Genomic DNA, 68,890 nt, shown 5'->3' with positions numbered 1-68,890 from the left:
AGGAGCCAGGAGGTCCAGCTGGGACTCCCAGCTGGGTGGTAGGATCCCCTGTCGGACTGTCATCTGCTGCCTTCCTGGACAGGGACTAGATGGGAAGTGGAGCAGCCAGGACCCTTAACTGGCACTGTAACACTCTAACCAGCACAGCAAGGAGCGGCTTACTATGCTATACCACAACCAAGTGGCTGTGCCGGAATGCTTTAAGTCCTAGCTCTGCTGTTTGCTGACTTCAAGTGGGAAGGGGGATAATAAGTGCAGCCGTGACATAGCCAGTGTAGATTCCACACAGGTTGTAGACTGCCAGCGGATCTCCTAGGGGAACACCCTGTGGTAAGCAGGGCTAATCCACACTGTGGGTGTTCAGTCTGTGGAGTCAACGAAAACGGTCAGACCCAACCGGAACGCTGAGCACATGGGCTTTTTTTTTTCTATTTCTTTTTTTTTTTAATTAAAAATTACTTATTTGGAAATCAGAATAATGGAAAGAAAGAGCTCTTCCATCTGTTGGTTCACTTTCTACATGAGCACCAGAGCCAGGAGCCAGGAGTTTCATCCAGGTCTCCCCCAAGGGCGGCAGGGCCCGGGGACTTGGACCATCCTCTGCTTCCTTCCGAATTGCAGTAACAAGGATCTGGATTTGAACCGGCTCTCATATGGGATGCTGGCACTACAGACAGCCCCTTAAGCCACTGTGCCACGGCGCCAACCTCGCCCCCCGTTCCTCATTCTTGTCAGCACTTCCTGGACAGCACAGTCTCGCGGCTTGGGTGTTGTAAGTCTTCTAGAGGCAGTGGAAGCATACAGGAAAATGTGCTCAGGGCTCTTTGCAGGACGGCGTCCTGGTCTAGCAAGGCCCTCCGTTCCTGCGGACTGGGACTCCCCGGAGCACCGACGGCTGGCTGCGTTCTTGAATGAACTGTTGAATTCAGAGGGACGCAAGGTCGGCCACCCACCAACTGCTCCTGTTGCTGCGCCAGGCTGGAGCCAGGAGCCAGAACACCCGGTCCCTCCCACACAGGTGCCAGGGGGGACCTGGCCCATTTCCTCTGGTGCTTTTCCGGGTGTGTGAGAGGAGAGCTGGGTTGGAAGTGGAGCAGCTGGAGCAGCTGGAGCAGCTGGGGTTTGGACCAGCACTCAGATTGGATACCAATGTCACAGGCTGCGGCTTGACGCATTGCTCTCCCACAAGGCTGCTACCCCAACTGACACCTCAACCAAATGCCCGCTCTAGGCTAGCTCTTTTTTTTTTTCAGATTTATTTTACTTTTATTGGAAAGTTAGGATTAGGAGGCGAGGTAGAGAGGAAGATCTTCTGTCCACTGATTCACTCCCCAAGCGGCCACAATGGCTGGAGCTGAGCCAATCTAAAAGCAGGAGCCCGGAGCTTCTTCTGGGTCTCCCACGTGGGTGCAGGGACCCAAGGCCTTGCGCCATCCTCGACTGCTTTCCCAGGCTACAAGCAGGGAGCTGGATGGGAAGTGGAGCAGCTGGGACATGAATTGGTGCTTATATGGGATCCTGGCAGTTGCAAGGCAAGGATTTAACCACTAAGCTATCCTACCAGACCCATGTCCTAAAAAAAAAAATCTTGATCTTTGGGTGTCGCTGCGGTGTTGCAAGTGAAGCCCCCTCCTCCCCCGGCCCTGCAATACTGAGATCCCACATAGAAGCTGCTGCTAATGGGTCTGGGAAAACAGCAGCAGATGGCCCAAGTGCTTGGTTCCCTGCTGCCCATATAGGAGACCTGGAAGATGCTCCTGGCTGCAAGCTTCAGCTTAGCGCAGCCCTGGCCGTTGTGGCATGTAAGGAGTGAACCAGCAGAGAAATCAGCCAATGGCTGGTGTTTCTTATGGGAGCCTTTTTGGGGTGTTTCAAGCAGCTGGAAGGCAGGAGCCATGTCTTCCAGGCCTGGGGGTTCTCAGGCATAGGATCCCCGTGGGGCACTGTGAGACTTGAGGCCCCCTCACCTCATCCTTGCTCCCTGGAGCCTTTCTGTGAGATGTAGGGGTACAGAGACCAGGGTTCCAGGATTCGAAGCCCACGTTCGAGTGGCGCATGCGCGGTAAAGCGGCACTGCCCACCTCTGTGAGTTATTCGTGGCTGCAACCAGACGCTGTAGCCGTTCTCAACTCACAGAGGGTGTACCCAATAACACGATTCCCTCCTGGCCTGCGGGTAATTTGAAATACGTGGTGTAGGTATGTGCTAGCCAAACATGTCCAGTGCGGAAACTATCGTTCTAGCTTTCTGAAACCACGGATTTCAAGGTGTTTTGAACTGTTCCGAGACGTTTGAGCACATTCATTTGATGGTGGGACAATAAAGGAGATGAGCACACGCTATCTTTGTAGAGTTTCTTTATTTTTTAAGATTTCTTTATTTTTATTGCAAAGTCAGATACATAGAGAGAACAGATAGAGAGGAAGATCTTCCATCCAATGATTCACTCTCCAAGTGACCCCAATGGCCAGAGCTGTGCCAATCCGAAGCCAGGGGCCAGGAGTTCTTTCTGGTCTCCCACGCAGGGTGCAGGGTCCCAAGGCTTTGCACCTTCCTCGACTGCTTTCCCAGGCCACAAGCAGGGAGCTGGATGGGAAGCAGGGCGGCTGGGATTAGAACCGGCACCCATATTGATCCTGGTGCATTCAAGGTGAGGACGTTAGCGGCTAGGCCATGGCGCTGGGCTCTGTAGAGTTATTTTTTTAAGACAGAGTTACAGAGAGAGAAAAGGGGCAGAGAGAAGCTCTCGCATCTGTTGGTTCACTCCTCAGATGGCCACGATGGCCCAACCTGTGCCAGTCCACAGCGGGGCACCAGCTGCAGGGTCTGAGGGCTTGGACCATTTGTGCCGCTCTCCCAGGCTATTAGCAGGGACTTGGATGGGAAATGAAGCAGCCAGGACTTGAACCTGCGCCCCAAGGGAGGCTCGTGTCACCGGCAGTGGCCAGTGGCATTGGCGGTACCCCAACACCAGCCCCAGTTTTGTTAGATTCATGCTATTCCAGGAAGAATGATCCATATTTGAGGAGATGGAAACGGTGCTAGTTGCACGGATTTGCTGCATATGCGCATTGCAAGCACAGCCTGAAGCCTTTTCCACTGGTCTCCAGTGGAACTACAACCGCTCCAGCTGTTGTTTAAAACGACCATGAACAAGCAAAGTGGTTTCCGCCCACCAGTGCACACACACAAAGCTGCTTTTTAAGAAACGTGCTTGGATTACAGCACACAGCGCAGCTTTTGAGAAGAAATCTGTTATTAAAAAAAAATGACCTCAGTTGAGCTGGCCCAAAACCCTGCACACAGCCAACCTTCTCCCCATTGACTCCTGCCTTGTGCAGGGCCGAGTCTGGCTGTTCCGGCTCCCCTTCGCTTTAGCAAGCATTGAGCCTCCCCTTGTGGCTGTTTCTGCTTCTGGGGCTGAAGGTCTGGATTAGTGATGAAACTCCCTTCTGTATGCCCTGGACTTCGCACCTCTGCTCCAGCCCTCTCGGCTGGCCTGCTGCGTTTGGTCCTGGGGCTTCTGTCCCCTCTGACATGCCGTCCTTAGGACGAAGCTGCAAGGCACATGTTCACAAAGAAGGATCCAGAAAGATGAGGAGTCAGGAGTTCTTTGGAAATAAAGACTCCAGCACACAGATGCACAGGCATGTTACATGCACATGCCTGAACAAATATAGCTGTAAACACGTATACACACGTGCCCCCCACACATGCACAAATATACGTTCTTGCACACACATGCATGCATGGATGTTAAAAAAGCAATTCCATATTTCCGGATCAAGAATCACAGTATGGTCCTGGCGCCATGGCCTAGTGGCTAAAGTTCTCGCCTTGAACGCCCCGGGATCCCATATGGGTGCCGGTTCTAATCCCGGCAGCTGAGATGGAAGAAGACCCAACACTACACCAGGTGAAATCCATAATAGCTGGCACACAGTTGGAAATCACCAGACACACACAGAAAAGAAAAACAGGTTCGGCTCCCAGCTCCTCTCACAATCGCAGCTTCCTGCGAACTCAGCAGATGATGGCTTCAGCCACTAGTGAGCTGCCGCTCTCCCAAGGGAGACGCCGGGCGGGCTTCCAGCTCCTGGCTCAGGCTGGAGCAGTCTTGGCTGTTGGGGGATTTAGGAAGTGAGCCAGTGGATGGAATCAATCATTCTTCCTCTCTCTTTCTTCTTCTCACTCTCCTTCTCTCTTTCTCCCCCTGTCAAACAAGTGGAGGGAAAAAATCAATTACCAAGTATGCAAAGAAGCCAGCGTGATCCCCCATAGGAGGAAGGAAACCCATCAAGTTGAAGCGACACAGATGGAGTTGATAAAGGCACTGAGACACTGTGACAAATGTGTTTCACAAGGACAGGAAAACATAAACAGATGCATGACAGATGCGCAAAAGGTCCAACTCAAGCTCTTTGGCATCTTTGAATTCATCAGTCCTGAGCACATTGGAACTCTGGGCACTATATGATGTCCACTTCTTGAAACTAGTTACAGATTAAAAATTTTATTTCTAGTACTGGTCCTGTAACAAGTGCTCTATTTGGGTCAGTGCCGTGGCATAGCACGCTAAGCCTCTGCCTGCAGCACTAACATCCCTTCTGGATACTGGTTCGTGTCCTGGCTGCTCCACTTCCAATCCAACTCCTTGCTTAAGGCCTGGAAAGCCAGCAGAGGATGGCCCAAGTCCCTGGCCCCCTGCATTCACATGGGAGCCTTGGGAGAAGATCCTGGCTCCTGGCTGGCCAGGCCCAGCCCTGGCTGTTGGTGGCTACTTGGGGAATAACCGAGCAGAGGGAAGAGCCCTTTTCCTCTGTCTTCTTCTCTCTCTGTAACTCTGTCTTTCCAATCAAAACAAATCTTCTTTTTTTTATGAGTACATGAAGAGGAGAACTGACAGTGTAAGAAATGGAGAACGCTGCCCGAGATCAGACAGTCAGAAAGGTTAAAGGAAGGGCGGGATTCTCCGTCCCCTGGCTTCTGTCCACGGGATGCCAGGTCTAGAGCAGAGTGTGTTTCCTGGGGCTTCCCAAACATCTGCCTGCTAGCTCTCTGGACCTTGCGGCGACAGCATCTCTTCCTGGAGGCTGGTCCACAGGGGCGGCTCTTGCCAGGGTCTGATTCTTACAGACAGGGCTGCCGGGAGGAGGGAAGCAGCCAGGTCAGGCAAGGGGGTCTAGGAGAACAGCAGCTTCGCTCCGTATTGGGTTCAATTGCGATTTCTCCTTAATTAACTCACTTAAGACTCCGTGCAGTGTTGCTTCCAGCAGATCTGTAAGTCAATACAAAGATGCTCACCTTTCTCTGTTCATGAAAAAATCAGCCTCCACCAGCGTTCTGTTTCCTTTCTCCTCTAGCGTTTCATACCTACCGGAGCCGTTCCAAGCTCCTCAACACATCTTGTTTGCCTTTCGTCAAAAACTGGTATCATTGACTAGAGCAACAGCAAATGCTATCAGGGCAGGATTTTAGTAAAAATTTGAGAACTTCCTGCTGAGAAGTCTGCGGACATCACTGGTGACCTCGTTGTGCAGGCAGCAGGTGGTTGCTCTTTGGGGGATGTGCCCTGTAGACCCCAGTTCTCAGGGAGGAAGCTGGCTGGGTCTTGGGAGAGCTGCATCTCTAACATTTGAAGGCTCTGCCAACCTATTTTTCTTTTTTTTTTTTTTAAAGATTTTTTAAATTGGAAAAGTGGATATACAGAGAGGAAAGACAGAGAGGAAGATCTTCCGTCCAATTATTCACTCCCCAAGTGGCTGCAACAGCTGGAAATGAGCCAATCCAAAGCCAGGAGCCAGGACCTTCTTCCAGGTCTCCCACATGGGTGCAGGGTCCCAAGGCTTTGGGCCGTCCTCCACTGCTTTCCCAGGCCACAAGCAGGGAGCTGGATGGGAAGCAGGGCGGCTGGGATTAGAACCAGTGCCCATATGGGATCCCGGTGCTACGCTATCACACCGAGGGCTGCCAACCTATTTTTCAAAGAAAACTTTCATTCAGGAAGGGCTAGGGCTCACCACCTCACCCCTAAACAGAGAAATTTAAATCCCAAAGTCTTATGTTAATGGTACTCGGAGGACGGAAACTTAACCCAATGCCCAAGTTTAGAGATGGGATTGGATCATGAGACAGTGGACCCCATGACTGAATCTTTGTGGATTTAGGAAAACAAAAAATAAAAACAGAGATGTATGACCACACTCCCATTCCCCGCCTTATTTCCTTTTAGTTTTATTTACATGGAGGGCAGAGTTATGGAGAGAGATTTTTCATCCGCTGGATCACTCCCCTAATGGCTGCAAATGGCCAGAAACTGGATCAGGTTGAAGCCAGGAGCCTGGAGCCTTAAAGTCCATCTAGGTCTTCATCATGGGTCACGGGGACCCAAGTTCTTGGGCTGTGCTCCACTGCTCTCCCAGGTGCATTAACAGGGAGCTGGACTGGAAGTAGAGCAGCCAGTGGCTACATGGGGTACTGGGCACTGCAGGCAGTAGCTGAACTCATTGTCCCATGACAACAACGGCAATGGGGACCCTCCTGTGACATGATGCTTTGTTCTGTCAGCAGGGGCACCTGTTAGGGATCAAACCAAGGGGACCCTCCTGATCTGTGACTCTTCACAACTCTTGGTCTAAATAAACCTCTTGTTTTCATAATTTTAGGTTGCCTTCGGCCTTTTGCTATAGTAACAAAAAGAGCTGAGGGAGCAGAACAAATGGAAGCATTATGGGAGCAGAGAGAACAGCTCCCTGCTTGGGTAATACCGTCCTTCTGCGCTTGGAGGAGCCTTGGCGTCACGGCAAGTGAGTTCTAGTCCCTTCCTGTCTGTATTCTCAGCAGCTTCTCACTGGTTGGCTTTTTGCCTTGGCTTGCAGTGGGTCACCTACATTCACTCCCCTAGTGACTCATAATGTTCAGCGTCTTCTCCCTTGTGATGTGCTCAGGACACAGCACCATGATGTAGCAAATAAAGCCATCATCTGTGGCACTGAAGACCCACACAGGCACCAGGTCACGTCCTGGCCACTTGGCTTCTGATCCGACTCCCTACTAACACATCTGGGAAAGGATGGCCCAAGTGCTTGGACCACTGCACCCACGTGGGAGACTAGAAAGGAGCTCCTGGCTTTGGACCAACCCAGCTCCAGACATTGTGGTCATTTGAGGAATAAATCAACAGATGGAAGATTCTTTTTCTCTGTAGCTCTGCCTTTAAAACACATTAATGAAAAATTACATAAACCCTTCAGATATACAGAAAGGAGAAGAGACAGAGAAAATCTTCCATCTCCTGATCTACTTCCCAAGTGGCCACAATGGCTGGAGCTGAGCCGATCTGAAGCCAGGATCCTGGAGCTTCTTCTGGGTCTCCCACATGGGTGCAGGGTCCCAAGGCTTTGGGCCACCCTCGACTGCTTTCCCACGCCACAGGCAGGGAGCTGGTTGGGAAGCAGGGCTGCTGGGATTAGAACCGGTGTCTATATGGTATCCCAGTGCATACAAGGCAAGGACATTAGCCACTAGGCTACTGTGCTGGGCCCTTAAAAACTTTTTTAAAGTAATAATGTAACTAGGGCTGGTGTTGTGACAGTGACACAGTGGGTTAAATCACTACTGGCAACACTGGCATCCCACACAAGCACCAGTTCTAGTCCCGGTTCCACTTCTGATCCAACTCCCTGCTTATGGGAAAGCAACAGATCACCTGAATGCTTGGGCCCCTGCCACCCACGTGGGAGACACGGATGGAGTTCCAAGACCCTGGCTTTGGCCTGGCCCAGTCCTGGCTACAGCCAACTTCTGGTATCCTGGTTTTGGCCTGGCCCAGTCCTGGCTACAGCCAACTTTTGGGATCCTGGCTTTGGCCTGGCCCAGTCCTGGCTACAGCCAACTTCTGGTATCCTGGTTTTGGCCTGGCCCAGTCCTGCCTATAGTCAAATTCCAGGATCCTGGCTTTGGCCTGGCCCAGTCCTGCCTATAGTCAAATTCCAGGATCCTGGCTTTGGCCTGGCCCAGTCCTGCCTATAGTCAAATTCCAGGATCCTGGCTTTGGCCTGACCCAGTCCTGTCTGCTGCAACCTTTCGGTTAGTGAAGCAGCGGATGGAAGCTCTGTTTCTCCCCTTCTCTCTGTGTGTCTGTCTTTCCAATAAAAGACTTCTTGCAGGAAAAGGAAAGGTAGGACCAACCCCAGCATGTTTGTGCACTGATAAGAGAGAATTTTACTAAAAATAAATAAAAATTTATGCTATGAGAGTGGGGTGAAGTGTCGGTGCAGTTCCATGCTTGAGTGAGGAAGAAGGGATGAGTGCAGTGTAGACAAGGGGCGGTATAGATGTGGGGGAGCTGGCTTTAGGAGTAGCAAGGATATGGATGGAGTAGTTGATTCTCTAGGGAGGGCAGGCAGGCAAGCAGGTGGACATGGGTCCTGGGAGCAGACATGTGCTCCCCAGGAGCCTTGCAAGGCTTTCTTCGGATGCTTCTGTTTTTTCAGTTGAACAGGAAGCGGGGTCACCGTCCCCTGAGGATGAGAAAGCTGGAGGACAAAGCACAGACGTGGAAGAGTGACCTGCGGACGAAGGAAGAGGAGGGGCCAGGGTTCCCCCAAGGGTCTGGGCTCCAGGCAGGCAGCTCTAGGCCTGCATGAGACCAATCAGAGATGGACCTGGTGGTGGCAGTGGCCACTCGACATGACCTGGGATTCCCGCCGACCACTCTTGGCATTTTTGCACCACCCGGGCACCCGATCCAGTCACCCTGAGCCTCTGTGGGTGCTGAAGGTGTACCTTGGCCCGGGACGACACAACTGAGTCGCATCTTTTGCCCACACCTGAATTATTCATGGTTTTGACCTATTCTGATGAGAACTTGTCTCAAAAGGCTAAATTATTCAGCACCTGGGGGTGAGCTCTTCGCGGATGCTTTTTAGAAAACCAGGACACTGTGAGGTTTTCTTGCCGGTTTTGCCTCTTAAAGGAGTTGAGCCTTTTAGTAACAAGACGTGACTGCTCACAAAAAGAAAGACCGAGTGGGCTCCTGGGATCACAGGGGAGAACCGAGACCTTGACTAATGATAAGCAGAGCAGCCGTTGTCCCTGAACTGGATGGAACCCATTGACCCTGGAGGTCAGCATTCCCTTGGCTGGCCAGGCCAACTTTGAAAACCACGTATTGACCACTTCTAGCAAAGGGAGAAAGTTAATTCAGGAAGAGTGCAGGCTGGAAACTTAAGTTTACTCTGATCCCACACCTGTCCTGTGTGTCCAGGCAAATGGATTGAACTATATGTTGAAATCAGTGGGTCAAGATGGTATTGAAATCCTTTAGCTGTTTTATGCATTCGTGGAAAGCCAAATGCAAATACGTGTCTATAGGTGAAGGAGATAGGTCAGCCTTTTTCACAAAGATGGAGTTGTTCGTTTGTTTATTTTAAGATCTATTCATTTTTACTGCAAAGTCAGATATACAGAGAGGAGAAGAGACAGAGAGGAAGATCTTCCTTCCATTGACTCACTCCCCAAGTGGCTGCAAAGGGCTGGTGCTGAGCCAATCCAAAGCCAGGAGCCAGGAGCTCTTCTGGGTCTCCCACACAGGGTGCAGGGTCCCAAGGCTTTGGGCCATCCTTGACTGCTTTCCCAGGCCACAGGCAGGGGCTGGATGGGAAGTGGAGCTGCCGGGATTAGAACCGGCGCCCATATGGGATCCCGGGGCATTCAAAGCAAGGACTTTAGCCATTAGGCCACCGCGCTGGGCCCAGGAAAACATTTTTTAAAAGGATTTATTCTATTTTATTGACCCAAAAGGCAAAGTGACACATAAAGAAGCGAGAAAGAGATCTTCCATCTGCTGGTTCACTTCCCAAACATCACAAGGACTGGAGCTGGACCAAACCAAAACCAGGAGCCTCATCTGGATCTCCCATAGGGGAGATGGGGGCCAAGCTCTTAGACTATCTCCTGCTGCTTTCCCAGGTATATAGCAGGTAGCTGGATGGGAAGTGGAGCAGCCAGAGCTCAAAGCAGCATCAGTGTGGGATGCCCTGGCGTTGCAGATGGTGGCTTAACTCACTGCGCCACAACACCAGCCCCAGAAAAACATGTGTGTGTGACTGAAGTCTCACAGTTGGTCTCACAGTGCCCATATGGGCACCAGTTTGTGTTCTGGCTGCTCCACTTGCCTTCCAGCTCCCTGCTTGTGGCCCAGGAAAGCCGTGGAGGATGGGCCAAAGTCCTGGGACCCTGCACCCGCGTGGGAGGCCCGGAAGAAGCTCCTGGCTCCCGGCTCAGACAGGCTTTGAGCATTGTGACCATTTGGAGAGTGAACCAACAGATGGAAGATCTTTCTCTCTGTCTTTCCTTCTCTCTGTAAATTTGCCTTTCCAGTAAGAATAAATAAATTTGGGCCCAGCACAATAGCCAAGTGGCTTAAGTCCTCGTCTTGCATGCACCAGGATCCCATATGAGCTCCGGTTTGTGCCCTGGCTGCTCCACTTCCCTTCCAGCTTCCTGTTTAAGGTCTGGGAAGGCAGTTGAGAATGGCCTAAAGCCTTGGGACCCTATACCCGCATGGGAGACCTAGAAGAAGCTCCTGGCTCCTGGTTTCAGATTGGCTCAGCTCTGGCCATTGCAACCTCTTGGGTAGAGAAACATCAGATAGAAGATCTTTTTCTCTATCTCTCCTTCTCTCTGTAGATGTGACTTTACAAAAAAGTTTAAAATAAATACATATTTTTAAAAGATCCTATATTAACAAAATTTTATTCGTTTTCATCTCCCACCCTCTGGTTCACTCCCCTACATGCTTACAAGAGTTGAGCCTTGTGGGGGAAATCCCAGTACCTATGAAACTAATACAATGTAATTAATGAATAAAAATAAATAAATAAATAAATAATAAAAAAAAAGAGTTGAGCCTGGGCCAGGATGAAGTCAGAAAGCCAGAAACTCCATCTAGGCATCCTGTGTGGGTGGCAGGTACCCACGTCCTCGGGGATCACCTGCTGCCTCCAGGGTACACATTAGCAGGAACCAGGACTCTAGGTACTCTTCTTTGGGATGAAGGCGTCCCAAGTTGCAACTCAAACTCTGCTCCACATGCTGAGTTTATGACTCCCCTATAAACTAAATTTCAAAGTATAATCTCCCATGCAATTGGGTATAATATGCTTTCTGAACTAAAATGCAAAGTTTATATATATATGCATATACATACTTGTAGCCACAGCTTGCTTATCTGCATGGCAATTCTACGATATGTGTATTCCTCCTATTGATGCTTAGTTGAGTAGTTTCTTTTTTTTTTAACTTTTACCATTTTTTTATTATACTTTTGACAATCTTTACATAGTTAATTAGGGTAAAAAGGTTCAAGGGCTACAAGAAAATGGGTAAGACTATTATTTCCATATTGTTTCCTTCCTGTGTCTGAGGTAAAGGCGGATTTTAAGGGAGAAGCCCTACCCAGTCTCCCACCCACCCCAGGTCCCGGATGTGGAGCATGCTCTGAGATACTTGCTCAAGTGGTTTTGATAGTTCAGCAGTTCTGAATTGCTGGCAATCTCGCCACTCCATGCACGATGGGGTAGTTGAAGAATCCACTGATTGACATAGTTCATTATAGAGTCTCCATTTGCCCAGTATTTCGCTGCTAATATATAGCTGAGGTGGTTGATTGACTTGTTCTGTCTTCTGTCCTTTCTTGGCTAGGGTTCTGAATCCTGCAGTTTGATTGGGGAGATCCCAAAGAAACTTTGTCTGAGGTGTTCTCAGACCAGATTCTTGCATGTTCTAGCAAGTACAGGGCCCGGCACAGTCCATCGCCCCGATCAGCTGGTGGTTGCAATTGCTGGGTTGATTCTGTTTTCAGCCCCGACTTGCACTGGAACCAATGGGTGTTGCAGGGCAGCCTGATTCTGCCCAGCACACACTCGGCCCTCACATAAACCAGTGGGAGCTGCAGCCTAGTCAGAGCGACCCACGATAACCCCCGCCAGGCCTCCCTCTGCCCTGGTTCCCGTGCTTACCAGTATGTGCAGCAGACTAGTCCAGTCTGTCCCACATCCCATTTAGCTCTCATACATATCAATGGGTATTGAAGCTTAGATCCATCTAACCAGCTCAACTATCCAGCCCTGACAAACGTTGTTGGGTGCCTCTCTGTCTAGCCACCCCAGGCCCTGTCGAGTAGTTTCTAATTGGGGCAACATAAAATGGGCTATCACAAAGAAGGTTTCTGTCAAGATCTTACACCTACCTTTTGTTGCAGTTGCACTTACCTTTCTGGCAGGTGTAGATGCAGGACTGTCTATTGATTTTCCCTGTGTTCAACTTCAGGAACCAATTTCTAGCTATTTCCCCAAGGGATTATGTTAATTCGCACCATCACTGGCCGAACCTGAGAGATCTACTTTGCTTGATATTCTTGGTAACCGCTGGAATTCTCGGTGTGTTGGATTTTAGGCATTCTGCTTGGAGTGTGTGTATGGACAGGTGTGTGTGTGTGTGTGTGTCTTGGTGACTCCGCCGTGCATTTTTCTGATCACTCATGAGATTGAAGACCAGCAAGTGTGAACTGTTTGGACATTGTCTTATCGGACATGTGTGCCCAAGTGTCTTGGAACAACATAAGCAAAGACTCAGAATGGGGAAGTGGTGTGATGCATGGTGGACCAAAAGAAATGTGATTCCCAACCTGCTTAGGGAGGAGGCCTGCTTGTACCTAGCAAGTAGATATTTCTAAATATGTCACCTGGCAAAGGACAGCATCCCACAACAAAGGATTATTTGGCCCCAAACCTCAGTGGTGTCAAAACTGAGAAACGGGGTTAGTGGGAGGTTCACATGGTGACAAGGTTTCAGGATACGGGAGACAACTTCAGTGACCCCAAGGCCCCAAGAAAGACTGAAGGCGAGATTCCTACCTCATTACAAAGTGGAAGGGTTTGAAATCTAACTTAACAGCTGGACTCTGGTTGCTGCAGCCACCTAGGCAGTGAACCAGTGGTTGGAAGCGCTCTGTCTCTCCCTCTTCCTTTCTCTGTAACTCCAACTTTCAAGTAAAATAAACAAATCTTGACAAGAAAAAACAACTAGGAAGCTGCTCTGCCATGATTTCGTCAAATGTTTTCCTGTCTTCTCCTTCCGCCCTGCACCGCCAGTGACCCAGCCACAGCCGGGGGAGGTTCATTCACCGCAGTGGCGTCTCTCCTTGCTGAGCTTGCCGTGCACCCGCGCTATACTCCCAAACCCACTGCTTCTTTGTCCTTCAGGACTCCTGGCTTTGGCCTGCCAGCCCTGCCTGTTGTAAGCGTTGAGGAAGTGAACCAGCAGAGAAGAGATCTCCCTGTATGTGTGTATGTGTGTCACTCTACCTTTCAAATAAGTGAATTTTAAACATTTTCCTATTCAAAAAATTAGCATCTAACACAAAGTATGGCACTTAACAAATATGGGTTAAATGAACAAATACTACAAGAACTACGAATGGGATCCAAGATTTTTAAAAATCTTTATTTACTTCTTTATTTTTAGAAAGGCGGATTTAAAGAGAGGAGACACACACACACACAAAATCTTCCATCCACTGGTTCACCCCCCCCCCCCAAATAGCTGCAATGGCTAGTGGTGCCAAGCCAATCTGAAGCCAGGAGCCAGGAGCTTCTCCTGGGTCTCCCACATGGGCACAGGACCCAAAGCAGTTGGACCATCCCTTACTGCTTTCTCAGGCCACAGATAGGTGGCTGGATGGGAAGTAGAGCAGTCGCGATACGAGTACCCAGTGCCCATAAGGGATCCTGGTGCTTGTAGGCAGAGGATTACTCAATCGAGCCATTGAGCAAGCCCCTGAAAATGAAATTCTTTTAAGGCAATAAATAAATAAATAAATAAATAAATAAATAAATAAATAAAATAAAATCCATGCACAGTTTGAATACTCATAATACTCATTTTTCACCAATTCTCGGAAGACCTGCATGAAGCATGGATTTCAAAATATTTTTGCATCGGGCCCGGCGGCATGGCCTAGCGGCTAAAGTCCTTGCCTTGAAAGCACCGGGATCCCATATGGGCGCCGGTTCTAATCCCGGCAGCTCCACTTCCCATCCAGCTCCCTGCTTGTGGCCTGGGAAAGCAGTTGAGGACGGCCCAATGCCTTGGGACACTGCACCCGTGTGGGAGACCCGGAAGAGGTTCCTGGTTCCCGGCTTCGGATCGGCGGGCATCGGCCCGTTGCGGCTCACTTGTGGAGTGAATCATCGGACGGAAGATCTTCCTCTCTGTCTGTCCTCCTCTGTGTATATCTGACTGTAATAAAATGAATAAATCTTTAAAAAAAATATTTTTGCATCAAAATGAGGTTATCCATCCCTTTTACACAGGCTTTGTGAAGTCCGTCACAGGGTTGTTGCAGCGACTAAGCGATGCGTGGCATGAGCAAAGTGGTATACCTGTGAGTCCTGGGTGGGTCTGTCTTTGGGAGGTGTGCCGTGAACAGTCTTTGGGGTTCCTCATTCACAATGGGTCTCAATGTAATATTCCATTCAGCCATGGGGTTGAAATCCTTAGTCATTTTTAAGCAAGGGGCTTGCATGTCCGCTTGCACTGGGTCCCAGGGGTTGTATATCTCTGTCACAGCTCACTAGCGATACATCCTGTCCCACGGTTGAGGAAAACTGCAAGCCAGGTGGATCCGTTGTTTTCTGCCACTCTAACGAAACACCTGGGGCTGGAGAGCTTATGAATAAGAGAGGATTATTTTGGGTCACGGTTGCGTCCCAAGGTCCCACCTTCTAGGAGCTTCCATTCTTGGGTGGAAATGATTCACAAACAAGGAGCTGAGCTTCAAGGGGGTGGTGACAGCTCTGGAAAAGCAAAAACACAGAGTGATAAAAGTGATGGGGCATCCGATGACATTGTCCTTCTGGTTGACCAGGTCACTTCCCGCCTCAGGGCACAGCCACCTAAGGGCTTGCAGCCCTGCTGTCAGCACAGGCTGGGTCCTGCCCAAGGAACCCCAGGGAGCAGAGAGAGGCTGTCGCCAAGTCTCCGTGTCCATTGATCGCACCTCAAGGCCTAAGCCACAGGGTATGGGGCCTTCAGCATCCTCTGCTTTTGGGAGAAATAGACTTTTTTCTTTTTAATGAAAGCCAGCATGTGTTGAAGAAAGACACATAGAAATGCACCCGATATATTCCCACAAAGTGAATTAACCCAAATGTGGGAGCGTCCGGGGCCATTGGCAGAAGCAAAACCCAAACAACACAGCTCAGACAAGTTCCCTGCACTTCAGCTGCCAGGGGTCTTCCTCCCTGCAGACATTGCTACATGATCCCAGAATATTCGCTCTCTGCCCCAGGAAGGCCCTTCCGATGGACTGTGCATGCATGCACCAGCTGGATGCCTCTCCAGGAATGAGATCCTACGGATGTTTGCTGCCATGATCGCTTGACCTTCCAGGGAACTCTGGGGAGCTGGATGAACAGATGTTCTCACAGTCACTATCTAGTGTGCTTGAAACACAGAGTTATACACACACACGGAGATTGCTCTTCTACCTGCTGGTTTACTCTTCATACAGCTGCAACAGGTTGGGCCAGACTGCAGCCAGGAGCCAGGAACTCCATCCTGGTCTCTCACATTGGTGTGAGAGGCTCAACTCCTTGGGCCATCCTCCCCTGCCCTCCCAGGCGCATTAGCAGGGAGCTGGACCGGAAGCAGGACATGAACAGGTGCTGGGCTAACCTCCCGGACCATGACACTGGCCCCTAACTCAGCCACTTTTAAGGGTGTGACCGATGATTTTAAAGCACATTCGCAGCCATCGCCAACATCCAGCCCAGGACTCGGTGTCTTCCCAGGCTGAAACTCTGTCCCCATCAGCAGCTTCCCAGCTCTTGCTCCTTCTGTTGATGGCCAAAGTCTCTGTTCACCATGCTGGCGGAATCACCCAGGACCTTCCTTTCGTGTGAATAAGCATTTTGACTCCCGTTTCTGCACAATGGACTTCAAGCCATAACCTCGGCTGCCTTTGTTGAATCCAACTGGCATCCTAGTTCTCTGTTCTCTTCATTTTCTCTCAGAGAAAACAGCATCAACATGAACAAGGTCTTGTTTTAACCCATATGGCATTTTTATTTAGATGGGCAGATTAAAAACTTCTTTTTTCACTTCCGTGAGAAGAAAGGGCTCAGCTGGTTTCTATGGCAACTTAATGTCAGAAATCTAATTCAGGCTTACTTTTTAAAAGATGTATTTCTCAAGGTGAAAGAGCTACGGGGAGACAGAGAGAAAGGGAGAGATCTTTCATCTGCTGGTTCATTCTAACAATGAGTGCAACGGCTGCGCACAGCCAGGCTGAAGCTCGCAGCCTTGAGCTTTATCTGGGTCTCTCAAATGGGTGGCAGGGCCCAAGGACTTCAGGCCAACCTCTGCTGCTTTCACAGGAGGATTAGCAGGATCAGAAGTGGAGCAGGCAGGACTCGAACTTGCACCCTATGGCATGCTGGTGCTGCAGGTGGTAGCTTATTGCTCGGTGTCATAGCGGGCACCCCTTGAGATTGGCCTCCTGTTGCCAGCAGCAGCCACGCCCACCCTGGGGGAGCCTCTGCCCTGGGCACAGCCTCACCTCCACCCCCTAATGTTTGTCTGGTTTCAAACGCCACCTGACCAGGCCTCTGGCTGGCATCTTTTCCATGTTTTGCCAAGGGGTTTGTTTGCAGAGCTGAAACCTTAATTAAGGTTTGTTGAGGTTTGTTTGTGAAAACTGGCTGTTCCCACCCAAGCTCCCTTGAGACATAAATAGAAAAAAAGAGAGTGAGAGGCTTAATTAGTGAAGCTGGACATCTGAGCTACCTGTGCTGGATCCTCGGGGAGGAAATTTAAGAGGTTGTAACTATCACTTTTTCGATCCTATATAAGGTCGTGAAAGCACACCTGGTTTTAGCTTTTTTTTTTCCCTTGGATTATTTTTCCTGTATTCATCTCGGAGAACCTGAAAACGGTGAGTCTCTGGGGGGCTTGCCAGACCCCAGACTCTTCTTCCTCTCTGTGTACCCACATGGCCTTGTACCTGATGGCCTCCGATATTTCTGTGGCTGTGGCCCCTGGAAGGATTCTGCTACCTGGTCGCCGGACTTGTCCTCCAGAGGAGCCAGCCAGGCCGTGTGAATTTTGCAACAGCACCGTGTTTGTTGGCTGGTTGCGGGGAAATGCTGTTGTCTTTGTTACCATAGCCATGTAAGCCATTGAAGATGGAAATATACATACGGTTTCTAAGAAAACGGAATCAGATCTCTCTTTAGGGCGTCTTGTTTTATTTCATCTCTGGGGTACATTCAGCAGAGGATGCTGAGACAAAGGGGATCTCAGAGCTTTGTCCTCGTGGGGACTCTTGGTCACGTCCCTTCATTGCATAGCCAGATAGACTCTCATGATCTGAAAGTTGTGGGCATCTCTGCAGTTTCAGCAGCTGTGCCAGGTGCACGCACCCTGCGCACACTGCCCCGCTCCCTGTGCACGCACCCCTCCTTGCCAGTGACGCCTCTCATCTCTTCCGTGAGGTCGGGGGTACCATGAGCATCACAGACGTGCTGAGCGCTGACGACATCGCGGCCGCCCTGCAGGAATGCCAAGGTAGGCTTAGGCAGGGGAGTGGGGGAGAGAGTCAGCAAGTGAGGTGGTCCTGTGGCTTCCTCTCGCCAGCCGCTTTGCAGCCGAGCCACTGGGAGCTAAGGGTGACCTGTGCTGAGACAGGTGTGCAGACAATATCAAACTGCTGTGAGCTTGAGAACTAGAGCTGATGGGGATGCGGGGTGCGAGCGTGCGCTCATGTGTCTGAGAGGCAAACGAGATGTCATAAAGGGAATCCAAGAAGTGGAGGGTGGTTGTGCAGCTGTTCTGAATCCAGCGATTGCGACCACCACACCCCCATCCCCACCACCCTCGACGACAAGAGCCCCGAAGAGACTGGAGAGGCACAGAGCGAGAGAGATGAGGAGTTGGACACAGTCCAGTGGAGGGGGAAGGTGGCCAGAAGGGGCAAGAGAGGATGTTGCGGTCATTTACACCTGGCTGTCTCAGTGTCTTGGGCCAGCTGAGCACCTTCCTGGCCCAGGAGTACCCAGGAGTACAGTTTTCAGCAGCCCCGTCCCCCTCTTGCAGACAGTGGTCCAGCGAGCCTCAGAGTAACATGATCTCTATTCCACAGACCCAGACACTTTTGAACCCCAAAGATTTTTTCAGACGTCAGGCCTCGCCAAGATGTCAGCCAGTCAGGTAAAGGATATCTTCCGGTTCATAGACAACGACCAGAGCGGATACGTGGAAGAAGATGAGCTTAAGTAAGCCTTGGCCTGGGGACCCGCAGTCTTGCTGGGCAGGAGCAGTGGGGGAGGGGGTGTTGTAGTTATCCCAGTTCTTTCTTCAATGGACAACTGGGCATTACTCGTTGGCTCAAGCCTCATTAAAGCACAGAATGCGAGTTGTTGGACTACATACATCTACCCCTGCAAAACACTACACTCGGGCACCGAAAATGGTCCAGTGCAGATTCTTGCATTGAAGGAGTCTCCCTTGGCCAATGGACTCAACACAATCCGTTAGAAACTCAGGGAGCCACATGGCTCCCTGCAGCCAAGGGCACTCTTGCTAGCTAACAGCTTGACCCTTCCTTGCCCGAGATAAATGATGGGCTTCAGAAAAATAAGATGGGAAGGAAAGAAGGATGCAGAGGAAGGTGCATGGTATTCCAAGAAATTCCCACCTGTCTATTGCCCGGTAGGTTTTTCCTCCAGAAGTTCAACAGTGATGCTAGAGAGCTGACCGAATCAGAAACCAAGTCCTTGATGGCTGCGGCAGACAATGATGGAGACGGGAAAATCGGGGCGGACGGTACGTTCCCACTCGTTCATTCCTCAAAAAGATGCTATGGCTCAAGGAATGTCCAGGAGGGCTTGGGCTATGAGATACGCTGAGGACTAAAATCCTTTCTTCCTTCAATGGCTGAATCTGTACGATGGGCTGTCAGGATGCCAGGAGGCAGAGCGCGGCAGGCAGCCCTCACCTGACTGAGGCACCAGGCTAGATCCCTGGCCAGTGGGTGGGTCCTGAGATGTGCTAACGCACCATAAAATACAAGGGATTTTGCCCCAGGGGGGTTCGAGCCTCTCTGAGTCAGGGAGTGACTGGAATCAGAGTTCCCAGGAAGGTCTCTTGGCTTCCAAGGGTTTAAAGAGGAACTTTGGGATGTGAACCCTTCAGGCAGACCTAACCCTAACAGCAAACAAAGAGCCACGGAGTCATACTGCGGTCAGTGCATTCGGAGTGCAGAGCCAGAACTTCACTTTTAAGCACGATTGTGTGGCCAGAGGATTATTTGCACTTGATCTTGACAGGCTGCTTGCACATTTTTGAGCTAATTTTTGCCTGCCAGCTTAAGAGAGCATATGGTTGTGCTAATTTGAATTGTTAAAGTGCTACCAGAGATCCCTTTAAAACCTACTCAGAATGATGCTACTCTACTACATAGGCGTGAACGCAGCTGCCGTAGATAGCTCAGAAAAAATAATCCAGGCCGGGAGGATTGGTTTATTTAAATATAACCATGAAAGACTTCACCATAGATAAGGCTTGTCAATAAAACATACAGCAAATCCCACATTTTCAATTTTAATCTACAGCACCCAGTTCTTCTGATTCTTCATTATCCTTCTTTTTTTGGAAGGTCTTGGGGGGTAGGGATAGGATTCAATCAAGGAAAATTAGTTCAAAGCCTCCCCTTCCCCACTCCCCTCCACCCCCCGCCACTGCCAGAGAACGAGGAAGACAATCTCCCAGGACTGTCTGCAGTCGCCCAGTCGAAGGCTAACTTTCCCGACTTTGGTATGCAATTATATAGGATGTGTTCATTGTCCGAGAGAAGTGATTGGGTTGGTAAGTGCTGGCCAAGGACCTCTTAAGGTTACACAGAGAGATGATGGTGTGGGCCGAGTGCACCTGCCGGCCGGGACCCTCGTTGGTCCCCTCCACAGAGGCCATGGCAGTCCGCTGGCTTTTGCTTCCTCTTTTCTGCCTCCTCCGAACTCTCCTGAAGACCGAGCCATCACCCTTGACCCCGTTCTCCTCTCTTGTGTTCTAGAATTCCAGGAAATGGTGCACTCTTAAGAGCCTCCCAGGCTTTGGCTGGGTCTGTGGAGAGTGGAAAGGGACACCAGCTGCGAGGCCTCCACACCCCCGCTCCTACTCCCAACCTATTCACTGTCTCCCCAAAAAAACCTTCTGCAGTGTGCTCCCCATCTAGTGAGGTAAGAAGACGCCTTAACCCAATAAAGACACACTTCTCATCGCTGCGTCATGTGTGGGTGTGTTTTTATTTATTCTCAGCAAGGCAGAGGGACGTTGTGAGTTGGTTCCCCACTCCTCCTCAACCTCAGGGGCTGAGCAAGTCACACAGGTGCTGAGTGTGTACATAAAGGAGCAGGGCAAGCGGCATTAGAAACAAAAAGTCACAGATACATGGCATTGCAGGCTAGCATTCCAACAGGTCATCTGACCACGACGTTGAGATACAGAAGTACTTAGAAGACAGAGATTCGGATTTTGCTGATGTATTTTCCACTCCTGGGCATTTGATTGTCCTAAGAGATTTCAGCCACCAAAGTAAACAGGAAAGAACCCAGTAGGGAGCTGCAGCAAGCCATAAAGCCGAGGAAGAGCTGCTGTGCCCATGGAGCACACACCAGACCCACTCTGAAGCTCCTTCTTACAGGGTTGGGGAGTGCCCAGCCAGGGGAGCGCATAAGGCCAGGAAATCCTGGGTCCGAGCCTGCCAAGGCAAGCGCAGGTGGCACTCTAACGTCACTAAGCCTGTAGCAGGTCAGTGGCTCAGTTGGTCATTGCGTATGTCCCATGGGTGATGCTGTGGCCATGGGCAGGTTCCTCAGCTGCACTTGACAAACAAGCACCTGCCCAGAGACACCTGGCTGCTCGCACGCACCCCTCTGCTGTCCCCCTTCCCTTTCTTGGCTGGTCCACAACACCCCCTAAGTCATCTCACTTGAGGCAAGGGGTCCTGTTACCTACTGGGCTGTGGCTCAGGCAGGACATTGTCACTCAGGCTTGACCCTGGCTGACCCTGTGAACTTTGGACTCTTTGGGTGGGTGGCGGACCTGAGGCATTTTCCTAGGAACCAGGTCCAAAACTCTCAATTTTCACCCAAAACCTAAGCTCCCCTACAGTGACCTAGGATTCCTCCAGGCTGCTTCTTGCACCCCAGATGGCCAAGTGACCTTTGACCCTCTGTCATTTGGAGTGTCAGGTTAGAGTTAGATGTGGAACACACATTAGCTTAACGTTGTTGGTGGAAGGGAAGAAGTGATTGGCAGATTATTTTTTAAATATGAAATTCACATGTTTAAGAAATCTATTTTTACCTGAAAAGTGATTTACAGAGAGAAAGAGAAAGAGAGGAAGATCTTACATGACCTGGTTCACTCCTCTGACAGCAATAGACAGAGCTGAGCTGATCCGAAGCAGGGAGCCAGGAGCTTCTTTTGGGTCTCCCAAACACTTGGGCCACTCTCTGCTGCCCTCCTAGCAGCCTTAGCTGGGAGCTGGATGGGATGTGAAGCAGCCAGGACCTAATCAGTGCTCCGCCATGGAACAGCAGCTGCACAAGTAGCGAGTTAACCTGCAGACTCCCCAGAGAGCCTAACTCCTTGGCAGTTGCGGGGTCTCCCCCACAGATTCCTTTAGTACCCCGTTGCTGGAGGGGATGAGCCTGCTGCCAGTCTCCCGGCTGGCGACACACAAACAGAGGGACAGGGGTTCTGTCTAAGCAGTTCCGATTTATTGGGGAAATTCAATTTCTTATATAGGGTAAGGGATAGCGTCAGGCATGAAATTTCAGGAATTCCTGGAGGGGAGAAACTAGGACCAATTACTAGGACAATGACTGTGGAAGCCACCCCCCATAGGCCAGGGTAGGTGAGCAAGATGGCCCTGGTCAATCAGTATTTCCTTGGAGCTACGTGACTCCTGCCCTGGTTCACGCCCAGGGCTCTGTCCTTGGCCGCCATCTTGCCTGCCAGTACCCGAACTGTTAGTCGCCATCTTATTGACTTAGTGACCTCTTTGCCCCTGAGCCCACAGGCCTTTCACAGCTGCACAATGGTTCTCTAAGCTGTCACACTCCCTGCACTGGGCCTGCTTCCCGACAGGCCCAGGGCCCAGCTGTCCACCTCGGCCTCCCTGGCATGGGAGAACAACTCCCCACCACAGGAGTCCCTCAGCCGTTCCTCCTTCCCCAACCCTGATGGCTGACAGCCAAGGAGCCAACAGGAATGCCAGGATACATTTGTTATGGCAGGCTTTTCAACACTTTGTGTTATTTTGTTTTAATTTAGATTTTGTAGAAGCAATAGCGTTTTCGGAGCTTTTGATGGTAACTATCATCTGGAAACAAAACGAGCTTTCAAAAATGGCTTTGGATATCTTTATACCCAGTTTATATACAGTAAAAAAAAATTAAGATTTATCTTGTTTATTTGAAAGGGTGGAATTACAAAGAAAGGGAAGGACAATTTTCTAGTCACTGGTTCATGCCCCAAATGGCCACAGCAACCAGCCAAGCCAGGAATCAGGAACCATACCCAGGTGTCCCAAGTACTTGGGCCATCTGTTGTTGCCGTCCTAGTGTCTTCACAGGAAGCCGGATTATGCGTAGAGCAGCTGGACTTGAACCAGTACTCATATGAGGTGCCCGCATCGCAGGTGGCACCTGAACACGCGGCACGAACCAGCGGACGGAACATCTTTTTCTTTGTCTCTCCTTCTCTCTGTAAATCTGACCTGCCTTTCCAATAAAAACAAATAAATCTTCCAAAAACAAAAAAGAAAAGGAGCCTAGAGATGCAGATGATGACCAGTGGAGTGTGGTCACTGCTTATCCCCAAACCAAAGGGCGATGCATCCTGGCCACAGAGAACTGCCTTGCAGTGCGTGCAAGACGCCTGCCTGCCTGCCAGCCCCGGCACCCAGCTCCGACTTTCTGCTACAGCAGCGCCTGGGAACGGTGGTGACGGCTGCAGAAGTCGCTGACTTGGGGAAAACTACATTGAGTTCCTGGTTTTCAGCTTCTGTCCAGACCCAGTCCTGGCTGTTGCAAACATCTGGGGATTGAACCAACACTACTTCTCCTAGTTTCCAGCTCTTTCTCTGCTTTGTTGTTGCTGTTATTGTTGTAGTTGTGGTGTTGTTTGAATATTTATTTACTTTTATTGGAAAGGCAGATTGACACAGAGAGAAGGAGAAACAGAGAAAGATCTTCCGTCTGCTGGTTCACTGCCCAAATGGCCACAATGGCCGGAGCTGAGCCCATTCGAAGCCAGGAGCCAGGAGTTTCTTCCCCGTCTCCCACATGGGTGCAGGAAAGCTTTGGACTGTCTTCTACTGCTTTCCCAGGCCACAAGCAGGGAACTGGATGGGAAGTGAAGCAGCCAGGACATGAACCAGCACCCATATGGGATCCTGACACACACAAGGCAAGGATTTAGCTACTAGGCTATTACTCTGGGCCGTTAAAAGGTTTGTGCATTAAAAACAAAAACAAAAAAGCCACATCATGCCAAGGATGTGTGTCACATTTGAATTAGTAAGAACTATTTACTTCCTGAATTTTCTACTCCTTTTTTGGGCTTGTTTGTATATTTACCTACTGAGGAAAAAAATATAAATGTAACACATCTGGAATCAAACCTGTACTAGAAAGATTCTAAAGAAATATAACAAACAGAGGAAGAACTTAAACGGCCTATTGCCGTTTGCCTTCTCTGCGATTATCTGATTTCAGAGAACCACACGTTTCACAAGGAGAGTGTGTTCTTGATTCTGGAACAATGTATTTTTTAATTATTTCAAAGCCAGCGAGATAGAGAGAGTACATTGTAACTGTTGGCTCATTCTCCAAACCCTACGGATTTTGGCAGGGACTCAAGTCAATACCATCTTTTGCTCCTTCCCAGGCACATTAGCAGCGAGTTGGACCAGAAGCAGAGCAGACCCAAATCGGCACTTCCTATGGGGTTAACAGGTCGTACCACAGGACTAGCCCCAGAGTTAACACACATGGACAGCGAGAGCAAGGCTTCATGTCTCTGCTTCTACTGCACCTCCTGCAGCTGCGTCCTCAGAGGTGACACGGGATGGCCCAGATGCTTCATGCCCTAGCCTGCCGGGGAGAGCCAGATGCATTCACGGTCCTCAGTTCCGGCAGACGCCAACTGTGGCAGGCATTTAGGGAGTCAAGGCAACGCAGCCCTCCCCCACTCCATCATTCTCTGCCTTTAAAACAAGTGAAAATAAACATAAAAAAGTTTCTCCAGTGCCATGGCCTACTGGCTAAAGTCCTCGCCTTACACACGCAGGTCCCTGCGGCCCTGCTTCCCATCCAGCTCCCTGCTTGTGGCCTGGGAAAGCAGGTGAACACAGGCAGGCCTTGGGACCCTGCACCCACGTGGGCGGCTTGGAAGAGGCTCCTGGCTTCAGATTGGCTCAGCTCCAGCTGTTGTGGCCACTCGTGGAGTGAATCATCAGATGGAAGATCTTCCTCCCTGTCTCTCCTCTTCTCTGTATATCTGATTTTCCCATAAAAATGAATCTTTAAAAAAAATGTTAAAGTTTCCTAATAATCCTCCCCCTACACACAAATACACAGATTCTAAGATTAAATAGCTGAAAAGCCAATGGTTTTACTGATGACTCGTTTTAATTAATACTTTTGCCTTACAAAATTTGTATCTTACAGTTCGGCAGCACAGTTCCTACATTAGTGGGATGTGAACTTGCTTCATTGTTGGGTCTAGTGAGACTTCTTTTTAAGCATTGTAAACATCACTCAGTATTTGGCTCCAGTATCTGCGGATCATGGAATATTTATAAAAATTTTACAAACATATGTTATCCAAAAAAAGTTCTTATCAGCTCAAAGAAAAGTACAGCAAAATCAGGGAAGCTGGGAACTACTGGTCTGTGTGTTCAGGTTTGCAATCCACATCGCTAATTCTGTGTAAGGACTGCGGGCTAATGTTGTGTAACAAGCATGAGGGAATCGATTGCAAACAAAAACTGATCCTGTGTCTCGCCTGCTGATGGGAAGGTGTGGTGTTACCGTGCTAACACTTAAGAAGACACATGAAATTGGAATCACCAGGACAGCTTCCACCTGGACTGTTAATTTATTCACAGGAAAGCTATACATGCACATAATGTTTTCTTTTTTTTTTTCCTATGAATTTTTTTTTATCCATTTTATTGTATTGTTGTTGACAATCTTTACATAGTTAACTATAGTTGAAGGAAAAACAAGAAAAAAGAAAAAAAAAAAGGTTCAGGGGGATAGGGAGGTGGGCAATGCTATTATGTCCATATTGTTTCCATCATGTATCTGAGGTAAAGGGGGACATTGAGGGAGAAGCCCCACCCGGTTTCCCGCCCACCCCAAGTCCCGGATGTGGGGCATGCTCTGAGATATGTGCTCAAGTGGAGTTAATAGTTCTCCAGTTATGAGTCACTGCCAGTTTCACTCGATGAGGTGGTCCACTGATTGATATGGTCCATCATGAAGTCTCCATTTGTCCCATATTTCACTGCCAACATGTAGCTGAGATGAATGATTGTCCTATTCTGTCTTCTGTCTTTTCTTGGTTAGAATTCTGAGTCCAGCAGTTCAAGTGGGGAGATCTCCAAAGATACTTTGAGGTATTCCCAGATTAGTTTCTTGTATGTTCTAGCAAGCACAGGGCCCGGCACAGTCCATCACCCTGATCAGCTGGTGGTTGCAATTGCTGTGTTGGTTGTTTTCAGTCCCGAGTTGCACTGGAACCAATGGGTGTTGCAGTCCAGTCTGGTTCTGCCCTTACATCAACCAGTGGGAGCTGCAGCCTAGTTGGGGCGACCCACAATAACCCCCACCAGACCGCCCCCTACCCTGGTTTGCCAGTATGTGTAGCAGAAGACCAATCTGTCCCCCATCCCATTTGGCTCTGGTACTTGTCAATGGGTATTAAAGCTTAGTTTTATCTAACCAACTCAACCATCCAGCCCTCACAGATATTGTTGAGTACCCCTCTATCTAGCCATCCCAGCCCCCATCCTAGTTTTCATGCCCTCCCACGGGAATAGTGACCCAAGAAGGGGGAACCCACTTTTTCCCTCCCAGGTCTCTCTGTCCCGGTTTATGCACTCTTTTTTTTTTTTTTTAATTGTTAATTATTTTGCATTATGTGACAGTTTCATAGGCTCTGGGTATCCCCCCCTCCTTCCCTATGCACTCTTTAGGTGGTCCTGTGATTTGACTCGACAGAATTAGTCCCCAGTGCCAGCTTCTGCCAGCTGATGCTGTGGCCTTGATCTAGTCCACATGCAGCGCACAGGTGTTGTAGCCTTGCTTAGTCGTGTCTGTCTCTATCCCAGCCCACGCTCTCCAGTGGGAGTGGCTGTCCAGCGAGGGGACCAGCCCCTTAACCCCCCCGCCAGCTCTGCCCCTCCCTTCCTGGATCTCACGTGTGCTGGATGGGTGCTGCATTCATATCCAGTACAGGCAACCACGCCCTGGCGTTCCATAATGTGTACTGGTTTTGTCGCAACCAAACCCGGCCCATTCCACACTCTGTTCTGGTGATCAGATTTGCCAGAGGATGACATGAACTGATTCAGCCTGGTCTGCTCCTGACCCATGCCGAATGCCTGCCAGTGGGAAACTTTCTATGGCCTATTCTGGGCTGTTTCCAATCATGCTTCTTGTGCTTACCTGCAGGGACTGTGTCCTGCCAGAGGAGTTGCCCAGGCTCCTCCATCAGAACCCCTCCCAATGCCAGATTTTGCGCTTGCCAGGGGGTTCTTGAGCCAACCCTACTCAGTTCACCTCCTGTCCTAGCAGGAACAGTGGCTTTTCCTGGCTGGCTTTCACCCCATTCTGACTCTTGTTGTTGGATGTTTCAGCCCAGCCATGGCTCGTCCATACCCACATACAGCTCACACATGGCTCAGAAGGGGATTGAGACCCAGCCTAGTCAGTCCCACATCTACCCTGTTTCTCCATAACACCAGATGGTGCTGGGATCTGAACCGGCCTGGTGCATCCAAACCCAGCCCACACTAGTGCCTCGGGTGACTGCAACTGTTTCCTAGATAGAACGCAGCCCCCATTCCAGCACATACACCCCTTGGTGGGAACCTCATCCCAGCTGTGGCATCCCAGATTGGGACCGTTCCTAGTCGTAAATCACGCACCAGCAAGTGGTTGCTCCGAGGACCATTAGGTGCCAGCCTGCTAGACAAGCCGGAGCTTATCTTTTACTTGATAGGTGTTCAAAGCTCAGCATTATTAAGGGATTGGAAGTTCTTCAAAGGAAGAGTTACTGGCATTGGGAATCTTTAGGATTGACTCAGATCCCAGAAACAGTGGGGTCACTCTAGAGCTATCTCAGCAGCGATTCAGACGTCCAGTACCCCAGAGCTCCCCGGCCGGGTGGCCAGCAGGCAAAGCCTGGTGCCAAATGGCGCACTGGCCGCCCGGGCCCAGCCCGCCATGAGCCATGGGCACATGGCGGACTGGGTTCGGGATCCGAGCTAGACGTCCTCTCCCGCAGCCCTCGGCTCGCCTCTGGCAGCCGGAGGTGTAATCCTGCAGGCCCAAGGTTGCGCCCCTCCCCAATCCCGTTCACCACCCAATGAGGGTGGTGGGTGGGTCCCGGACATGCCCAGTCACGGAGGCCTCCCCCCTCGGCGTACTCACCCCAGAAGGAAGCAGGCCCCGCACCCAGGCATGTCCGGGCCCAGCCCGCCATGAGCCATGGGCACATGGCGGACTGGGTTCGGGATCCGAGCTAGACGTCCTCTCCCGCAGCCCTCGGCTCGCCTCTCCATAATGTTTTCACTGGCTTCAGAAAGCCAACATAAATATTTGGGAGGAAGAGTGACAGGTGGAGAAAGATCTTCCATCTGTTGGTTCACGCCCCAGATCCTGTGACAACAAGGACTGGACGAGGCCACAGCGGGGAGGGAGAGGTTCCCTCAGGGTCTCCTGGCAGGTGACAGGTATCTCTCCACTTGCTGCCTTGCGGCCTCCCAGCTCTCAGCCCAAGCGGCAGCAGGAAGCTAGAACCTGTAACGCAGCCAGGCCTTCCGATCTAGGTTCTTTGTGGGGATCTGAAGTCTTGCCTGAGGACATTTGCAAGAACAGCTGTAAATGAGTGTAAGTGGATTGATGTCTTACTCGGATTTTAAACCAGGAAGCATTTCAAATATACAAAAGATCCTTCTAGAAGCTGTGCCTCTGGTCAGATTGCCCCAGAGGGGGCCCCAAGATAGTCTGCCTCGGATCTGCACTGGGAAGTTGGTGTGGGGTAGGTCCTTGTCTGCCGGGTCACCTGCCCCCATTTCCAGGTCTATGTGTTTCCATGCCAGAGGACCTCGGTTCATCCGGAGGCCACCCCTGAGTGAGATGCCAGCCTGGGTTACAGTCCTGCTCTCTCTCCCAGACTCCTCATCCACCTCCCTTTCCTGACTTTTCTCTCCGGATGTCACGCCTCGGCAAAGCGTGTACTTGTGATCAGCACCGGAAAGTTACATGCTATGTGCCGGGGTCCGTGTGATGGATGTAGAAAAACAGGAAGGTGTGAGAAACATTGCTTCCATTGCAGGCAAGGCCGTGAAGGAACTCCCCACCGAGCAGGGCTCCGGCGGGACGTTGTTTTGATCACCTGAATGCAGCCTGCTTTCCATTGCCGGACTTCCCCACTGAGTTTTCAGTAATCTGCCTAGGCATTTTCTGCCCCTGCGGAGTTAACAGTTGACGTATGGTATCTGTGTGAGCTTGGAAGTTGATGTTACTGATATTCGCCTTTAGCATAAAGGTTTTTATCTACTGCTGCTACAGCTGCCACCATTGCTATGTTAATCAAAGGTGTCCCATCCCCAGGTGGCGGGGACTTGTTCACAGCCTTTCCTCTCCCATTGACGATATGCTAATCAAGGGTGCTAACTTCCCAGGTATAGGGGAAACCCATTCTTTCTCTCTCTCTTTGATCTTTTGGGTCCTGCCTCCGGACACATTCCTCCCTTAGCTGATTCAAGAGGTATGTGTTACTGGTTGAGCTTTCCTTAGGTGAGACAAACGGCAGAATTATCTTTAGCAACACCCATTTGATCATGACGTAAAAAGTCTGAGCCAGAGTTTGACTGACTGTATAAATAAAGCGGACGGCTTTATTGCATAGTCCACTATTGTCATGGAATCCTAGTGGTCCGTCTCTTTCTTTCTGCGCCTCATCCACGCACCCTTCCCGAGTTCCGAAACCCAGGTTGGAGCTGGACTCCGGCAGCTATGTAAGCTGCACGTATTCGTACTTTTCTTTTCTTTTTTTTTTTTTTTTTAAGATTTATTCTTTTTTTTTTATTACAAAGTCAGATATACACAGAGGAGGACAGACAGAGAGGAAGATCTTCCGTCCGATGATTCACTCCACAAGTGAGCCACAACGGGCCGGTGCGCGCCGATCCGATGCCGGGAACCTGGAACCTCTTCCGGGTCTCCCACGCGGGTGCAGTGTCCCAATGCACTGGTCCGTCCTCCACTGCTTTCCCAGGCCACAAGCAGGGAGCTGGATGGGAAGTGGAGCAGCTGGGATTAGAACCGGCGCCCATATGGGATCCCCGGGCTTTCAAGGCGAGGACTTTAGCCACTAGACCACGCCGCCGGGCCCTCGTACTTTTCTTGTGGGGCTTCACGCCAACTGTGATAGCGCTGTTCCCGCTGTTCTATCTGAATAGAAACGAGCACACGTGTTTACAGCCCAGAACCAGCCCCCCGCCGGGAAATGTCTTTCCTTCTTCTCATTCCTTTGTAACTTTATTCATTTATTGGTATTGGAAAGGCGGGTTCACAGAGAGGAGACAGGAAGATCTTCTGTCTGCAGATTCACTCCCCAAGTGGCTGCCACGGCCAGAGCTGAGCCGATCCGGAGCCAGGAGCTTCTCCCCCCCCACACACCCCACAAGTGCAAGGCCCCAACGACTTGGGCCGTCCGCTAGTGCTTTCCCAGGCTACAAGCAGGGAGCTGGATGGGAAGTGGAACAGCCTATATGGGATGCTAGCCCACACGGGATGTCTTTAGCTGGGAAAGAATTTTTTAACCTAGGGTTGTCACTGGGTTTTCTAGTGTCCTGGAGTTCGGGGTCTGAAATTCGGGGTCCCAAGAGAGGTGGTGTGCGGGAGGGCAGCTCCCGGACAAGGCCATACAGTCTGCAACCTGGAACCTCCATCAGCCCTGGCAGCTCCGTGTCTAGTTGATGTATCCGTGAAGGAAGACTGTGTGTTTGTGTCGGACAGAGGGAGGCTTGGCACCAGGAGGGATGCACCACCCAGCCTGACAAAGGCAGGCACCTGTCCAACCAAAGCCCCCCAAAACAAGGCCTTCTTGAGTGTGGGGGGGCAGAGATCTTGAATTAGTCTCCTCGGTGTGACTCTGAGGAAGGACGCGTCCTCAGACCCCAGCTCCGGAAACAGCCCCGGGACAGCTCCCTTTCGCCCTCGGCCCTATAAGAAACCCCCAAATCCTGCACGCCCTGCTCAGCCGAGGACCCGCCCACCCGGCAGCGCGGCGGCGCCGGCGGCATCCATTTCCGGGGCAGCGGCGAGCGAGGCGGAAGCGCGGTCTCCTCGGCGCAGGGTCGGGGCGGGCTGAGGGAGGCCGGGCCGGGATGGCGGCGGCGGCCGGGGCCGGGACCTGGGCTGCTCAGGAGAAGCAGTTCCCGCCGGCCCTGCTGAGCTTCTTCATCTACAACCCGCGCTTCGGGCCCCGCGAGGGAGAGGTAGCCAGGAAGCGGGTGCCGCGTCCGCCTGCCGAGGGCCTGAGGGGCCGGGAGGAGTCGGGGACCCGGGCACTGGCCTGGCAGACGCCGGGGAAGGTGGCCCGGGTCCTGGGGTCCACCTGGAGCGGCCAGGGGCCGAGGCTGCCGCGCCCCGGCTGTGCGCGCTGGCCAGGAAGTGGGTGGGAGCGGTGCCACCGGAGTCCCGAGTGAAGAGCGGGCAGGTGCTGGCTGTGTGCACATGAGCTCCGTGTTAAACGTGGCGCTGGAAGGCTAAGCTAAAATCATGCCAGCTTAGGGGACCCCTCGGAGAGTTGTGTGTGTTTATTTGGATGGAAGAAGTTGCACGAGTTTTCTGTTTTCTAACGTGAGGAGTGTGAGTTCCTGGAGGGATGTCTCCAGCCAGCAAGTCACCGCCCTCTTGTCAGTGCAGTCCAAACCTGCCTTTTCCCTACTGGGTTTAAACTTTGCAGGCAGGTGGCTGGGTGCGTCCGGCCGCCCCGCACACGCAGGGTGGCAGAGTTGGAAGCTGGGTGCGCTGTGAATGGGCACGTGGGTGAGGAACTCCTGAGATGGGGTTTTCATTACAGATAATACTAATAGTGAAAATAGGGGGCCAGAACAGTGGCGCAACAGACTCATCCTCCTCTCTGTGGCGCCAGTATTCGATAGGGTGGCTTGTGTGTATCCCAGCTGCTCCACTTTTGATCCAGCTGCCTGCTTACGACCTAGAAAAGCAGTGGAGGATGGCCCAAGTCCTTGGGTTCCTGCACCTGCCTGGGAGACCTGGAATAAGCTCCTGGCTGATTGGCTGCGCTCTGCTGTGGCCCTCTGGGGAGTGGAGCAGCCGGTCTGCCCTCTGTCAATCTGCTATATATGTATCTATATACATATATACACACATGTTAGATACATTGTAAGTCTATATATGCACATGTATATATAAATGTATTCATGCATAAACACACATATATGAATATGGATATATATATATAAATACCTATACAGTAAATATTTAAAAATGAAAGTTACCTTGTGTCGTCATGACGGTGACCACTGCCCCTCAGTGGGTGCTGTGTGCGGTGACCACCCATGGAGAAGTGGGTGCTTGTGCTTCTGAAGCGTGTCCTGGTTCCGATTTTGGTTCTGGTGTTTGCCTTGACTGTGGTGTGTTGTGCCCGGAAAGCTGGGCTGGGGTGAAGAAGTTGAAGGTGCTAACGCCCTTCTGTCTTCGTGCTTCAGGAGGAAAATAAGATCTTGTTCTATCACCCAAATGAAGTGGAAAAGAATGAGAAGATCAGGAACGTTGGGCTGTGTGAGGCCATTGTGCAGTTCACGAGGTGCGGGTGTGGACAGGGTGGGGGGGGCTGTGTGAGGCCATTGTGCAGTTCACGAGGTGCGGGTGTGGACAGGGTGGGGGGGGCTGCGTGAGGCCATTGTGCAGTTCACGAGGTGCGGGTGTGGACAGGGCGGGGGGGCTGCTGGAGCCAATGTTTGCCGCTCTCAGGCTCGTTCCAAACCCATCATTGGTTTTGAACTTTTTGTTTTGTCAGAACCTTTAGTCCTACAAAGCCGGCAAAGTCGTTACACACGCAGAAGAACAGGCAGTTTTTCCATGAGCCGGAGGAGAACTTCTGGATGGTCATGGTATTTATGTGCACACGGCCTTTCTGAAGTGAAGCCCCCGGGGGACGTGGGAGGCTGTGGGCCTTTGCATCAGAATGAAAATGAAAGCTGCTTGCAGGCTGCAAAACACAGTTTGTCTTTAACCCTCGGGGCCGCGTGCCCAGGTCACGTCTCTGGCAGCTGGCAGGCAGCCTTACCCCGGGGTAATTTCAGTGTCTTGAACTTTGTAGGTTGTTCGGAATCCTATCATTGAGAAGCAGAGTAAAGATGGAAAGCCTGTTGTGGAGTACCAGGAGGAGGAGTTGTTGGTAATGTGTCATTTTTTAACATTGTCAGTTTTAGAAGAAATTTCGTGTCAGTTGTGTGGAGTGACTTGCTCAGATTTCAACCTGGAAGCTCTTCCTGAAGGTTCTCGTAGCATTGTATTGCGTTTGTTGTGTCTTGTTGGCACTGTCTTTAAAATGTGGCGGTAGAAACATCTTGTCTTACCAGTAGCTTCTATGGATGACCTGTGTTGGACAAGCACCTCTAATGCGAGGCCTAGTAGTGGTGGCTTAATATGCTTGACCTTCGCACACTGCTGTGATGGGAGCAAGCTGCTAAGTGCTGTGTTACCGTATAGGAGTCGATATGCCTTCTGTGTTCATGTGACCGTGGTAGGGGTCAGGTGTTACCATGGTCGGATAATACACCTGCTCACATGTCTGTTGTTGCGTTGTTCGCAGGACAAGGTGTACAGTTCAGTGCTACAGCAGTGCTACAGCATGTACAAGGTGAGCGTGGAGTCACCAGGTCCCCACTGGGCATGCCCACAGGTTGCCTGCTTGTTAGAGGACTGTGGAGGAGACGCTGGGGCCTTGGGAACAGGTGGTGAGGTCTGGTCGTGCATTTACTCAGTCAGTGTGTTCTCAGCCCTGTGTTAGGAGTGGCTCCGTGCCCGTCAGCTCGGCAGCCTGGATGCTCGGAGAGCACACTGCGGACAGTGTGAGCTCTGTGAAGCTTTCCGGGGATCCTCGTGCAGGGGTGAAGAGGTCCATAGCTGTGGCCTCGGGCGGAGCCTAGCTCCACTCCCAGTTCCAGAGTGACGACGCACACTCCGGGGGCAGCAGGTGGCGGGTCAGAGTCCTCGGGTCCCTGCTGCCCTGTGGGAGACCAGATGGCTTGCCCGGCTGCTGCGCCTGGCCCTGTCCCAGCCCCGGGGGCATTTGGGGAGTGAAGCAGAAGATAGAAGGGTTTCATCTGTCGCTCTGCGTTTCAAATAAAATAAGTGCATTAAAAAAACTCACCCAACTGGTTATTAATACATTATCATAAAGGTAATGGCATCCCCTTAGGCATGTATTACTATTTTGGGGACTCACTTAGTTACTCTAGCATTTTCCATTTTTAAGAGGAACGAGGGGTATATAATGACAGGGAGAGAAGAACCTGAAGGCCGTAGGAAGTGACTGGGTCTCCTGCTCCCCTGTGTTAACTGCTAGCTCTTCAATGGGACGTTTCGAAAAGCCATGGAAGATGGTGGTGTGAAGCTCCTGAAGGAGAGGCTGGAGAAGTTCTTTCATCGGGTGAGTATCTGGAGTGGCGTCTGTAGCTTGCATGGCGTTCACACGGGCCTGTGGGAACATAGCCGCAGACTGTAGGCCAGCACGTAGTCCCTGTCCGTGTGTGCGTGGGCTTTGCTCGAGTGTGTCCCTGCCATGTGGTGGCTGAGCTGGTGAGCAGAATTCGGCAGCCTCGGGCCGGTTCTGTGCACTAAGCAGGCAGTAGCGTGTACTGACATGAGGCTCAGGTTTACCAGTGGCACAGTCCCTGTGCCCGCAGTGCCTGTCCCGTTCGTGTGGCCCTAAGGAGGCGCTGTTGATTTGCGTTGTTGTTTGGACTTTGCTTATCTTGCCCTGTCTCCACCAAGTTCCGTTAGGTGAAAGGAATAATTCATTGTATTAGCTCCCTAGAACGCTTCGTAATCTATTTTTTAAAACTCAGATTTTCTCAGTAAAACATCGCTGATAGCTGTGTGTATGCCTAAGTTCCTTTTCTTTCTAGTCTGTTTTCCATGACTAGTCACTTTCCTGTCCCCATGTCCTGGTTCCATGGTTGCCCTGCCAGCCATCCTGTGGCTGACGACAGCGGCTGTCCTACCTGCGTGGCCTGCAGATGTGAGGGTAGTGTGCGCTGGCCGTCTGCCCGTGGCGTGACTAAGCGGGCGCTGAGGTGTGCCAGCGAGAGGATGGCGAGGCTGTGAAAGACAGCACTGGACAGGCGTTCCCCAGTCGCGCGTGGTCTGGCATGCTTCAAAACCTGTCTCGATTTGAAATGCGGTCACCCAGGGCTGCCCACTTGTTGGCTTGGTCGACGTGCCATTGGCCAGTTCGTGACTGCTGTGGAGGTTATTTTCATGTGTCAGAGAATCGAGTAGCATTGTCTAACTCGTTGTCTGTTTCTTCCCTACAGTATTTGCAAACACTGCACTTACAGTCATGTGACCTGCTGGACGTGTTCGGTGGCATCAGCTTCTTCCCGTTGGATAAAATGACTTACTTGAAAATCCAGTCCTTCATCAACAGAATGGAAGAAAGCCTGAATATAGTCAAGTACACCGCGTTCCTCTATAACGACCAGCTCATCTGGTAGGTACGGTGGTGGCGGGCACGCTGGCAGGGCCGGACTGCCAGGCAGCCGCCGGTCAGCAGCCCGCAGCAGGGCAGTGGGCAGCAAGTGTGGCTCCTGCCCTGTGGGAGTGAAGGGGCAAGGACTGAACCCAGAAGTGCTGTCGGTTAAAGTGGGGGAGCTCAACGCTGGTTCAGGGACGTGGAGAAAATGTCCCGTCTCCTAAGGTTTAGTAATCCTGGTTTTGCTGTTGTTTTGTTATTGCTGTTTGTTTTAAATCTTTGTATTTTTCTTTTTTTTTTTTTTTAAGATTTTTATTGTTATTGGAAAGCCGGATATACAAAGAGGAGGAGAGACAGAGAGGAAGATCTTCCATCCGATGTTTCACTCCCCAAGTGAGCCACAACGGGCCAATTCGCGCCGTTCTGATGCCGGGAACCAGGAACCTCTTCCAGGTCTCCCACGCGGGTGCAGGGTCCCAATGCATTGGGCCGTCCTCAACTGCTTTCCCAGGCCACAAGCAGGGAGCTGGATGGGAAATGGAGCTGCCGGGATTAGAACCGGCACCCATATGGGATCCCGGGGCTTTCAAGGCGAGGACTTTAGCCGCTAGGCCACGCCGCCGGGCCCGAATCTTTGTATTTTTCCAAGAACATCTTCAAAAAAGTGGTAAAAGTCACTGAAGAGACCATCATTTTTCATACTTTGTTACTTTTTTTTAAATTGATTTATTCAGAGGGGCAAAAGAGAATAAGATCTTCCATTTTCTGATTCACTTCCCAAATGGCAACAACACCCAGAGCTGAGCCATCTGAAGCCAGGAGCCAGGAGTTTTTCTGGGTCTCCCACGTGGGTGCAGGGTCCCCACCTTAGGCCATTTCCACTGCTTTCCCAGGTCACAGACAGGGAGTTGGATGGGAAGTGGAGTCGCCGGGACAGGAATCGGTCCCCATGTGGAATGTCGGTGCTGCATGTGGAGGATTAGCATGCTGCGTCTAAACTGATAATTTTTTTAATATGCAAGGATTCCAGCGTATTACAGGAAGCAGGGAGTTGCCTACCTTCAGCAGTCTGTATGTGTGTCCTGCAGTGTTGCCGCTCAGGAGATGAGGTTAGCTGTCCCTGCCTGAGCTCACCTGGGCAGTGTGTGAGTGAGCAGGGCAGCAGAGATGGAGGAACAGGTGTGTGGGACACCCCCACCCCCGAGGCCTGGGGCAGTCTAGGCTCCCTGCTTGTGACCCACGGTGGGCTCAGTTGAGCTGCCCTGGCCAGGCAGGGCACTGCCAGCTAGCAGCTGCTCCACGTCCCCCAATACCCATGCTTCCTGTAGCCCACTTTCCCAAGTACGGGGTGTGGCTTTGGCATTGAAAACTATTGTTTTGGAGCGATCTGGCTGAGAAGGGAAGTGTCTGTGGGACTGGCCTTGCCACGTGCCGCTGCAGCTCTGGACTGGACTTGGCAGTGGCCAGAGCCGGACTTAGATCCCTGCTGCCAGTGGTGGGGAGGGGGTCTTAACTGACTTCCACAGTCTATGAGGGGAAAAAATTATTTATTTTTATTGGAAAGGCAGATTTCACAGAAAGAGGGAGACAGATCTTCTGTCTGCTGGTTCATTCCCCAAATGGCTGCAATGGCCAGAACTGATGTGAGTCGAAGCCAGGAGCCTCCTTTGGGTCTCCCCCGGGGTGCAGGGTCCCAAAGCACAGGGCCGTCCTCCGCTGCTTTCCCAGGTGTATTGGCAGGGAGCTGGATTGGGAAGTGGAGCAGAATTGGTTTATTTCTCAGGAATGATTTTTTTTAAAGATTTATTTATTTTTGTTGGGAAGTCAAATTCACAGAGAGAAGGAGAAACAGAGAAAAAGATCTTCCATCCTCTGGTTCACTCCCCTAGCGACAGCAATGGCCAGAGCTGAGCTGATCCAAAGCCATGAGCCTGGAGCTTCTTCTGGGTCTCCCACATGGGTGCAGGGTCCCAAGGCTTTGGGCTGTCCTCCACTGTTTCCCAGGCCACAGGCAGGGAACTGAAAGGGAAGTGGAGCAGCCAGGGGAAGACCCGGCGCCCATATGGGATCTCATTGTACATGCAAGGCAAGGACTTTAGACACTAAACTACCGCACCAAGCCCAAGAATGAATATTTTTCTGAATAAATGTCTTAGATATTTCTGAGGTTTCTCAAAGTTGCTCTCACTAGATTACTGTGTGTTCAGGACGTTAACATAGACTGAACTGACCCGAGTATGAGGCCTTGTGCATTGACCAATAGCCACCCTGTTCTTGGTAGCACTTCTGCAAAAGAAGTTCCATGTCTTCCCCCATCCTCCAGGCATGGAGCAGTTTGACGTGGGCAGTCCATTGTAGCAGTGTTTCGGGCATACCAGTAGATTGATGGAGATGTAATTGGCAAGAGGTGTGGTTTTCCTGAAAGAGTCGTTGCCTTCAGTACCAGTGTCTGAGAGGCTGGGAAGACGCCTGGCACCCTGAGACCAGGGCAGTTTCCTCTGCTGGGAGTCCTTGGTGGCGACCTGGATCGGCTGGTGCTGGCACAGCTGTGTGTGTGTTGGTCTGTTTGATTTGTGCAGAGGCCCCTGTTTCTTTTGTTTGCTTTCTGAAAGATGTTTGCTTAGTGTGTTTGAGTTGGGCTGGGAAGGCCCGCTTCCTTTGCTTTCTGGATGTGTTCTTTTTTTTTTTTTTTAAAGATTTATTCATTTTATTACAGCCAGATATACACAGAGGAGGAGAGACAGAGAGGAAGATCCTCCGTCCGACGACCCACTCCCCAAGTGAGCCGCAACGGGCCGGTACGCACCGATCCGAAGCCAGGAACCCGGAACCTCCTCCGGGTCTCCCACGCGGGCGCAGTGTCCCAATGCATTGGGCCGTCCCCAACCGCCCTCCCAGGCCACAAGCAGGGAGCTGGATGGGAAGTGGAGCTGCCGGGACCAGAACCGGCACCCATATGGGATCCCGGGGCCCCCAAGGCGAGGACTTTAGCCGCTAGGCCACGCTGCTGGGCCCTGGATGTGTTCTTTAGAGGTGGTTGGAAGTTCACATGCAGGGCCAACACGTTCCCATGGTAACGTCTCAGGTGACTCGAGTTCCACATGGCTTTGCTCATTTTTGAAGCAAAGAGGACCACAGGTGGCTGGGGGTGGGGGGGACTTGCATCGGTCAGGGCTCATGGAGGCCACACAAGGTTGGCCTGCCCACACACAAAGGGAGAGCCCCGAGAGGAGATTCTGTGGCTACAACTTGTGTGTTTTCCTCCTGTGGTTTCCTCACTCTGTCACTGTGCTGTGTGTGCATTGCCCATCTGAAGGGCAGTGGCAGCGGCTGGCGCACTGCGCACACAGGAAGCAGCTCACAGGTGTGCTGTTCCGCTCAGATCCTCGGGTCTGGGACAGCCCTGGGAGACACAGCTGCGGGTCTCAGTGTCTGCGGAAGGCTGTGTGATGTAGGAACTGCATGGATTTCCAAACATTTTTGGAGTATCCTCATATATCATTTGAAAAGTTTTTGGATCAGGGTTGTGGTGTTGCAAATTAAACTGCTACCTTTGGCACTAGCGTCCTGTGTGAATACCAGTTCTAGTCTCAGCTGCTCCGCTCCAGACCCAGCTCCCTGCTCATGCACCTGGGGAAGCAGCAGAAGGTGGGCCCCGTGCCTGGCTTCAAATAATAAATGTTCAAGAGAAAGAAAGCAGGAAAGGAGCCAAGACTGTAGTAGCCATGTTGCAGTACACAGTGTCCAGTGAGGATGACGTCAGTGGTGTGCATCTGGAGTGCTATTGCAGCACCTACGCGGCGTCTGACAGCCAGCGAGCCGCCCCCTCCTGCTGGATCCTCACCGCCCAGCGTCTGCCCATCCCCCAGGTGCCCTCAGCGGTGGCCGGGTGTGCCACGCGTGCCCCTAGGGAGTGCGGCCACAGGATCGTGCCCTTTTTGCCTGACAGAGATGATGCGTACCCACGTTGGGATATAGGAGCCCCACGGAGCTGGGTGGGGACTGCCTGACGCTCATGGAGTCATGTGTTCTGGCCCTGCCAGGCAGCCACGGCTGAGACTTGAAGCTGAGTCACTCTTGCTCTGTAGCAGGCCGACTGTAACCTTGACGTCTGAGCCATCCATGGTGTTATAAAAACCCAAATGGCCCTGGGCAAAAATGGGTGCCTGTCCCACCACGGAGTATAATTGTGGGCAAGAGTTAGAAAAAATGAAGCCCGAAAGAAGAGTGATTGCGGACCTGGTGTGGTGGCCTTGTGTCTAAAGTCCTCACCTTGCATGTACCAGGATCCCATATTGGCACTGGTTTGTGTCCCGGCTGCTCCACTTCCCATCCAGCTCCCTGCCCGTGGCCTGGGAAAGCAGTCAAGGATGGCTTAAAGCCTTGGGACCCTGGCTTCAGACCAGGAGCCAGGAGCTTCTTCCAAGTCTCCCACATAGGTTCAGGAGTTCAAGGCCTCGATCCATCCTCGGCTGCTTTCCCAGGCCATAAATGGGGAGTTGGATGGGAAATGGAGCAGCCGGGGCTAGATCTGGTGCCCATGTGGGATGCCAGTACCTGCTGTGCTGGCCCCAGGCCTCAGGTCTAACTCCTTGCCTTGCAGGCCTTCTTCCTGGTAACAGGTGGAGGAGCAGCAGGTGAGCTCTCAAGTGGAGCAGTGGAGACAAACAGGACCAGGTTCTGCCCTCTAACACCAAGCCCTTGTGATGTTTCAGGAGTGGACTAGAACAGGATGACATGAGAATCCTGTACAAATACCTCACCACCTCCCTGTTTCCCAGGCACATGGAACCTGAGGTACGGCCGGGGAGCTGGGGTGGGCGCAGGGAGAGGGTGGAGTAGGGAGAGGGTGGAGTGGGGCGGGGGTGGTGGGCTGACTCCGAGCCACGTTTCCTGTTGACAGTGTGGAATTCAGTGACACGTAGTTGGGTGTTGGCCTGCCACGTGCTGGGTGAGAGCAAAGCTTTTAGAAGGAGTGAGGTGCTGAACAGAGGAAATGCTGGGTTTCACATGAGATTCTGGTACCTGCGCAGATGCCAGGGTCTCTGACTAAGCCTGACTGAACCTCATCTCACAGAGGCGATGCTACAGCGTTGTAGAAGCCAAAAGAATGTCCATGTTTTAGAAGGATAAGGAGTTTTAGCTAATGTGATTGTTGCCTTAGGATGTTTCCATTTCCCATGTGTATTGAAATAGTATATCTTTAGCTGAAAAAACTCTGAACCTGCTGCACACAGAAACCTGTGCGAAGGCCCAGGACCACGGCCTGAGGCAGGGCACAGGATGGCAGCCGGCTGGGGTGCAGGCTTGGAGTCCCTGCACTGGGCAGCCCAGGACCACGGCCTGAGGCAGGGCACAGGACGGCAGCCGGCTGGGGTGCAGGCTTGGGGTCCCTGCACTGGGCAGCCCAGGACCATGGCCTGAGGCAGGGCACAGGATGGCAGCCGGCTGGGGTGCAGGCTTGGGGTCCCTGCACTGGGCAGCCCAGGACCACGGCCTGAGGCAGGGCACAGGATGGCAGCCGGCTGGGGTGCAGGCTTGGGGTCCCTGGTGCTGTTCACAGCTGTGCACTGTGGGCAGCCCATATGAGCCTGAGTTCATGCATCTTGAAAATGGGAAGATTGTGCCCAGGCAGGAGACGTGAGGTGGTCGTGCATTGACAACGTCACTCCTGGTTGTGTGTGAGCCCCTGGGGACAGCACAGTGGCTGTCATAAAGGGACCTCAGTCCGCGTGTGGCCTCTGGGCTAGGATGTAATAGGTAGGTTATGTGAGGGCCGTTATTAAAATCAGTAAGGTCGTCCTTATGCACCTCTGTAAGCCACGCTTGCTGTTCCCTTCTGGGCGGGAGGCGTCCGGGACATGGCTGCTGAAAGCCGGCCGCCAGCTTGCACATGCAGGAGCTGCCTGTCTGAGCTTCGAACGGGGAACGGCCAACAAGGCATTTCTCAATATTGCGTTTGCTTTCAGTTGGCAGGAAGGGATTCTCCGATAAGGGCAGAAATGCCAGGGAATCTGCAACACTACGGAAGGTACGAGTCCCGTTCTGTGAGTGCCAGTGCTGGGGTTTATTCTCTGTCTCGGTCAAGACAAAAAGGCACGGCCGTGGGCCACCTCTGTCACTTCGCTGGCAGTCGGCGATGGACATTCTGTTAAGCCCATGAAGTGACACGGTTGCTTTATCATTATCTGATGGGGTGTTTGCCATGTGACGTCAGCTCCAGAGAATACTGATGTGCATTGGGTAGGGATGGTTCTGTTTCCGTCTTCCTGTTTAGAATGTGTGTGGTTGAACTGGCTCGTCTCTGCTTGATTTCAAGGTTTCTTACTGGACCCTTGAATCTGAATGACCCAGAAGCAAAATGCAGATTTCCCAAAATTTTTGTCAACACAGACGATACCTATGAAGAGCTCCATTTAATTGTTTATAAGGTAACACTGCTTTTGCCCGCTGGAGTTACAAGTTAACAGTAAGTCGTTCTTGTGTGTGTCTCAGGTCTTACACCAGCTTCCTACGTGTGGAAGCTCTGGTTATCTGGAGCTCGAGAAGGGGCGAGCTTGTTGCGGGCCCTCATGGGCAGGCGTGGCCGATGGAGGAGCAGGCTCCGGCTGCTGTGTGCGGCTGCAGCTCCCGGCAGAGAGCCCACGGCCGGGCCCTGGCCCCTCGGGATTCTGCCTGTGTGGCGCGCTGGTTCCCTCAGACAGTGCTTTCTGTTTGGACACGATTAGAAGAATGTGTCTTTATGTTAATTTTTTTAATATTAGTTTTTTTTTAGATTTATTTGTTTTTATTGGAAAGTTAGATATACAGAGAGGAGGACAGACAGAGAGGAAGATCTTCCGTCTGCTGATTCACTCCACAAGTGGCTGCAATGGCCGGTGCTGCGCCGATCCGGAGCCAGGAGCTTCTGGTCTTCTAGGCGGCTGCAGGGTCCCAAGGCTCTGGGCCGTCCTCGACTGCTTTCCCAGGCCACGAGCAGGGAGCAGGATGGGAAGTGGAGCTGCCGGGATTAGAACCGGCGACCATATGGGATCCTGGCACATGCAAGGTAAAGATTCAGTCCCTAGGCTATACCGGGTCCTACGCCCACGTGCTGTGACAGAAGCTCAACTGCTTGGCCCATTTCCACTGCCTTCCCAGGCCCATTGGTGGGAAGCTGAATGGCAGCACTCAAACCAGTGCCCAGTGTGGCGTGTGGCTGTCCTAAGCAGTGGCTTAACCGGCTGCGACAACACTGGCCTGCATTATAGTGCTTTTTGTTTTTAAGATTTGTGTTTATAGGGCCCGGTGCGATCGTAGCGGCTAAAGTCCTCTCTTTGAACATAGCGGGATCCCGTATGGGCACCGGTTCTAATCCCAGCGGCTCCGCTTCCCATCCAACTGCCTGCCTGGCCTGGGAAAGCAGTTAAGGACGGCCCAAAGCCTTGGGACCCTGCACCCGCATGGAAGAGGTTCCTGGCTCCTGGCTTCGGATTGGCTCAGTTCCAGCCGTTGCAACTGCTTGGGGAGTGAATCATCAGACGGAAGATCTTCCTCTCTGTCTCTCCTCCTCTCTGTATATCTGACTTTCCAATAAAAATAAATAAATCTTTTTTAAAAAATGTGTTTATATCTGTAAAAATTGCCTATCTTATTCATCCTGAGCTTTAGGAAAAAGCAGGCCTCCCTCGGCGTCTGCCATTAGCACCGGTTTTCTTTGGGAGGTTTAAGTGTGGTTCACTTTGCCGTGGCTGGTGGCTTCCCTGTGGCCTCCTTGGCACTGTCCTGGCAGTGTCGGAGGGCGTGGCCAGGACACCCGTGCCTTGGCAGCCGTAAGAGTGCGTGAATTGATCATTCCCTTTATGTACCTTTTTTCTTAAGTGAGATTCTTTGTGTTTAGCTAATCAATTAATTTGAAAAAGCACGCACGCGCCCACCTGCCCAAATGCCCTCGGCGGCAGCAGCTGGCAGGGCCTGCCTGACGCCGGGAGTCAGGAACTCAGCCCAGGCCTCCCACGGGTTGGTGCCTGGCGGCCACCTGCCACCCTCAGGGCTGAGCGTTGGCACGGCTGGAGCCTGGACCCAGGTACCAGGCTCTGAGACGCAGCATCGCCACCAGTGTCTCAGCAGCCGTGACAAATGGCCGCCCCTGTCCTTTGGGGTTCTGAGTTTGAAGCAGGTGGCCTGGGTTCACTGCCAGCCTCACCCTGGGAGGGTCGGAGCTCTCCAGAGACTAGGCCGGAGGCCAGGCAGGGCCTCCGTGGGTGCCCGGGACGCCAGCCACTGCCGATCTTCCTGCGGGACCTTGTGCTCCCTTCCTGGGAAGTGAAACGTGGGCATGAAGGTGGTCGGCAGCAAAATCCAAAGTACTCTGCCCACAAAACCCATGCGTTGAATGGGACTGTGAGCCACCAACTTTCCCCTCTGTTTATGGGCAAATCACAATTATGATTTATTTATGAATTAGGGTAAAAGTAATTTGCTTTGACTGTAGAAACTACATATTGGCTGATATAAAGGAACTATAGTAAAGTTTGTGGAAACTTGAATTAAAAGGTTTATTCTGGTGTCCCTCTCCCCAAAAAATGAAGTCCAGGGATGGAATTTCTATAATATGCATGTCCATGCACTTTGAAAATCCTCAAGGGTTGAGAGGTGCGAGCTGGAACCAGTCAGGGACAGGTGGGAGCTGAGGGGCTCCTGCCCGGGCCAGGGCCAGGGCCAGGTGGCAGCTGAGGGGCTCCTGACAGGGCCAGGGCCAGATGGGAGCTCAGGGGTTCCCGCCAGGGCCAGGTGCAGAGATGAGTGAGCTGTGGGTGGCTGTGTGTCCAGCCGTGACGGGGATTGGTGTGGCCTGTGGTGTCCCAGCCGCCAATACCACATCTGAAGATGGTTGAACAGCTGTGTAAGCCCTGGGTTTCCATCCGGTGTGGTCACTGGAGAAGTCTGTGGCTTCCCGCTGTAAGGCTTGCATTTAAAATGATCTTTACTTTTGAAGGGTTTGGGCCGTTTGTTTATACTCTTGCTTGGTGATGGGTTAACTGTTACCTGCCACATCGTGGCTGCAGCTCTCTGCCGTTGGGACCGGCTGACCTGTGGCTGCCTTTTAACCTGTGTTACCAGAAACTCCAGCATGGCAGACCCCAGTGTGTACCCAGCACGCTGCTTTATTAATTTGCAAGCTGCTGACTTGGGCTCTGCCCCCTCTGTTTTGGCTGCTGCGGATAAATCCTGTGTGTCTTACCCCTCCTACTCACCTCCACCTGCACCTTGACCGCGCGGGAGGGCGTGTGTGGAGCCAGGCGGGCCAGCAGACAGCACGGCCTTGAGGGCACGTGTCCCTCCCCTCCATGTTGCCACAGTTGGCCGCAGGGGAGACCCCTCCACCCCCTCCGGGCTCATCTCGGGTCTCTTCTCTTGCAGGCCATGAGTGCAGCCGTGTGCTTCATGATTGACGGTACGTGCACCCGGGTCCGGCTTCAGGCCACGGCAGCAGTTCACCACACGCGGGGCCTGTTGGGAAGCGACGCATTGTTGTAGGCAGCATGGGAGCGCTTCCCGCTCGTCAGCCGTGGGGCCTGGGCCCGGCTCTGTGCCTCCTCAGGTGTGGACCAGGACAGTAGCGGGGCCTGTCTCGAGGGAGGCTGTGTGTGTAAAGCCCCAGCCAGCCGGCCCCTGGCCCGTGAGCGCTGTGCGGCTCTGGTTAAACAACTTCACCTTGCTGGTCGGCCTGGGGTCGGCTGACGACCCGCCACCCTACGCAGCACCCCAAGGTGACATCCCAGAGGGACGCCTGCACGTTTCTGTTCTGATCTAGTTCATCACGGCCCCGCCCCCACTCCCGACCCGGTTAGGAAGCTGTCACCTAAGGCCCAGTCCTGGGCGGGGGGTGCTGGCACGCCCGGGTCCCGGCCCTGACCAGTGTCTCTCCGTCCCTCGCTAGCCTCCACCCAGCTGACGGTGGACTTCTGCAGGAGGCTGGACAGCATCGTGGGGCCCCAGCTCACAGTCCTGGCCTCCGATGTCTGCGAGCAGTTTAACATCAACAAGAGAATATCCGGGTTTGTACTTTGCTTCGTGTTTACTTTTTTTAAAAGATTTGGTTTTTATTTTTATTGGAAGGCAAATTTACAGAGAGAAGGAGAGACAGAGACAAAGATCTTTTGTCTGCTGGTTCACTTCCCAAGTGGCCACAATGGCTGGAGCTGAGCCAATCCAGAGCCAGGAGCCAGGAGCCTCCTCCAGGTCTCCCATACTGGTGCAGGGTCCCAAGGCTTTGGGCTGTCCTCGGCTGCTTTCCCAGGATACAAGCAGGGAGTTGGATGGGAAGCAGGGCTGCCGGGATACAAACTGGTGCCCATGTGGGATGCTGGTGCGTGTGAGGATTTAGGGACTAGGCTACTGCGCCAGGCCCCCTCATGTTTACTTTCAACATTTAACCTGTCTTGGAAAGATCGGGGTGGTTTTGAAGCTTATTGACGATAGCAGTATTTCAGTGAATGCAGAGGACAGCTGTACAGGAACGCCCTCCGCCTCTTACCCAGCATTGCTTCCTGCAGTTTCCGTTACAGGATGTCAACTTAGTCCAGAAATATTAGGGGAAAGTTCCTGAAACAAACAGCTCAAAAGCTACAAGTTACATGTATTCTGGGTAGCGTATGAAATCTCTCACAGGCCTGATGGGTCGTGCCCAGTGTATCCGTGGTGTATGGGCTGCCAACCTGTTGGGCACTTAATAACCGTCTCGGTTATCTTGTGCATTGAAGGTCGTGATGCCGGCGTCTCACACATGCCGTGGAGAAGCCACATCCGCTTCCTTTAAATGAAGAAGTCAGCGTCGTCGACGTAATCATACGTTGAGGTTGCTAGAAATGTTGCTGTGATTGCTCCGTTTTATTATTAGTGATGTTCATCTCTTCCTGCCCTTGGCCTCCACGTTAAACCTGATCCTATGTATGTGTGTAAACAGCAGTGCGCATGGGGGTCAGCACCCCTGCGGCTCCAGGCGTACCCCTCCAGATGTGGGGGACTGCTGGGTGCCGTTCTGGGGAGCTGTGTCTGAGCATTCCTGCTCTGGCTCGCTCGTTGGGGCTGAGGGTGCCGTTTAGGAGCCCCCCAGTATGCCCTGGGTGGGCTACATGCTGGGATCTGGGGGTGCTGAGCTGTCTGTGTTGTGGGCTTGGTCTGGAGGCCCTGTGCAGCCCAGGTGGCTGCGTCCATGTTGGCAGCGTGGTCAGCGTGGCTCTGCGCTGTGTAGGCAGGAAGCAGGTGCAGCTGCTTGCACGGCCAAGGGACATCGCTAGCCCCTTTGGGGCGTGAGGCCAGGTCCTGGAGCTTCCAGGTGTGGGCCACTGCGGGGTCCGTGGATGCTTCGCCACATCCCTGTTGCCTGTGTGGAACCGAGTTCTTGTAGGGAGAGAGCAGGTGGGCTGCGCTCTGGACAGTGAACAGCCTGTTCCTCAGGGCTGTCCGTCCCTCGGAGAAGGGACTAAATGTAACCTGTGCAAGTTCAGAGGAAGGTCCTTCAGATCTCGGCTAAGCACGTGGGAGTGTGTTGTTGCTGGCAGCTTGTTTGGTTTAAAAAAAGACCAATAAGTGAACATTTTTTAAAACGATTTGTTTTTACTGGAAAGGCAGATATACAGAGAGGAGGAGAGACAGAGAGAAATATCTTCCGTCCGATGATTCACTCCACAAGTGAGCAAAACAGCCGGTGCTGTGCTGATCCGAAGCCGGGAACCAGGAACCTCTTCCGGGTCTCCCACGTGGGTGCAGTGTCCCAATGCATTGGGCCGTCCTCGACTGCTTTCCCAGGCCACAAGCAGGGAGCTGGATGGGAAGTGGAGCTGCCGGGATTAGAACCGGCTCCCATATGGGATCCCGGTGTGTTCAAGGCGAGGACTTTAAGCCGCTAGGCCATGCTGCTGGGCCCCAGTGTTTCTTTTTTTTTAAGAATTATTTATTTTTTTTGGAAAGGCAGATATACAGAGAGGAGGAGAGACAGAGAGGAAGATCTTCCAGCCGTTGATTTACTCCCCAAGAGGCCGCAACGGCCTGAACTGAACCAGTCCAAAGCTAGGAGCCAGGAACTTCCTCCAGGTCTCCCACATGGGTGCAGGGACCCAAGGCTTGGGCCGTCCTCTGCTGCATTCCAAGGCCACAGGCAGCGAGCTGAATGGCAAGTGGGGTGGCCAGGATTAGAACCGGCGCCTATTTGGGATCCCGGTGCATTCAAGGCAAAGACCTTAACCATTACGCTATCGCGCCAGGTCCACGACAGCGTTTCTTGACTGCATCTCACATAGGTGCTGGTTTGAGTCCGGCTGCTCCCCTTCCGATGCACGTCTCTGTTCACGCACCTGGGAGAGCGTCGGAGGAGGGCCACATGCTCAGAGAGGCCCTAACAGAGGGCCCTGGGGCGCCTGCTGCTGGCTCTCCCAGCCTTCCCATCTCCCGTGGGGACCTTCAGGGTGATTGCTGTGCTCTGCTTAGAGTATGTCTTTCCTTTGGCTTTACTCTGTTTTTACAGTAAACACGTTTGGGGTGCTTTATAGTGTACGTCTTTTTTTTTTTTTTAAGATTTATTTATTTGACAAAGGAAGAGTTAGAGGGAGGGAGTGACAGATGTTCGATCCATCGGCTCACCCCGGATGGCTGCAGCAGCTCGAAGTGGGCCAATTTGAAGCCAGGAGCCAGGAGCTTCATCTGCTGCTCCCATGTGGGTGCAGGGCCCAAGGACGTGGGCCATGCTCAGCTGCTTTCCCAGGAGCATCAGCAGGGAGCTGGATAGGATGTGGAGCAGCCGGGACTGGAGCCAGTGCCCATTCGGGATGCCAGCATGGCAGGTGGTGTCTTATTTGTATGCCACAAGGCTGGGCCCGTTTTTGGATTTTATTTATTTTTTTTTAAAGATTTATTTATTTTTTTATTACAAAGCCAGATATACAGAGAGGCGGAGAGACAGAGAGGAAGATCTTCCGTCCGATGATTCACTCCACAAGTGAGCAAAACAGCCAGTGCTGTGCCGATCCGAAGCCAGGAACCAGGAACCTCTTCCGGGTCTCCCACGCGGGTACAGGGTCCCAATGCGTTGGGCCGTCCTCGACTGCTTTCCCAGGCCACAAGCAGGGAGCTGGATGGGAAGTGGAGCTGTGGGGATTAGAACCGGCGCCCATATGGGATCCCGGTGCGTTCAAGGCGAGGATTTTAGCCGCTAGGCCACGCCGCAGGGCCCCCTTTTTTGGATTTTAAGAAAAACATCACCTCTCTGAAAAACTCCCTCACGTTGCATACTTTGCTTCTGCACAGATGAGCTGCTGCTGAGTGAGGGGACTGTCCTGTGGGTGCCTGGGCCCCAGGGCCTCGCAGCCGCGCCGGGAGGTGGGGTGGTCAAGGTGGTCGTGTTCCCCCAGGTCTGAGAAGGAGCCCCAGTTCAAGTTCATCTACTTCAACCACATGAACCTGGCCGAGAAGAGCACCATCCACATGCGCAAGACCCCCAGCGTGTCCCTCACGTCCGTGCCGCCCGACCTCATGAAGATCCTTGGGGACATCAACAGTGACTTCACGAGGTAACTCCAGGGCACCCGCTCGGGGGGCGGGGGGCAGGGGACCCGGCGGCAGAGCTCCCCTCCCAGGCTGCGGCTGGCCCGCCTGCTCGCCACCGTCCCGCCCGGCCCTGGCCCGGCCCTGGCCCGTCCCTGCTGTCCGGATGTGTGCCCTCCGCCGGCCGCCCGTCTGTCTCACGGACACTGCTGTCTTACAGAGTGGATGAGGATGAAGAGATCATCGTGAAAGCCATGAGCGACTACTGGGTGGTCGGCAAGAAGTCGGACCAGCGGGAGCTCTATGTTATTTTGAGTCAGAAAAACGCAAACCTGATTGAAGTCAATGGTAAATGGCACTAGAGCACGCCTGGCGCTCACGGGCTGACACACCGGCCCCGGGAGAGGCACGGGGACACACCGACTCAAGCCTTCCCTTGATGTTTTAAGGTTTTACTTATTTATTTGAAACGTACAGTTACAGAAAGAGGAGAGACAGAGATCTTGCACCTGCTGGTTCACTCCCCACATGGCCGCAGCAGCCAGGCCAGAAAGAACCGAGAGCCAGGAGCTCCATCCAGGTCTCCCCTGTGCGTGCAGGTCCCAGGCATTTTGACCACTGGCTGCTGCTTTCCAAAGTGTATTACCAAGGAGCTGGCCTCGAAGTGGAGCAGTCAGGCCATAGCAGGTGCCCACGTGGATGGCGGGGACACACACTGGGGTTTAACTCTAGCACCACAGTGCTAGCCCTGAAACTTTAAGCTAGAACACACCCCCTTTAAAAAAAAAAAGATTTAGTTTCATTTGGGCCTGGTGTGGTAGCCTTGCTTTGCATGCACTGGGATCCCATATGAACGCCTGCTCATGTCCCGGCAGCTCCACTTCCCATCCAGCTCCCTGCCTGTGGCCTGGGAAAGCAGTGGAGGACGGCCCAATGCTTTGGGACACTGCACCCACTGGGAGACCTGGAGGAGGCTGCTGGCTCCTGGCTTTGGATTGGCGCAGCTCAGCTCTGGCTGTTGCAGCCGCTTGGGGAGTGAACCAGCAGACAGACGATTCCTCTCTGTAAATCTGATTTCCAATGAAAATAAATCTTTTAAAAAAAAAGGTTTATTATTTTCATTGGAAAGGCAGTTACAGAGAGAAGGTCAGACAGAGATGGAGCTGTTCCATCCACTGGTTCACGCTGCGAACGACCAGAACGGCCTGACGTGAGGTAGTCTGAAGCCAGGAGCCAGGAGCTCCTTCGGGTTTCCCACACGGGTGCACAAGCCAGGGCCTTGAGTCTTCCTCCGCTGCTTTCCCAGGCGCATCTGCAGCTCAGTGGATGGGAAGTGGAGTAGCCGGGACCTGAACCAGTGCCTGTATGGGATATTGGTACCGCAGGTAGAAGCTTAGCCTGCATGCCACGGTGCCAGTCCCAGGGTTTTCTTTTTTGAAAAGATTTATTTAGTCCTGTTCGGGACATGTACCAAGGGATGGAGGATACGATACCTTCCTTTGTCTCGCGTCACTGTTGCCTCTCACATGAGTTTTGTTCAGCATCCTTTGGATGTCCTGTGATAGACACCGGACGCGCAGTTGCTGCTTCTGTTAGTATGAGGAAACAGACAAGGAGCGGCGTGCTGCAGCTTCCAGCCAGTGTGCTCAGCTGGTGCCCTGTGTGACCTGCTCCCTGGGGTTCTGACAGCCCCCTGGCCCAGGAGACGGTCGTGCCACTCCACTGAGCCAGACCACCGAGTACTGGAGCAAGCAGTGTGACGGCCAGGGGAGAGCCCTGCCCTGTCTTCACATAACATTCCCCCCTTGTCTTCACATTCCCCCTCAGTGACTGCCCGACTCCACGTGGCTCTCAGTTACCCGAGTCTTCTGTCCTCTGATTCACTCCCCAATGACTACAACAGCTGGGTCTGCTCCAGGCCAAAGCCGGGGGTCAGGAGCCCCCTGAGGTCTCCCACATGGGTGCAGGGGCCCAAGCACCCAGGCCATCTTCCACTGCCATCCCAGGCACTTGAGCAGGGAGCTGGATGGGAAGTGGAGCAGCCGGGAACTCGGACTGGTGCCCCATGGGATGCTGGTGTCACAGGCAGTGGCTTCACACACTACCCCACAGCACTGGCCCTGGGATTTGTTGAAAGCAGGGATCAAGTGATGTGCACGCAAGGTGCCATCTGGAGTGTCCGTGTTGTCTGCTGCTCAGTGCTCCACGTCATCCACAGTGTCCCGGGGCCCCGGCTGCCTGCAGGCCGTCTCCGGGCGGGACTGGAGGCTATGGTGCTGGGGGTGCTGTCAAGTTCCAGCGCTCATGGTCTGCTAGGTGTTTTTTTCCCCGTTTCTCTCAGTTTCTTCCCTAAGCTGCTGGGATTTAAGGTCAGAATTCACGCAGGTTTTCTTTACTCTCAGCTTTATGGCCGACAATTTCAGGGATTAAATCACAGAACCGTGGAGGAGAGCGCCTCCCTTGCTGACCCACCATCTGCTCTCTCTGCAGAAGAGGTGAAGAAGCTGTGTGCGACGCAGTTCAACAACATCTTCTTCCTGGACTGACCCCGGGGCTCGGCCGCCTCCCGCTCGCCTCTGCTCCTGGATGACCCGAGTGAAGCAATACTTGCTCTGAGGAATCAGATTTCTGCGCAGCCTGATGACTCCCCTGAGGTTTTTAGATTTTAAATATTTATGTGGAATTGACTCAAGGTAGTGGGGAATATCTCTATCATTCCATTTGGACATTATGTGAATATTTTACTGGAAAATAAGACTAATAAATTGTTACACTTTTTAACATTCTGGTCTGGCATCAGGTCTCTCCCCTGTTGCTCACCTGTAGGCCGGGCCTACCGGTCCCCGTGGTTTACAGCTGCCGAAGCTCCTCAGAGCTGGGGTCCCTTCCACAGTCAGGGGGCCCAAGTGGGGACCAGGAGGCACTTGCCCAGAACAACTGCCAGCTTTCATCTCCCCCAGAGCACACCCGTGCCAAGAACTCAGCAAAGGTGCCTGTTGGCCTCCACACAAAGCATTCAGCTTGCCAGCTGGTACCCCAGGGGCGCCCGGTCCCCGCAGGGCCTCTCGGGCATCCCCTCTGAGTCCCGGGAGGGCAGCGGGCAGGCCTGCTGTCTGCCGAGACAGCCTCTTGGCCCGGGGCTCCACAGGCAGCCGACGGCCCCACGCTGCATCGTGGTCTGTGACGTGGCCGAGATGGTGCTGGGCCCCTGGCGGGATCAGGGTTGGTCTCTGCTGGGCTGCGTTCTGGCTCCTGTCCATGTGGGTTCAGGGTTCTTGGTTCTCTGCCGCTCCGGGGTCTTCCTGTCACTTCTGTCACTGCAGCCATTTCCCCTGGGGTCGGAGCGCTATTCCTGCCCTCGGGTTCCTGGTTATTCGCCATCTTTGTGCGTGTACGTTCTGCTCTGTCTGCCTTCCGCTGCTCGCTGCTGTGGCCGTCAGAGCGGACTGCCCGGGACGCCCTCCCTGTGGCCTCAGCTTTAGCCTCGCTGTGGTTTGTGAGAGAGGTGAGCTTCTCTTCATCCGCCCTAATGCCCTGGGCTCGGGGCGTGCTGGGGGCCCCAGGGATGCTTCAGGCGCACAAACTCTGAGCTGCCCAGGACTGAAAGCCTCCCCTTGCCCACTCTGGCAGGCCTGCTGTGCGCCTCACCTTCCTGCCGCCCACAGGGGCTGCTGCGGGGACAGCGCTGGGAGCATCTGGGGCAGGGACGGGGAGGGCCAGAGCAGCCTCAGGAAAGGCTGGTGGCCTGCCCCCTCCCGCACATGTTCTGATCCACCTGAGCCATGTCCTCAGACTGTAAACTGAGTCACCAGCACATCCCTTGATGCTTTGGAAACATGTTTAATGAGAATTTACCATCCACTCATGTCGGTTTTCATTTAGCTCAATCTTTGGAACGCAGACACGTCTGTGTGGTCTGGCGGGGACGGGACGCCCCCCTGGAGCCCCAGGAGCAGGGCGGGCGGCTGGCGGGCAGTGGCGGGCAGTAGGTGGCAGCTGCCTGCTGCTCCAGCGCCGGCCGCCTTCACTTCTTCTTCCTCTTGCCCGGAATGGCCTTGCCGGCCTGGGGCGCAGCCGCGTCCTCCTTGGGGGGGCTGGGCGTCTGGCCTGTGGGCGGGGCGTCCACTGGCTCCTTGAGCACCACGATGCTGATCTCCTGGTCTTGTCTTTTGGCCTCTTCCTCTTGTAACAGGGACAGCCTAAAAAGCAAACAAACAAAGTACCTTTTTTTCCCGCCCACTTTTTAAAAATGTATTTGAAAGGTAGAGAGAGGTCTCCCTACCATGGGTTCCCTCCCCAAATGCCAGCAGCAAGCCAGGGCTGGGCCAGACGGGGAAGTCAGGAGTCTGGCGGCCCATCTGGGTCTCCCGCAGGGGTAGTGCGGGTGTGTGTGTGCAGGCAGCTGGGCCTGGGAGCAGGGCCGGGACTTGGAGCTGGGAGTTGGGGCTGGGGTGTGGCGCCCAGTCAGGCTGCGTGGTGTGTGCTGTAGGCGGAAGTCGTCCTGCCAAGCCACATAGCTCCAAGGGAAATGAGCTGCTTTACTTGGTCACAGCTTGGTAAGTGGCCTGGCCGAAGACCTCCCCATAAATTCCTAAGTGCGTCGTAGCGCGTGCTCCCAGGCAGAGCTTAGCCGCCTGCCTGGGCTTCTGAGGGGTTCCCCGTCTCCCCGCCTGCCTGGGCTTCTGAGGGGTTCCCGTCTCCCCGCCTGCCTGGGCTTCTGAGGGGTTCCCCGTCTCCCCGCCTGCCTGGGCTTCTGAGGGGTTCCCCGTCTCCCCGCCTGCCTGGGCTTCTGAGGGGTTCCCCATCTCCCCGGCTGCCTGGGCTTCTGAGGGGTTCCCGTCTCCCCTCCTGCCTGGGCTTCTGAGGGGTTCCCGTCTCCCCGCCTGCCTGGGCTTCTGAGGGGTTCCCCATCTCCCCGGCTGCCTGGGCTTCTGAGGGGTTCCCGTCTCCCCTCCTGCCTGGGCTTCTGAGGGGTTCCCGTCTCCCCGCCTGCCTGGGCTTCTGAGGGGTTCCCCGTCTCCCCGCCTGCCTGGGCTTCTGAGGGGTTCCCCGTCTCCCCACCTGCCTGGGCTTCTGAGGGGTTCCCGTCTCCCCTCCTGCCTGGGCTTCTGAGGGGTTCCCGTCTCCCCTCCTGCCTGGGCTTCTGAGGGGTTCCCGTCTCCCCGCCTGCCTGGGCTTCTGAGGGGTTCCCCGTCTCCCCGCCTGCCTGGGCTTCTGAGGGGTTCCCCGTCTCCCCGCCTGCCTGGGCTTCTGAGGGGTTCCCCGTCTCCCCGCCTGCCTGGGCTTCTGAGGGGTTCCCCGTCTCCCCGCCTGCCTGGGCTTCTGAGGGGTTCCCCGTCTCCCCGCCTGCCTGGGCTTCTGAGGGGTTCCCGTCTCCCCGCCTGCCTGGGCTTCTGAGGGGTTCCCGTCTCCCCGCCTGCCTGGGCTTCTGAGGGGTTCCCCGTCTCCCCGCCTGCCTGGGCTTCTGAGGGGTTCCCCGTCTCCCCGCCTGCCTGGGCTTCTGAGGGGTTCCCCGTCTCCCCGCCTGCCTGGGCTTCTGAGGGGTTCCCGTCTCCCTGCCTGCCTGGGCTTCTGAGGGGTTCCCCGTCTCCCCGCCTGCCTGGGCTTCTGAGGGGTTCCCCATCTCCCCGGCTTGCTTCATCCCACCACGGTCCCGGGCAAGGTTATGTCCACTTGCCAGAGGAGGCGGCCGAGGCACATGGAAGGAAGTGACATCACAGGCCTGGCATTGAACCAGCTGGCCTCAACTTATCCCTGTGCTGTCCCTACGTTCTCAGCCACCCATCACTTCCTGGAGCCTCCCTGTGCCCAAGTGAGCCCCAAGTTCTCAGGCATGAGGATGTGAGGGAAGAGTGTACAGCTCCTATGCCCAGGCAAAGGCCATAAGGCACCCTGCAGTCCTGACCCTGCCCTACAGTTGGCATGGGCCCCACAAGATTCACAGTGTGGGTGCCCACTGGCGCCTTGCTTTGGTGTGTGAAGGAGGCAGGCACACAGCCAGAGGGGTCTCCCGAGGCAGGGGGTGTCCAATGCTCCGGGGTTGGTGTTCACCTGCCTGGTGGTTGTTAGCTGTCTGCAGCTGACTCCCACCTGTCTCAGCCCAGAGGGGTCTCCCAAGGCAGGGGGTGTCCATTGCTCCGGGGTGTTCACCTGCCTCCAAGGCAGAACAGTCTGGTGGTTGTTAGCTGTCTGCACCTGTCTCAGCCACCTGTCTCAGCCCAGAGGCTGGGGTGGGGGTGATGCTGGAGGTACCAGCCCTCCCCAGGCGGCTCCTCTGGTAGCCACCCCGGGGACACTGTCCAGGCCCCTGCCGCAGCCTTCGTAGGACTAATCGCTGTGACATGCTGAGGGTCTTAGACCCGGAACTGGGAGCTAGTGGGCACCAGGTGCTGCCTGCCCCATCACTCGGATTAGCAGGCTCGCGGGGCCCAGCAGGAGCCAGGAACCACGGCTGCTGCACCGGACTCCCGTAGGAGCCCGCGGCCTGTGTGATGTCTGCAGCGGCCGTGGGCCTGGGGAGGGGTGCCTACTTGGCCTCCAGTGCCTCGTCCTCCATCCTCCTCTGCCGCGCCGCTGCCTCCTCCAGCAGCCGGTTCTCCTTCACCTTGTCCTTCAGCGTCTCTTCCCACTTGTAAGCCACGAAGAGGACGTTCACGAAGAACACGTACATGTTGTGGATCCACATGTTGAGTTTTTCATTCTCGAACCTGGGCTTCTCGTATTTCTCTGGAATGGAGTTTGGGGAGACCAAGCCTCAGGACAGGCCTGCAGCAGGTTTTGGGGTCCCCCTTCCGGGGCACCCTCTCCCCCTGCTGGGCTTCTCGGAGACTCTGAGCACTGAGGGGAGCCTGGAGCATCCTGCCTTGCTCACTCCCCCTCCCCCCAAACAGCTCCAATCTTCAGGGTTTTGCAAAGTAGAATGAAAATGTCCACAAATGAATGTTTTCCCACGTCGAGGAAGGACCCTTCTCTTGGCTCTTGTTTCCGTTAGCTCTGGATGGAGTAAGAAGGTGAGTGACCTGGGCCGTGTGGGTGGGAGAGGCAGGGGTGTTGCCTCTGAACAAGCTGTGACCCCCCACAGGTCCTCTGCCTTGCAGGAGCTACTGTGACAAGCCAGGAGGGAGGAGGAGGAGCCGTGGAGTGCTCACCTGCAGGGTCGCCAGGAGAGCCTGGGGCAGCGTGGGTGGCACTGCGTATGGAGGGGCCGAACAGCCAGGGGAGCGCTCGGCACACCTCCAGGGTGTGGCCAGTGTGAGGTCCCCTTCTGGTAGCTTTCCCGGGCGCTGGCACCTGCTTTCCCACCTCGTTCATGCGGTCAGCTCTGCAGTCTGTGAGGACGGCCTGGGATTAACCTGGCCTCCGTGCCTGGAGGTGACTGTCTCCTGTCCTCGCAGTTCCACTGGAATCCAAGCTGGTGTCCGTGGCTGGGCTTGGTGCGCCCAGGTTTGCATGCAGCCGTTAAGTCTGAGTTCTCAAGGCCTTTTTTTAGTTCAAGACGATGTTCCTGAAGGTTAGCTCTTCGTGTTTATTCTGTTCTGCAGCCCTAGTGCTCTCTTACAGGATTCCCCCTTTGTGTTAGGATTTCTTGTTCATCTTTTGTTACTTTTGAGTCTTTTTTTTTAATATTTATTTGAAGGGCAGTTAGAGAAAAGAGATCTTGCTTCAATCCCCCAGTGAACCCAATGGCCAAGACTGGGTCAGACTGAAGTCAGAAGCCAGGAGCTTCTTCAGGGTCTCCCGTTTGGGTCTAGGGACCCAAGCGGTTGAGCCACATTAGCGTGGGGTTGGCTCTTCTGAAGTGGAGCAGCCAGGCCTTGAACTGGCTCCAGTACGCGATGCTGGATGGGATGGACGTGACTCAGTGCCCATGTGGGATGCTGGTGTTCGCAAGGTGGAGGATTGGCCATTTGAGCCACTGCGCCAGGCGTGAGTGCAGGGTCCTATGGTGCTGAGACGCACTGCTGCTTCCCGTGCTGGGTCACAGTGGGGCAGCCGAGACTCCAGTGGCCCCCGGGGTGCCAGAACGGCCCGTGGAGGACTCGCTCACTGAACCACTGCACCGGCCCCGTGGCTTCTCATATTTTAAAGACTTGATATCAAGTCTTTAAAGAGAGGGAGGGAGAGAATGATCCTCCATCCACTGGGTACACTCCTCAGATGGCTACGGGACCCGGTACTCTACCCGGGTCTCGCACGTGGGTGGCGGGGACCCAAGGATTTGAAGCCAGGGCCATGAGGTCCTGGTATGAGATGGTGTGTCCTAACTGGCACATTACCCACTGCACCAAGCGCCTCCCCGTTTCTGACTCAGGGCAGCCCTGCCTCCTGTTTGTTATCTTCTCACCTGTTCTCTCGCCCGAGCATCCTTCCACTGTGTTCTGTGCCTTTGGGCTCACTTGGGCCGCCCCAGGTGACAGCTTCCCCGTGTTCTGGAGGCTTCTCTCTCTGGCACGCTTTCCCTCCCTCTAGGGGAGCCATTCTGCTGCTTACTCTGTTCAATGATGAGAATTTTATTTGGGATTTGATCACAAGTTTATAGAAAAATCTCCACCGACTGAAAGTTCTTCCTCTTGCCTGCCTTGTGTCTTTGTTGCTTTTCCTTGCCTTGTTACTTTGGGACTTGCTGGTCTAAGAAGAGCTTTCTCCAGCTGTAGTCTGGCCATGTCCTGGGAGCAGCACTCAAGCTGTTGCCACCGCAGGATGCTTAGTAGCAGCTTTGTTTGCTCTCGGGGTCAGCCGGAAGAGAGGACTTCGGGCTAGGGCAGCTCCTGGGCGGTCTGTGTTCAGCTCCCGGAGCTGGCTGGGGTCTGTGGACAGCTAGCCCCTTGGTTCCCCTTTGAGAGGAGCGTCCTCTTCCCCTGACGTCTGGTCCCGGGGCTGCAGCCAGGCGTGCTGCGGGCTGAGGTCACATCACGTGTCACACTCAGCCCTTGGATGAACTTCGGCTGTTTCTCATACTGCGCTCTAAATGAAAGCCTGGTGAATTAGCTCTGTTGATCATTTTATGTCCTTGGTTAGACGTGTAGAACATGGAAGGACAGATCCGAGAACCCACAATATAGCTTTCCGGGCCGGAGACAAGGGGACAAAGTAATGACCCTTAAGAGGGACTTTGGGGCCCACCTTTTGCCTGTGGCGAGGCTGTCTGAGGGAAGACCCGCGGCAGGGTCTGTCCTTCACTTAGTCAGAGTTTGCGGGCGTGAACTTGGGGCAGCCAGCAGGAGCGGAAGCAGCCGCCCCAGCCTCAAAGCGCGAGCAGGACTGTGGACGTGACGGTGTGTGTAACTCACAAGCACCGTGCGCAGACGTGTTGCAAATGTTAAAGTTGTGTCATGACAGTACTCACCGTTTTCAGGTACAAACGTTAGCCCCTTTACTGCAGGCTTAAAGTTCACTTTGGAAACTCTCTCATCGCTTAAAGACTTCCTGATCTTGGGCTTTTACAGAAAAAAAAGAATCATAAAGCAAAATAATTACTTTCACACCATTGTGGACTCAAACCAGTTTTCTATATGCTAAGTAATTAGGAAGGGAGGTCACTCACCTGGAGCTAATTTGACTATTTTTAATGCTTATAAATACTGAGTTCATACCAATAAGGAAATGAATAGCAGTGGTTACATCTACAAAAGTCTCCCCGTCTCCACTCCCTCCACAGGAACAGAACATTTAAAAACAGGCCCAGCACAGTAGCCAGGTGGCTGAAGTCCTCGCCTTGAACGCCCCGGGATCCCATATGGCACCAGTTCTAATCCCGGCAGCTCCACTTCCCATCCAGCTCCCTGCCTGTGGCCTGGGAAAGCAGTCGAGGACGGCCCAAAGCCTGCACCCACGGGGGAGACCCGCAAGAGGCTCCAGGCTCTTGTCTCTGGCTTGGCTCAGCTCCGGCTGTTGCAGCCACTTGGGGAATGAGTCAACGGACGGAAGATCTTCCTCTCTGGCTCTCCTCCTCTCTGTGTATCTGATTGCCCAATAAAAATAAATCATTTTTTTAAATCTTGAAATCTAGATCTCTTGGGAAAGCATTTCTTGCATAAATAAGTTATACATGGTTATTTGTAAATAAATTATACTTAAATTTAAATAAAAGGATGCCACCAAAAGCTTGTGGGACAATGCAGCTACAAGATTTTAGTACAAAAAAATTTGAAATCCACACAAAGAGAGATTTTAAAAACCTCAAGGAAGATGGGAGCCAGGACTTGGATTCCACTGTACTCTACATCAAAAGAAGCTTGTTTTTTCTTTTTTAATTTCTAAGATAATGTTTTTAATTTACATTCTAGTCAAAGGTTTAATGCCCCGCTCAGATAAGAGCCCAGCAAAGTCAAAAAGGCCACAGCTGAGCTGTGAACAGCCAGCAGGTTCGAGATGTTCAGTTTGGTGTATGAACTATAAAATAGTCACATGTGGTCCCGGCGCGATAGCATAGTGGTTAAAGTCCTCGCCTTGCACGCGCCGGGATCCCTTATGGGCGCTGGTTCTAATCCTGGTGGCCATGCTTCCCATCCAGCTCCCTGCCTGTGGGTGGCCTGGGAAAGCAGTCGAGGACGGCCCAAAGCCTTGGTACCCTGCACCTGCGTGGGAGATCCGGAAGAGCTCCTGGCTCCTGACTTCAGCTCAGCTCAGCCCTGTTCATTGTGGTCACTTGGGGAGTGAACCATCGGACGGAAGATCTTCCTCTCTGTCTCTCCTCCTCACTATATATATCTGCCTATCCAATAAAAATAAATAGATCTTAAAAAAAAATAGTCACACGCTCATTAAACCCTGTCAGCATGCAGTCCTCCATTTGGCAGATTTCAGTCTGACAGACACAGTACGGAGCAGCCCTCCTGCAGGCCCCCGCGTGAGGCAGGACCCGCGACACGTGTCTTCCTGTGGCTGCTCTCACCCAACGTTGCCGCCCTCCGGAAAGCTCGCTTTTAACTCCATTTTCCAGGAGACTTTTTGCAGTCACCTCGCTTGGGTAGCTCCAGGTCCCCCATGCCAGCTGCAAACCCTGCATTTCTGTCCCCGGCTTGAACTCACCCTTGAACGGGCGGCAACCACAGCCTTACACAGCCGGACCCCCAAGGCCCGTCCTCCCCTGCCCCATCCACAGCCTCTCCTCGCCCCAAACCTCATTCACCTTCTTCCCTCTTCAACCCTGGGCCCTTCAAGAGATCTCAGTCCAAGTCTCTACCACCTTGGGCCCGCACCGCCCCACAGCTTCCTTGCCAGTGTGCCAGCAGAGCAGCTGTCCTCCCAGCAGGCCAGGAATAAAAGCCTGTTTCAGGTCCCTGTCACGTCACTCAGACCTTATGAGAGTGGAGACACACAGCTGTGGCGGCAGTGCAAGCCCAGCCTCACTACTTCCTGCTCAAGTGGCCAGGGGCGCGGTGCCCTGCCGCAGGTAGTCTGGGACCGAGGTGCCCTGACCCGTGAGCGGCGCCCCCCTGTACACAGCTGCACACATCAGTGCCCTTGGCCCGGGGCCAGGCCACAGGAGAGTGGGCTCCGTGTGCTCGCCGCCAGGGCCCTATGCAGAGAAGGGGGTTCTGCCCCATGGCGTTTGGGACAGGGCTGTCAACACGGACCTCGGATTTCCATGGTCTGTTGCTTCCAGGCACGGATGCCAGCTTCCCAGAGGAGGACTTGCCACTGCCCGAGTGAGCAGCGTTGGACTCGTGGCTCGTGGCTGCACTTCGGCTTCTGTGGAGGCTCTAGACAGGGACAGAGACAAAGACGGAGTGTGTAGAAACCCGGCCAACCCCGTGCGATCTGCTGGGGTCTGGCTGAGTTAGAATGCGGTACTAACAAACTGTAGTCCTTGGTGGGCTTTTAAAAATATTTGAGAGGAAGGACTCGATATGGTAGCTCATTGCATGTGCTGGGATCCCATGTGGGTGCCAGTTTGTATCCCGGCGGCCCCACTTCCCATCCAGCTCCCTGCCTGTGGCCTGGGAAAGCAGTGGAGGATGGCCTAAAGCCTTGGGACCCTGCATCCACATAAGAGACCCGGAAGAGGCTCTAGGCTCCTGGCTTCAGATCAGTGCAGCTCTGGCCGTTGCACTCACTTGGGGAGTGAATCAAAGGACAGAAGATCTTCCTCTCTGTCTCTCCTCCTCTCGGTATATCTGACTTTGTAATAAAACACACATATATTTGAGAAGGATCTTCAGGGTCACCATCCTGGAGGCTTTCTGACTGGCACAGGTGCAGACCGCTGAGTACAGTGGCTCCCTGGGGAGGAGATGCTCTCGGGGCTCCCAGGACCACCCCACCCTGGAGGAAGAAGCAAGGCACAGAGCAGCCCAGACCACACCAGGTAACAGTACCTGCTGGTATACCTGGGTCAGGTCTGGGGACAAACCAGAACACCCACTGACAGATCTGAGAACCAGGGCAGGGGGAGCCAGTTCACATAAGGGCAGGACAGCAATCAGGCTGGGCTGGGATAGGCTGCAGCACCACCAGCAGGAGCTAGGCCAGGCTGCACAATAAGATTATGGAAATCATTCCAGCCTGGGGTCCGCGGGAGTCAGGTGCATGACTCCCAGAGGCGGGGGAATCTGACAGGGCCTGGGTCATCTGGCTCAGGCCCTGCGGACTGCCAGTGAGATGGGTGTTAGGTTCGTGAGCCCCGGGGCTGAGCGATCCGGCACGGCCTGGAACGCCTGGCCCAGGTCCTTGGGCTCACCTGCAAGAACATGTCCTACTTAGTGAAAAAGGCAGAGCAGGACACAGACCCTGATGTCAGAGCACACGGCAGCTCATTTGGTACCATAGCAGAAGGAGAACAGAGCAAACGGGACAACTACCCCAAACAAACGATGACAGCAAAAAACCTCGGTGAATGGAGACTCGAGGCTTACTATGTCAGCCAATGGACATTGGGAGGGTGGCATCATCCTTGGCTCGGCGAGACTGACAGCACTTCAGAACTGTCCAAACCATTTGGGCAGAACCCTCAGAACATGGACACATTGGGACCCTGGGTTGCTATGAGGTGGCAGTTGCTCATCCCTGGGTACTGGGTACTGGGTACTGGGTGGGTACTGGGTACTGGGTACTGCGTACTGGGTACTGGGTACTGGGTGGGTACTGGGTACTGGGCACTGGGAAGGTACTGGGTACTGGGTGGGTACTGGGTACTGGGTACTGGGTACTGAAAAGCTGTGTGTGGCTTCCCCCTTTGTGTCTTTACTTCCACCAGAAACAACAAGAAAAAAACAGCAAATTTGGAAACAGTGAGTTCACCCAATGTTCCCTAAACCTCGATCCTTCCCACCCTGATCAACCATGTAATCATTATAATGAAATAAAATAAAATCTTTGTGAGGAAGGCATACATGCACACCCACGCAGAGAGGGAGAGAGGGAAACGATCCATTCCTAGCCATCCATCCATGGTTAGGATCCAAACTGGGAGCCAGGAACTTAGTGTGGGTAGCAGGAGCCAGACGACGAGCCGTGCCAGGGCTGTGCACTAGCGGGAAGTTCGAGGTGGGCAGAAACCCAGGCCCTGCAGTGTGGGACACAGGTGTCTGTGAAGTGCCAGGCAGGTGCACACCCAGGACATATCCCACCGCCCAGGCTTCCTGTCTGACGAGTTTTGACACATCGTTCATGACTGGCCTTTGTAGGAGTTTGCGTGCTGGACGCACGTGGCACGCACCTTTTCTTGCGTGGATTCCTTTACTCAGCACAACCGCAGTGCGGCCCATTCAGGCGAGGTGTTGGAGTCTCTTCTTGCTGAGTCACACTCCATGGTGGAGGCGCATGCCTGGCTTGTCTGGGTAGCTGTCTGTGACTGTCGGGCTTGTGTTCATGACCCAGGACATGGTCTGTCTCAGCCTTCCTATACACTGGGGCTGCCAGCCTGGATTCTGCCGCTGTGGTCAGTAGCTCGAGCTGGGGAACAGCTCAGCTGTCAATCTCCTGTGTGCTTATGGGGCTTCTGTCTGCTACTACAGTGTCTGTCCCAGCTTCCATGCTATTCTTTGGCTCTAAAGCCAGTCCCTTGTAGGTGTCATTTAGTTAGATCAGTTTTTTTTTTTTTTAACTTGTTTTGCCAAACACCGCTTTGGGGGGCAGTTCTTACTTTTGGTTGTCACATGTAATTGAACACACCAGCGTGTGGCTCAATACGCGTAGTGAGGGTTTCAGAGACACTTGAATGCTTCCAGCTGTTCAGCGGCGGCTAGTGCCCTGGGTTACAGCCCGTGGTCAGTTCCTGGCACAGGCTCCCAAGCCCGCTGCTGCAGGTGCCTGGTGATCAGCACTGAGGCTCAGGCAGCCGGGCTCCTGTCGCCGTGTGGCAGGCCGGAAGGGTGTCCCCCACTCCCCAGGCACTGCGGGCTGAACCAGCAGCTGGAAGCAGTTTTTCTCTTGAAGAGATCCATGAAAAATGGGGATTATGAGAAAACTATATGTGGATTTCAAAGGTTTTCTGGCACCAAAACAAGTTCTAGTACCCACACACTGTGTTATATTCAAATCAGGGTAAATACATTTACATGTCCTCAGACATGTGTAACTTTTTGCAGTGAAAACCTTCAAAATCCTTTCTTCCCTCCCTCACCACCCACAAATGTACAGTATTTTGTCCCAGTCTCTGGCCTCCCTGCTGCGCGGTGGGCAACCCTGGCCCTCCTATCCAGGGAACCGTAACACAGGCCTCCCTTGTGGCCGCCCAGCTCTGCCGGCCTCCCCGCTACTCCATGAGGAAGGAGGTCAGGGGCACACGTCCCTCTGTCCTGGTTACGGATGGATTTCCATTCCGTCCACCTTATCACGAACAACAGGGCAGCATCCTTTCTTGTGGTGGGACAGTGGTTTCTTGCGTGCTCTGTTTTCTTTCTTTCTTCCTTTCTTTTCTTTCTTCCTGGGAAATTCAGATCTAGAGAAGAGACAAAGATCTTTCATCCACTGATTCACTCTCCAGGCAGCCGCAATGTTCAGAGCTGAGACAATCCGGAGCCAGGAGCCTCTTCCTGGTCTCCCACATGGGTACAGGGTCCCAAGGCTTTACCAGGCCACAAACAGGGAGCTGGAAGTGGAGCAGTTGGGACCAACACCCATATGGGATCCCAGTGCATGCATAGTGAGAACTTTAGCCACTAGGCTACCGCACCAGGCCCTTGTGTGCATTTTTATTGGAAAGTCAGTTATGCACAGAGGATAGAGACAGAGAGGAAGAATTTCCATCCGATGATTCACTCCCCAAGTGGCTGCAATAGCAGGAACTGAGCCAATCCGAAGCCAGGATCCAGCAGCCTCTTCCAGGTCTCCCACTGCAGGTGCAGACTTTGGGCTGTCCTCGACTGCTTTCCCAGGTAACAAACAGGGAGCTGGGTGGGAAGTGGGGCTACCGGGATTAGAACAGCGCCCTAATGGGATCCCAGCAGATGCAAGGCGAGGACTTTAGCTGCCAGGCCACTGCGCCGGAGTTGTGTGCTTCACTTTCTTTACCCGGTCATCAGCTGGTGGGCAGTTCGTTTCCACTGCTGACCACAATGCACAGGGCTCTCGCATCCAGCCAGTGTCCCTTCTTTAGAAACACCCTCTGTGAGATGCTGTATCATGCTGCAGGCCCAGTCTTTGTTTGCTGGGAGCACTTTGGAACTCGTCTGCAATGGCGGCACTAACGGACACGCTGACCAACAGTGCACCGAGTCCCTTCTTCTCTCCACGCACTTACCAACCCTGCTTTTGCTGATAGCTTTTTTTTTTCCCAGTAAGGAGACACAGATTTTTAAAATTTATTTCTTTTTATTGGAAAGGCAGATATACAGCGAGAAGGAGACAAAGATCTCCCATCCACTGGTTCATTCCCCAAGCAGCCACAATGGCCGGAGCTGCGCCGATCCGAAGCCAGGTGTCAGGAGCCTCTTCCGGATCTCCCACGTGGCTGCAGGGTCCCCAGGCTTTGGGCCGTCCTCGACTGCTTTCCCAGGACAGGCAGGGAGCTGGACGGGAAGTGGGGCAGCTGGGATAAAGGATGCCGGTACCACATGCAGAGGCTTAGCTTACTGCGCTTCTGCACCGTGGCCAAGACCATTGCTTTGAAGTGGTATAATGCCCTCTGCTTGGCTCTCAAGTTCACGGCTGCTCTGGCTATTTAGAGGTTTGGGGTTTGTTTGTTTGTTTGGGTTTTGTTGTTGTTGTTGTTGTTTTGCTTTACGGTTTCATAAAAAAGTATAATATTGTTTTGTTCAATTTGTGAAGAATGTTGCATTTTGATAGGAATTGCTTGAAATCTCTCTTGGCTGTGTGGATGTCTTTCTTGCGTCACGGACACGCTCCGTTTCTCTGGTTCCTTGAGCGTTTCCAGCCCTCCCGATGGACCCTGGGCGCTCCGTCCTGCGCTCCCAGCAAGGAGACTGGGGCAGGTCTTGGCAGGGCTCATGCTGCTGCTGGGACAGCTCAGCCCCCACCAGAGCAGTGGGCTTTCAGGCCTGGCTCTGCTTCCAACACCACCTTCCTACTAATAAACAGCGTGGAGTGGGCAGGCCACCCAGATGGGAGGTTCAGGTTGTGGTCCAAGCCCTGGCTTCAGGCTGGACCACCCCTGGCTGTTGTTGGCACTGGAACAGTACATCAAGGTGATAGGAGATTCCCTCTCTGCCTTCCAAATAAAATAAAAACAAGCTTCAAGGCTGTTCAAAGAAATGGGATTGTTGGGGCTGCTGCAATGGCTCAATGGCTAATCCTTCCCTTGCAAGCACCAGCATCCAATATGGGCACTGGATCCTGTCCAGCTGCTCCACTTCCATCCAGCTCCCTGCTTGTGGCCTCGGACAGCAGTAGAGGACGGCCTAAAGCCTAGGGACCCTGCACCCAGGTGGGAGACCCCAAGGAGGCTCCAGGCTCCTGGCTTTGGATTGGCTCAGCTCCAGCTACTGCAGCCACTTGGGGAGTGAACCAGCAGATAGAAGATCTTTCTCTGATCTTCTTCTCTCTGTATATCTGCCTTTCCAAGGAAAATAAATAAATCTTTTTTAAAAAGTGGGTTGTTTTTGTCGTGGTTACTGTTCCCAGGTGTTCGCGGCTGATGCGTGACAGTGCCACTGACATGCGTCATTCCAGACTTTGGTTCGGGCATTCATCGTCTTAGTACTTCCGAATTTTGTGTAGGGGAGACAAGGTCATTTGTAGCAGTGACAACCAGACTTCCTTCTTCCCGATCTGGGTGCTCCTAACCCCTTACTTCACTTCTTGCCTGATGACTCCGGGCGGGGCGAAGCTGGCAGCTGCTGGCTTGTTGCAGGTAGCCTCCAGTGTGCTGAAGCATGCAGGCAGCACACTGTCCTGGTGAGCTCTCTCCTGAAGGGATGCTGAAGGGTATCCGGTGGGTTTCCTACACCTGCTGAGATGGGTCTGGGGCATCACTCGCCTGACACACATCACCATGTGTGTCATACCACGCTGGAGTGAATCCCACTGGGTCATGACAGATGATGGTTATAAATGTATTCTTGGATTCAGCTTGCCAGTGTGCCGGAGTTTTGCACATTCTTTTTTATGTGTTTATTTGTTTATTGGAAAGACCAAGAGGGAGAAACATCAAAAGAGAGCTTTCATTCCCGGTTCACTCCTAAATGGCCACGTGGCGAGAGCTGCTGGGCCGGGCTGGGGCTAGAAGCCGGGCACTACATTTGGGTCTCCCACAGAGGTAGCAGGGCTCACGCAGCGGCTGCCTCCCCTGCTGCTTTCCTGGGCACATTAGCAGGGAGCTCGTTTGGAAGTGGAACAGCCGGAACTTGAATCCATGCTCACAAGTAGTATCTTACGTCACTATGCTGAGCCCCTTCACACACTTCTTAAAGATTTATTCTTTTATTTTTATTAGAAAGTCAGATATACAAAGAGGAGGAGAGACAGAAAAGAAGATATTCTGTGCTGATTCACTCCCCAAGTGAGTGCAATGGCCAGAGCTGTGCTGATCTGAAGCCAGGAACCTGGAGCCTCTTCTGGGTCTCCCATGTGGGTGCAGGGTTCCAAGGCTTTGGGCCGTCCTCCACTGCTTTCCCAGGCCACAAGCAGGGAGCAGGATGGGAAGTGGAGCAGCCGGGATTAGAACTGGTGCCCATTGGGATCCTGGTGCATGCAAGGCAAGGACTTTAGCAGCTAGGCTGATACACCGCGCCCCACTTCACACATTTTCAAAAGACAGGGCTGGTGCCATGGTATAGTAGATTAACCCTCTGCCTGCAGCACTGGCACCTTTCCCCGCAAAGGGCAGGAGTTCAAGTCTGGGCCATTCCACTTTTTTTCCCCTGGCCATTCCATTTCCAATCTAGCTCCTAGTAATGGCCTGGGAATAAAGCAGAGGATGGGCCAAGAGCTCAGGCACCTGTACCTTCTTGGGAGACCCAGAAGAAGCTCCTGGCTCCTGGCTTAGACTGCCCAGTTTTGGGTGCCTGAGTAATCCACAGACGGAAGATCTGTCTTCTTGCCTCTGAAATAGATCTTGAAAATTAAAGGAGTGATACAAGACTTACTATGTTTGTTTATCTTAAAGGCAGAGTGACAGAAATGGGAGCTCTCCTCTCTGCTGGCTCAATTCCCCAGATGGCTACAAAGGCCACAGCTGGACAAGGCCAGCAGCGGGAGTCAGGAGCACCACCCGCCCGCCCCCACAGTGGAGGGGGGGCGTCAGGAGCACCACCCGCCCGCCCCCACAGCGGAGAGGGGGAGTCAGGAGCACCACCCGCCCGCCCCCACAGCGGAGAGGCCATGTCCCTGGGCCACCTGCTGCTGCCTTCCCTCATGCGTCAGTGGGATGCGGGACAGCGTGTGAGGTGGCTGGACTTGAACTGGCACTCCGTTCAGGGATGCCAGAATCACAAGAGGCGGCTTGAGCTGCACTGCCACAGCGCGGCCCCACAGGCCACTATCCTGCCCAGGGTTTCTGCATCCACGTTCGTTGAGGACGCTGACTTGCCGCTCTCCTGATCTGGGTTGGCGCTGATATCCGGGTACTGATGGCCATACAGAATTTGGAATCACCCTCTCCTCTGCTGCTCTTTGCACTAACTTAAGTAAAGGTGGAATTAATTCTTGAAATGTTGGATAGAATTCAGTTGTACAACCTTGTGGTCTCTTCCTGATAGGGAACATTTTGTTATTGATTCAATCTCATTGTTGCCATCCCAATTTTATTATTTTGTTTCTTTTCATTTGAAAGGCAAAGAGAAGGAGAGAAAGAGACCTGCCATCTATCAGTTTATTTCCCCAAATGGCTACAGTGGCCAGACCCAGGCTGGTCCAGAGTCAGGAGCTTTTCTGGATCTCCCACATGGGTGCAGGGTCCCAAGGATTTGGGCTGTCTTCCACTGCCTTCCCAGGCCATAAGCAGGGAGCTAAATCGGAACTGCAGCAGCCAGGACTCAAGCCAGCGCCTATACGGGATTCTAGTACTGCTGCCAGAAGCTTAACCTACTACACCACGGCACCAGCTCCCAGATGTTCCATTTCACGATTCAGTCTTGATAAGGTATATGTGTCCAGAAGTTTGTTCATTGCTCATTACCAAATGTATCAGTTTATACTGTTTGTAATTATCTCTACCAATCCTCTGTATTTCTTATTTGAAAGGAAGAGGGGGAGAAAAGGTATCTTCCAACTGCTGGCTTTCTCCCCAAGTGGCCATTAACAGCCGAATGAAGGAGACAGAGTTCTATTCGGGTCTCCCACATGGCTGGCAGGGACCCAAGTGCCCAAGCCATCCTCGGCTGCTTTCTCAGACACAGTAGCAGGGAGCTGGATCAGAAGTGGGGCAGCTAGGGCTCCAACTGGTACTTATGTGGGATGCTGGCATTGCATACAGCAGCTTCACCTGCTATGCCGTGATTCTAGCCACACAATCCTTTCTGTTGCCATGAATGCCATTTGTAATGTCTCTCTCTTCTTGCATGTTCCCTCATGACTGAAATCAGCAACAAGCGTGTGGAGGAGCCAGCACTGTGGCACAGAAGGCTAATCTTCTGCCCACAGTGCTGATACACCATATGGGTGCAGGTTTGTGTCCTGAGCAGAGCTCCAGTTCCAATCCAGCTCCCTTGCTATGGCCTGGGAAAGCAACAGAGGGTAGGGTAATTATTCGGGCCTCTGTACCCGTGTGGGATTCCCAAAGGAACTCATGGCTCCTGGCTTCAGACTGGTCCAGGTCCAGCCATTGTGGCTATCTGGGGAGTGAACCAGCAGGTGGAAAATATCTCTCTCTCTCTCCTTCTCTCTGGAAATCTGCTGTTCCAACAAAAATGAAATAAACCTTTTT

General features: G+C 53.1%; 3 protein-coding genes across 7 annotated transcripts in view; 2 read left to right on the top strand and 1 right to left on the bottom strand.

Annotated features, from left to right (window-relative positions):
* The first annotated feature begins 17,570 nt into the window (after positions 1–17,570).
* Positions 17,571–20,160, top strand: OCM2 (oncomodulin 2). The gene is made up of 4 exons (XM_004599279.2): positions 17,571–17,631; positions 18,206–18,338; positions 18,779–18,888; positions 20,135–20,160. Exons 1-4 carry the CDS (start codon positions 17,571–17,573, stop codon positions 20,158–20,160), a joined length of 330 nt encoding a protein of 109 aa, XP_004599336.1.
* Positions 20,161–30,694: 10,534 nt separating this feature from the next.
* CCZ1 (CCZ1 homolog, vacuolar protein trafficking and biogenesis associated) lies at positions 30,695–51,193 on the top strand. Of its 3 annotated transcripts, XM_004599278.3 has the most exons (15): positions 30,695–30,868; positions 32,108–32,205; positions 32,419–32,512; positions 32,722–32,799; positions 33,217–33,264; positions 33,973–34,056; positions 34,943–35,118; positions 39,816–39,897; positions 41,070–41,131; positions 41,420–41,531; positions 44,503–44,536; positions 45,023–45,140; positions 48,492–48,650; positions 48,845–48,972; positions 51,115–51,193. In XM_004599278.3, the coding sequence occupies exons 1-15, from the start codon at positions 30,758–30,760 to the stop codon at positions 51,168–51,170; spliced, it is 1,440 nt and encodes a 479-aa protein (XP_004599335.2). In that variant the 5' UTR covers positions 30,695–30,757; the 3' UTR covers positions 51,171–51,193. The 3 variants fall into 3 exon arrangements, with proteins under 3 accessions (XP_004599335.2, XP_058536286.1, XP_058536285.1); XM_058680303.1 differs by lacking the exons at positions 30,695–30,868; positions 32,108–32,205 and adding an exon at positions 32,236–32,261 and having other exon boundaries at positions 51,115–51,192; XM_058680302.1 differs by lacking the exons at positions 30,695–30,868; positions 32,108–32,205 and adding an exon at positions 32,292–32,317 and having other exon boundaries at positions 51,115–51,192.
* Positions 51,194–52,635: 1,442 nt separating this feature from the next.
* The window catches only part of RSPH10B (radial spoke head 10 homolog B), a 42,807-nt gene continuing 26,552 nt past the window's right edge, over positions 52,636–68,890 (bottom strand). For 2 of the 3 annotated variants that reach the window (XM_058680289.1, XM_058680291.1), the window contains 4 exons: positions 60,204–60,329; positions 57,971–58,061; positions 55,155–55,350; positions 52,636–52,823 (listed from right to left, as the gene is read on the bottom strand). In XM_058680289.1, coding sequence (XP_058536272.1) covers positions 52,649–52,823; positions 55,155–55,350; positions 57,971–58,061; positions 60,204–60,329 — 588 coding nt within the window. In that variant the 3' untranslated portion in view covers positions 52,636–52,648. The remainder of the gene's footprint in view (positions 52,824–55,154; positions 55,351–57,970; positions 58,062–60,203; positions 60,330–68,890) is intronic. The other variant, XM_058680290.1, reaches the window with a different exon arrangement.

This window comes from Ochotona princeps, chromosome 24 (genome assembly GCF_030435755.1).
Source record: "Ochotona princeps isolate mOchPri1 chromosome 24, mOchPri1.hap1, whole genome shotgun sequence".
NCBI classification, from domain to species: domain Eukaryota; kingdom Metazoa; phylum Chordata; class Mammalia; order Lagomorpha; family Ochotonidae; genus Ochotona; species Ochotona princeps.
Note: the sequence above shows the minus strand (reverse complement) of the source record. Positions and strands in the feature narration are given on the sequence as shown.

Coding starts and splice junctions, on each gene's coding strand:
- OCM2 (XM_004599279.2), top strand. CDS start 17,571: ATGAGCATCACAGACGTGCTGAGCGCTGACGACATCGCGGCCGCCCTG. Junction 17,632..18,205: donor CGCCCTGCAGGAATGCCAAG/GTAGGCTTAGGC, acceptor TCTATTCCACAG/ACCCAGACACTTTTGAACCC. Junction 18,889..20,134: donor CGGGAAAATCGGGGCGGACG/GTACGTTCCCAC, acceptor CTTGTGTTCTAG/AATTCCAGGAAATGGTGCAC.
- CCZ1 (XM_004599278.3), top strand. CDS start 30,758: ATGGCGGCGGCGGCCGGGGCCGGGACCTGGGCTGCTCAGGAGAAGCAG. Junction 30,869..32,107: donor TCGGGCCCCGCGAGGGAGAG/GTAGCCAGGAAG, acceptor TTCGTGCTTCAG/GAGGAAAATAAGATCTTGTT. Junction 44,537..45,022: donor CGTGTGCTTCATGATTGACG/GTACGTGCACCC, acceptor GTCCCTCGCTAG/CCTCCACCCAGCTGACGGTG.